Raw genomic sequence first — 61,510 nt, 5'->3', positions numbered from 1 at the left:
TCTAGGGATTGTGGTGACCCGTAATCCCTCTTATTTGCTACTTTCACAGGAAAAGTATGCACGGGAGATTTTAGAGCGTGCAGGTAAGGGCTCTTGTAGACCTGCAACTACTCCAGTTGACACTAAGTCCAAACTTAGTGCAGATGCAGGACCACCTTTTTGGGATCCTACTTTGTATCGCGGTTTAGCAAGTGTTTTTCAGTATCTCACTTTCACCAGGCCAGATATTGCCTATGCGGTACAACAAGTGTGTCTTTTTATGCATGATCCCCGGGAATCTCATTATGATTCATTGAAACACATTCTACGTTATGTTCAGGGTACCATTGATCATGGCTTACATTTATATCCGTCTGCTTCTCATTGTTTGATTACTTACACTGACGCTGACTGGGGAGGCTGTCCCGATACCCGTCGTTCCACATCGGGTTATTGCTGCTTTCTTGGGGACAACCTCGTTTCTTAGTCATCTAAGCGTCAACATATTTTATCTAAATTGAGTGCAGAAACAGAATATCGAGGCGTCGCAAATATTGTCTCTGAGGCATGTTGGCTTCGTAATTTTTTACTTGAGTTACATTGTTCTCTTCAACAAGCTACTATTGTTTATTGTAATGTCAGTGCTACCTACGTACCTTTTTGGCAACCTAGTACAACACCAACGCACCAAGCATATGGAGATGGATATTCATTTTGTTCGAGAAAAGGTTGCTTTGGGACAAGTTTGGGCTCTACATGATCCTTCTAGATATCAGTTTGCGGACATTTTCACAAAAGACCTACCACGAGACTTATTTTTGGATTTTAGATCCAGTCTTAGCGTACGACCTCCTCCCGCTATAACTGCGGGGGTGTGATAGATATTATAGTTATGATAATATTTATCGCAGATTAGGATAATATTTGTATATATTTTGTATCCTTATCGTACTAGGATTACGAGTCTTGTAAAACTCTATATATATTGATCAATGGTACACACTCCAATTTGAGGAGTTTTCCCGAAATCTAACAATATCAACGAGCCTTCATAATGAGATAATATTGGAATATCGTATAATAAATTTTTGGGAATTATCTTATGGAATATTTGTTAGGAGATATTATCTTGTATTTTAGTTAATTTCTAACTTCCTAGAATATTGTTAATTCTAGGGTTAGGAGGTTTTTGCAAGTTAATGAGAAAGTTAAGACGTGATATTAGAATTCTTCATGGTACCAAGAGCAGGTTAAATTTTTTTCTTCAAAATAAACAACCATGGCCGACGGTGAAACACCATCTCTGTCCCTTTCCCCTAAAATTATGGATAATGCAAAAATTCCCGAAAATCATCTATATTGTCAGTTTGATGATACTTGTTGGATTATAGATATCGGAGCTACTCATCATGTTACTAGTAATAATCTTGGTATTATTTGATACCCACAACATTGAATGTCCGGTTGGGTTACGAGCGAATGGCACGCAAGAGTGTGCTCGCTACTTTGGAAGGATCGGTTCGTTTGTCAAATAAAATCACCATCAATGGTGTTCTTTTTGTGCCATATTTAATTTACAATTTAATTTTCGTTTCACAACTTAGTGATCAGCTAAAAGTTGTTGTTCAATTTAACTCATATATGTGTGTCATACAAGACCAAATGAAGGAATTGATTGGAACGGGGCTTCGACGAGACGGACTTTATTACTTTAGCAAACCGGATGTGGTGCAATATGTGTCTGTGATCAAAGCAACATCAGATTTGGAGCTATGACATAGAAGAATGGGTCATCCTTCGGAAAGAGTGGTAAAATTACTTCCTCATATTCGCAATAATAAAGGTAGCCTAGCTAAGGGATGTGAGGTGTGTTTTCGTGCTCAACACCCTAGAGGCAAGTTTCCTTTGAATGAGAATAAATCCTCTAGAATATTTGAGAAAATTCGTTGTGATTTGTGGGGTCCGTATAGAGATGTTTTGTCATATGGAGCTCGTTATTTTTTAACTATTGTTGATGACTTTTTCCGGGCTGTTTGGATTTATTTGTTGATTGATAAGACTGAAGTATTTCAGATATTATGGACTTTGTTGCTATTGTTGATAGGCAATTTAATCAAACAATTAAAATTGTTCAAAGTGATCGTGGAACCGAATTTAATTGTTTGAATGATTATTTTGTTGCAATTGGAATTATTTTTCAAACCTCGTGTGTGGGAACTCCTCAACAAAATGGGAGAGTAGAGAAAAAACACAAACATATTCTTAATGTTGGGAGAGCCTTGAGATTTTAAGTCAAATTGCCTATTTATTTTTGGGGTGAATGTGTTTTAGCTGCAGCTCACTTGATTAATCGAACCTCAACTCCACTCCTACAAAATAAAACTCCATTCGAAATTCTTTTCAATAAATCTCCTTCATTTGATGCTATTCGTACTTTTGGTTGCTTATATTTTGCTCATAATCAAAATACTAAAGGAGATAAGTTTTCTAGCAAGAGTCGTGAATATGTTTTCTTGGGGTATCCATTTAGAAAAAAGGGATGGAGGTTATATGATCTTGACACAAAGGAATTTTTTGTCTCTCGTGATGTTAAATTTGTTAGAAAGTTAAGCTGTGATTATTAGAATTCTTCACTTCATCATGATGAAGTAGCCGTGATTATTAAGCTTAGGGAAATTCTCAACGGCGACCCCCAACTTTTGCTATGCACCAACGGTAACCTCCCTTTTTTTCAATTATACAAAATGACCTTAATTAAATTTTTCATCTCACTCATAACCTTATTTCATTAAATATATTAACTATAGTTAGATTTATATTTAAAAAAAAAAAAAAAAAAACTAAAAAAATTAACCCAACCACCAAAAACAGCCACCCCCACCTGAACAGCCACCCCCAACTTTATTTTTTTTCCCTTTCTTCTTCTTCTTCTTCCCTTTCCCCCTCCATAACTTCAGGCCACCACCTCCCCGGCCTCCTGCCCTACTTGCCTTTCCGCCCTCTCTCCTCCCCTCCTCGCCCTGCTTCCTTTTCTAACATTGCCCTGATAGGCTTATCGCGTACCTAACAAAAATAACCTAACTATTCCTTCTAACTGTGTAGTAGGGCAAGTAAGGATCGAATCCCAAGAGACTATGGTTCATTCAATTAATCAGACTCAATTAATCACTAAGCACGTCACCAATCAATAATGGATGATAATAATCAACTAATATATTAAATAACACAATTAACTAGAGGAAATATTAATCAATAAACTAAAGCATCCAAGATCAAGCATCACCACGATTATGATTGATAAACTAATAAATCTACCCCCAATATATAAATCAATTGACAAGAAGAAAAGCAATCCCTAATAATAATACCAAAGGTCTCTTCCGAGTTATCAATGGCTTCCCAAATTAACTATCAAGCCTACTTCCGTGGAATCAAGCGAATAAGGGACATTAAACACCATGCCTAGATTCCTAATTATTCAATCATCTACTTCCGTGATGATCTTCAAACCCTTAATTGAAATAACCTAATCCCGTTAATACCCAACTTCCGTTGCAATAAGAACAAAGGGATGATAACAATACTAATTATCCCTAATCTAGTATTGGCATAAACACAATCAATTAAGCATGTCAATTGGGATTATTATTGGGGAATTTAAAGATCTACTTTATACATCAATCATAATCGGGCTTAGCAAGATCCCGGATTAAGGAAACTACTCACAAATCATAATTAAATCAAAAACAAGATCTAATAGAGAACACATAATTAAAGAACTATAAAATAAATAAAAGAGATGGAAAGTAAGAAATACCAAATACTTCAATTGATGATCTTGAATTCTTGAAGAACAATTAATAAAACTAGGATTAAAGATTGAAATTGCTTAAGAAAATAAAACTAGGGTTCTTGAGAGTTTTCTAGGGCTTAAGGAGAAAACTAATGAAAAACTTACTGTCTAAAAGTTAATTACAAAAGGGTATTTATACCCCCAAAAGATAATATTTCGGAAAAATAAGAAAATACGCGTTCTTGAGCTTTGCCCGGTCTGACCGGGCGGACCTCGCCCGATCGGGCGGAGGAAGGCTGCGTAAAATACGACAGTTTTCCTTCTTTGCCCGGTCTGACCGGGCGAACCTCGCCCGGTCGGGCGCGCGTAACACGTTTCCAAAATTGCATCTCATAACTTGATTTCTTCATCGCCCGGTCTGACCGGGCGAAGCCTGCCCGATCGGGCGCGCGTTGCACCGTTCAGAATTGGGCTTCTTCCTGTGAACTCCTCATTGCCCGGTCTGCCCGGGCAAGCCATGCCCGGTCGGGCATTCCACATAAATTGCAGTTCTTGGCTATCAACTCTTCCGAATCTACTAAAAACACGTCCAATTGCCTAGAAACGCTTCATATTCCTGAAAAGCTTACTAAAACAATCGAATACACTAAAGAAGAGATTGTTAGCAAGAAATAGCTCCGTAGAGCTCAAAACCATGTAAAATCATGCAATCAAACCGGGGAAAACCATTGTATAAAACACGTATATCAAATTCCCCCAAGCTAAACCTTTGCTTGTCCCTAAGCAAAGCAATGAATAAATAAATCAATACTTCACCCCAAAAGTAACTCAAATCAATAAATACGATTAAAGGTAAACTCGACAGTTATGCATCAAAGTCAACCAATCAAATCCATCTAACTACTCATCCTGTCTGACAATGGTCAAATAGAGCAAACCACAAGAGCATATAGAATTCAAGACTAGTGTTCACACACTCAACTCTCATTTATGTGGCGAGTAAAAGATATACTCGGTCGCTCTCCATCCAACTCCTTTAAATGTGAACAATGCCCTCCCAAGCTCACGCACTCGTGTGTTTTAAGAAAACAAGCACTCAACCTAGCAGTCGACTCGAAATATATCAAATCATTCTTTGCATTGGAAAACAACTAATTTCACATTCACACAACTCTATGCACAAAGGTCAGAAGGTCTTCAAAGCTTGTAATGTAAGGCTAGGGTAAAAGGTGGGAAATATTTGGGAAAATGTAAGAGTAAAGCTATGCTTAAGGGAGCCAAAATCCTAATAAATAAAACCAAGGTCAAAATGAATTAATGACCAAATCATCTCCAACACAACTCAACTCTACCAAAAATTCACCAAACATCCAATTATATTAAAAATTTCCAACACTTAAAATTTCACTCATATATACAAAATATAAAATTATAGAACTTGAGTGAACAAACAAACTTTGAACTCTCCTTTTTTTTCTTGAGCAGCCTTCAATTAGAACACTTGAACATTGAAACAATTTTTTCTTTTGCTCTTTCTTTTCCCTTTTTTTTTTCATCTCACATTGGAATTTTTTTTTCTTTGCGCAATAAATTTTCAATTTTTTTCAATCCACAACAATAAGAACAAATAAAAACTTCTCAAATCCACCCAAAATTGTGCAGATTACATGCACACTACAACTCCCTCACCTCACTCACTATTAGCTCCCCCAAGCCAAGCTTGGGACTAGTAACCAATGGGGCTTAAATAGGCTTGTAATGTGGCAAAATAAACAATAAAAGGGCACAAGCAACAACATGGGTAGCAAGAAGGGAACAAATGTATCTAATATCGTCTGAAAGCCACCTAGAGGAACAAATGCCTTCGTCCTCCTCAATGTGCATATTAATGAGTCATGCAAACATTACTCAAAGTTATAAACCAATACTCAACTTCATTGACATACCAGGAACTAACACACATTCCTAACCAAATCAACTAGTCAAGCACTATATTTACAAGTAGTTGGGCAAAATTGACTCATGTTAAGACATCCAAGTAATCAAACATCAAATCATGGCTAACCTATCCACAATACTCGTCATCATATACCAAGAATTAAAACAATTTTCATGAATGGGGCACAGGGAAGCATGATTTATTATTCATTGGATCGTATTTTTTGTATGTTTTTTTTTTTTTTTTTTTTTTTTAAAAAACAACTAAAATAACTACACTAAAATAAAACAAGAAAGATAAGAGAGATAAGGAGAGAGAGAGTACCACATGTACGAAGCAACTCCCCCAAGCTAAACGCGGCAATGGCCTCATTGCAGCTTAAGGAGAGCATAGGAATCTCGACGGCTCCTCAAAAAGAATCGGGTTGCCTCCCGCAAGCGCTTGTTTAGAAGGTCATTAGCTTGACCGTATTCATCCTCATTGAGTTTGTGGTGAGGAAGAGAATGTGATATCTGACTTTTCTTCAATAGGATCTCCCGCTCGATAGTGCTTCACCCTTTGTCCATTGACTTTGAAGGTGCCCCCGGTGTTGTTCCATAATTCAATGGTGCCATAAGGATATGCTTTGTAGACCGTGAAAGGGCCCGACCATCTTGACCTGAGTTTCCCTGGAAATAGTTTCAACCTTGAATTGAATAGAAGACTTGCTCTCCTTCTTTCACAGAATTTGGAGGGGGAAGTTTCTCTATTACCTCTACTTTGGCTTTGTCCACCTCAATCCCTTTGTTTGAAACTACATGGCCTAAAACGATTCCCTGTTGTACCATAAAATGGCACTTCTCCCAGTTCAATATCAGATTGACATCCTGGCATCTATGGAGCACCTTTGTTAGATTATCAAGGCAAATATCGAAAGATGAACCATAAACAGAAAAATCATCCATAAAAACTTCCATAGAATTTTCTATGAGACCTGAGAAAATAGCCATCATACACCGTTGGAACGTGGCTGGGGCATTACACAGTCCGAATGGCATTCTGCGATATGCGAAGGTGCCATATGGACATGTGAATGTAGTCTTTTCCTGATCACAAGGGCGGATGGGGATTTGAAAAAAACCGGAATATCCATCCAAGTAACAGAAAAAGGAATGGTTAGCCAATCGTTCGAGCATTTGATCAATGAAAGGCAAGGGGAAATGATCTTTACGGGTGGCTTTATTTAATTGTCTGTAATCAATGCACATCCGCCACCCTGTAACAGTTCTTGTGGCAACAGGCTCGCCTTTGTCATTCTTGACAACTGTCATACCTCCTTTCTTTGGTACTACTTGTACAGGACTAACCCACTTACTATCTGAGATAGGGTAGATTATTCCTGCAGCAAGCAATTTGAGAACCTCTTTCTTGACTACCTCCATCATAGTTGGATTTAGCTCTTCTTTGAGGTTCTCTAGAGGAGGCATGATCGTCCTCAAGAATGATCTTATGCATACAAAAAGAGGGATTAATACCCTTGATATCATCAATGGTATACCCAATAACATTTCTATATTTTCTTAAAACAGCGAGAAGTTTCTCTAATTCAATGTTATTAAGCTCAGCATTAACAATAACAGGGTATGTATTTTTGGGACCAAGATATGCATATTTAAGATTAGATGGAAGGGGTTTCAACTCTACCTCGGGAGGCGTTGAACTCTCCCCAACACTCGATGTACTAAGGACTTCCTTGACTGGAGCGATGATTGGATTAGCTTTTGCGTCTTCTAGTAGCCTCGTGTACTCCCTTACTTCCCAATCTTCATCATGGATACTTCCTATCAACACCGTTTCAAGAGCATCTTCCTTTTTGATCAGGGGAAGTTGTTCTTGTTGTAGATCATCGAGGACATCCACTTGACAAATAGTCTCACCCATAGACGGATTTCCCATAGCATTCAGTAATGAATACTCCATTTTCTCATCCCCTACTTCAAATGTTATTTTCCCATTCTTCATGTCAATAATTGCACCTGCAGTAGCTAAGAATGGTCTACCAAGAATAATAGGGACATGGGCATCTTCTTCCATTTCCATAACAACAAAATCACATGGAATAAAGAATTTACCAACTCGCAATGGAACATCTTCAAGTATACCGAGGGGAAATTTAACTGACCTGTCTGCAAGTTGCAGAGATATCCTTGTAGGCTTTAGCTCACCCATTTGAAGCTTTTCGCAGATGGAGAGCGGCATAAGGCTTACACTTGCACCAAGATCGCATAGCGCTCTATTGATCTCTATATCTCCCAGCTTCACTGGGATTGAATAGCTGCCTGGATCACCTAGTTTCTTAGGAAGAGTGTTTTGCAGAATGGCACTACATTCTGCAGTTAGAGAAACAGTAGCATTCTCTGCAAGCTTTTTCTTGTTAGATAGCATGTCTTTCAAAAACTTTGCATAAGAAGGCATTTCAGAAATTGCATCCAAGAACGGTATATTAATGTGAAGTTTCTTAAGGATGTCTAGAAATTTACCGTACTTTTTCTCTAACTTAGCCTGGGCTAACCTCTGTGGAAAAGGGACGCTTGGAATGTATTCCCGTGGCTTTTCTTGAACATCATTCCTTGGAATTGGGCTGTCTGGATCTCGCGCCCGGTCGGGCAGTGATTGCCCGGTCTGACCGGGCGAAGAAGAGCTGCTTATGTTCTTTTGTTTGTCTGGAATTTCTTCGTGCGCCCGATCGGGCGGACTTTGCCCGGTCTGACCGGGCGAAGAAGAAATTCGCACATTCCCCTGTTTTTCGTCGACTGCTTCTCGCGCCCGATCGGGCGGACCTTGCCCGGTCTGACCGGGCGAAGAAGAATTTTGCAAAATCCCCTGTTTTTCGTCGACTGCTTCTCGCGCCCGATCGGGCGGACCTTGCCCGGTCTGACCGGGCGAAGAAGAACTTTGCCGATTTCCCTGTTTTTCACTCATTCCCTCAATATCTATCGTTGATGGTTCCCTTACGGGAAGGCCTTCCAACTGTTTTCCACTCCTTAAAATTACAGCATTCATGTTCCCCTTTTGTGGTTGCTCTGTTTGGCCAGGAAACGTACCCGGTGTTTTTGAAGATTGGCCGACTTGATGAGCAAGTTGGCTTATTTGATTTTCCATGAGCTTATTCTGGGCTTGTAACTGTTGGATGGAATTATTTGTGGTGTTGATGAAGTTCTCCATCATTAGTTCGAGATTGGATTTTTGAGGGGGTGGTTGCATGGGTTGCATGGGTTGTTGTACTAGGGGTGGTCTTGGTTGGAAACCAGGTGGATTATAATTGTTGTTTCGAGGTGGGGGCGGAGGTGGATTTTGCTGAGCTTGGGTGTTTTTGTATGAGAAGTTTGGGTGATTCTTCCAACCTTCATTATAAGTATTAGAATGGGGATCGTATGGTCTTTTAGGGTTGGAATTGTAGAAGGCATTGGCTTCCTCAATTGATACCTCATTCGAATTTCGTGGGCAATTAGGTGCGATGTGACCTTGAGTATTACACATTTGACAAGTTTCTAGCACATTATTGGAAGGTCCAGTTTGTAGTCTATCGAACTTGCTTGAAAGTGCCTGCACAGAACTAGTTAAAAGAGTTAGAGCATCAACATCTAATTTACCTCCTTTCTTGACATTATTTCGGCCGCCTGGGTGATAGTTGTCATTGGCTGACATCTTCTCAACCAGCTCCTTTGCTTCGGTTGGATTTTTAGTTAGAAGGGAGCCTCCAGATGCGGCGTCGATATAGATCCGGAACTCATGGGTTAGACCATTATAGAATGTTTGGATTAACATCCATTCAGGTATGCCATGATGGGGGCACTGTCTCTGTAACCTCTTGAATCTCCTCCATGCGTCATATAAGGATTCTTCATCTGATTGCCTGAAAGTGGATAGCTCGTTCCTTAATCTTGCAGTCTTTTCTTGTCCCAAGAACTTGACCAGAAAAGCTTTTACTAGTTTATCCCATGTATCAAAGGAACCAGAACCCTCATCTCTTAACCATTCCTTCGCCCTATCCCGTAATGAGAATGGAAAAAGGCGAAGTCTAAGAGCATCATCTGTAACACCATTCAGCTTCATAGTGTCACACTTTTCCAAGAAACCATCTATATGATTCACTGGGCAATCAAGAGGTGTGCCAGCAAATGAATCATTGGATATGAATTGAATAAATTGCGGTTTCAATTCAAAATTCTGAGCGGTGATAGGTGGTCTAATAATGCTAGAAAGGAGTCCGGTTGTTGTGTCAGGGATACCGTACTCCAAAAGAGACTTTGTTGCTTGGTCTTCCATATTTCTGTTACCTGCTCTTCTTCTACCTCTTCGTCTTCTTGCAGTCGCTTCAATTTCTGAATCGAGAGGCACTAAGTCGTCTGACCCTGAGTGACGTGTTTGCATACAACAAAGAACTAGGCAAAGAACATCAAAAACACAGGAGACAATAGCCGAAGCAACAAACAACGCTTAGTATAAACGAATCACGAAAAATCAATATGAAACCGTTAGTCCCCGGCAACGGCGCCAAAATTTGATAGGCTTATCGCGTACCTAACAAAAATAACCTAACTATTCCTTCTAACTGTGTAGTAGGGCAAGTAAGGATCGAATCCCAAGAGACTATGGTTCATTCAATTAATCAGACTCAATTAATCACTAAGCACGTGACCAATCAATAATGGATGATAATAATCAACTAATTTATTAAATAACACAATTAACTAGAGGAAATATTAATCAATAAACTAAAGCATCCAAGATCAAGCATCACCACGATTATGATTGATAAACTAATAAATCTACCCCCAATATATAAATCAATTGACAAGAAGAAAAGCAATCCCTAATAATAATACCAAAGGTCTCTTCCGAGTTATCAATGGCTTCCCAAATTAACTATCAAGCCTACTTCCGTGGAATCAAGCGAATAAGGGACATTAAACACCATGCCTAGATTCCTAATTATTCAATCATCTACTTCCGTGATGATCTTCAAACCCTTAATTGAAATAACCTAATCCCGTTAATACCCAACTTCCGTTGCAATAAGAACAAAGGGATGATAACAATACTAATTATCCCTAATCTAGTATTGGCATAAACACAATCAATTAAGCATGTCAATTGGGATTATTATTGGGGAATTTAAAGATCTACTTTATACATCAATCATAATCGGGCTTAGCAAGATCCCGGATTAAGGAAACTACTCACAAATCATAATTAAATCAAAAACAAGATCTAATAGAGAACACATAATTAAAGAACTATAAAATAAATAAAAGAGATGGAAAGTAAGAAATACCAAATACTTCAATTGATGATCTTGAATTCTTGAGGAACAATTAATAAAACTAGGATTAAAGATTGAAATTGCTTAAGAAAATAAAACTAGGGTTCTTGAGAGTTTTCTAGGGCTTAAGGAGAAAACTAATGAAAAACTAACTGTCTAAAAGTTAATTACAAAAGGGTATTTATACCCCCAAAAGATAATATTTCGGAAAAATAAGAAAATACGCGTTCTTGAGCTTTGCCCGGTCTGACCGGGCGGACCTCGCCCGATCGGGCGGAGGAAGGCTGCGTAAAATACGACAGTTTTCCTTCTTTGCCCGGTCTGACCGGGCGAACCTCGCCCGGTCGGGCGCGCGTAACACGTTTCCAAAATTGCATCTCATAACTTGATTTCTTCATCGCCCGGTCTGACCGGGCGAAGCCTGCCCGATCGGGCGCGCGTTGCACCGTTCAGAATTGGGCTTCTTCCTGTGAACTCCTCATTGCCCGGTCTGCCCGGGCAAGCCATGCCCGGTCGGGCATTCCACATAAATTGCAGTTCTTGGCTATCAACTCTTCCGAATCTACTAAAAACACGTCCAATTGCCTAGAAACGCTTCATATTCCTGAAAAGCTTACTAAAACAATCGAATACACTAAAGAAGAGATTGTTAGCAAGAAATAGCTCCGTAGAGCTCAAAACCATGTAAAATCATGCAATCAAACCGGGGAAAACCATTGTATAAAACACGTATATCAACAACTCACACTACTAAACTTAGATTCCTCATTAGTTTAGCAATAGATGATACATAATCAAATTACAATAAGTAATGAAGTACTCAATTTACACTTCCATGTCAAATTAGGCATATCATACTATCAAGCTCCTTAGTCAAGGGTAGCTAAACCTATTATGAGGAACTAACAAGCAATCTCATATAATCAATTTAATTGCAATACAAACATCAATGCTTCTCCCACATTTGCATAATTAACCCAAAAGGTCGAGCTTCACCCAACCCCTAGCAAGAAGACTACTCACAACTCATGTTTATCAACATGCAATCAAGAATTAGGGTTCTAAATACTTCAATAATTGGGGAAAAGTGGTTAACAATTGAAATAACTATCATCCAATAACAAATTACCAAGAACTAAGAAGATTTAAATAACATGCAAATACCAAATAAAATCTGAAATTAAAAGGAAGAAGGTTGGAGAAATTACTAATTGAAGCTTCAAATGTTGAATACAAATTGCCAAACTTTGAGAATAATTCTTGAATTTCACTAATACAATGATTTGATTTGATGAAAACTAAGCTAAATTAATCCTAAGGAATGTTTCAAACTAAGAGAGGTTTCTGAAAACTAGGCTACTGTACCCCCTTTCTAAATGAGCTAAAGGGGAAGTATTTATACTCCCCGAAACACATAGGGAAATCCGTCAAAAGAAAACGGATTCCCAGCGAGGAGCGCCCGCTCCACAATGAGGAGCGCCCGCTCCTTTCGGCTGCACGCCCTCTCCAGAATGCTTCAATGATGGATCAGATTTGAAAGTGTCAGGGAGGAGCGCCCGCTCCTCACATGATGCACGCCCGCTCCCCTGTTCCAGCATCATGGGCAGATTCAATCTTCAAAGGGAGTAGCGCCCGCTCCTGGTGAGGAGCACGCCCGCTCCTAACTGCACCTGAACTTGGGCAGAATGTGGCTAGAGTCGAGGAGCGCCCGCTCCATGAGAGGTGCACGCCCGCTCCCCTGGAGCGCCCTCTCCAATCTTCAATCCTCTTGTCTTAAACACGATTCATGCAACGAAAGCCTGCCTAATTGAGTCCATAGACCTGCAAAACATGGACAAACACAAACCAAGAGGGGGGGAAAGCCGAGACAAAACATTTTCATTCAAAATTGGGTTAGAAAGAGGGGAAATGATCGCAAAATCGGGTTTAAATTTACACAATAAGTGGTCAAATAAACCACTTATCAAATCCCCCCAAGCTAGCCAAATGCTTGTCCTCAAGCAATTCATATTGCCCAAAAACAAACCCAAAGATCAATTTGCTCAAAGAAAAGCACATGCATAGATATGAGAATCCTTAAGCAATATAACTCGAGCATGAGGTATATGCCTAAGATCAACCACGGTCATGACTAGCCAAGGCCTAGCTAACCTTCCCGAATGTACTCAACTTTGGTCCATTCAACCAATCTTACCGCGTCCCCAACACAAAGTTCAAATTCCCCTTAATGGTAATGTCTCATGACTCCTTGAAGGAGCCGAAAGAAAAATAGACCAAAGAAGGTTTAGAGCACTCGACATCTCAATGATAAATACCCTCTCCATATGCTTGTGAACCAACTCCCTCTACCGTCTATGGCTTCAACTATTCTACTAACATTAAAAGACTCAAGGAATACGGCACAAAGTTAAGGCATAGAGAAAACTAGAAGTGCTTTGCAATTAAAGTCAAGCTAAGATATATAGCACTAAGAGCAAACCTAAAGAGGTTTCTAACTTTGACCCAAAATACAAACTATGAATAAACTTGAAACAAAAACGCACCCCCAAGCTTGTTTAATCGCTAGGGTGGTGGCTATTCATCACTTCTTTCCTTGGCATTTACATCACAAACTATTATTTATAACAACTTAAAGATTGAACTAAGGAAACAAGAATGACATGCCTTAACTTTGCGCGAATGAACAATACATAACAACTTCATATTACTAAGAGTAGTTTAGGCCACGATCTTGGGAGTCAGGACTCAAGTTCTCGATCTAGGTACTAAATCAAAGAGGATCCTCGCCACTCATTCAAAATGTAGTAGGCTTGAAAAAAAAATATTACAACCTCACTTTTGGGAACAATGTGGGATCAATTACTACCTTTCGGGGTTCAAATTCCTTTGATATGGGCGACTCCATCTTACCACAAACCTAGACTTTAAGTTTCGCACATTCGGGAAAGTTATTCTCACACTAGCCTAAACTAACCAATTCTATGTTCCACCAAGGGCATCTAAACCATGCTCGAAGTTTTATTACGAAAAGAAAACAAACATCCACCACATACAATTCAATATCATCATTGCAAACCGATCAAAGGCAAACAAAATCCCTTTTTTTTTTTTTTTTTTTTTTTTTTTTATTTTTCGGAAAAAGGTTGAAAATGGGGGAAAGAGAAACTAATTAAAGAATTTGGATATTAGGGATTTGGATATTAGGGAATTTGGATATTAGGAAATCTGGATGTTAGAGGGGTTAGAGGATAAGAAAAAGAAATTTGGATATTAAGGGAAATCATCATCAAAATTCATCATCAAGCAAAACCAAGAACAATGCCAATCAACCATGATACCAACCAACAATCAAACCAACCAAAGCATGATCATATCAAAGCCATAGATAAGATGCTCCAAATAGCACACTCATCAAGAGAAGTGAGACAAAAACATCAATATGCAATTGTTCTAGCCTAGGCATGCCATAAAAACGTGAAAAGGGTAACAACCAACCTAATATAGGCATGCAAACTAGAACATAGTACCTTATGAATCCTACCACAAGTCCCAAAGGCTAGACTAAGCCTTTCATGCCAAACATTCCACATACAATCTCAAATTTCTCCATACATAGCACAAAAGGCATCACAAGAAAACACATTTCCTATCAAAACCGAAAACTACCCTAGACACAAAGACCCCAAGACTTCCCCCAAGCTAGACATTTGATTACCGTTCCCACGATAGATGGACACAATGAGAAACATCTCCCCCCCAAGCCAGAACTCGACACCGGCCTCGGTGTTACACATGATGGGAAAAGAAGAGAAGGGAACGGTAAAAACAAATGTCTAAAGGCTACTCCCGATCATCCTCCCTAGGCGGTGATGGCATGTAGTTATAGTTGAGGTCTACATCGCCGGAAAAGGAAGGTTGATCCATGTATGGAGGAAGATTATAGTTGGGGCTACTACGATAGTGACCGTAGTCCGGTGCATTACTAGTGCCCCACCCACCATCATACCCGGGTGGAAACCCGAAGTATCCCCTTAAGGGGTGGTTATCGATTTCCTCGGGAGTCATATTACCACATGTCTCGGGGACGTAGTAATAAGAAGGGTCCCCCCTAAAATCACAACCCCCGGGTTGTGTATAATCGTAGGGAGGAAAGGATCGATTTCCTCGGGAGTCATATTACCACATGTCTTTGGTCTATTTTTCTTTCGGCTCCTTCGAGGAGTCATGAGACATTACCATTAAGGGGAGTTTGAACTTTGTGTTGGGGACGCGGTAAGATTGGTTGAATGGACCAAAGTTGAGTACATTCAGGAAGGTTAGCTAGGCCTTGGCTAGTCATGACCGTGGTTGATCTTAGGCATATACCTCATGCTCGAGTTTTATTGCTTAAGGATTCTCATATCTATGCATGTGCTTTTCTTTGAGCAAATTGATCTTTGGGTTTGTTTTTGGGCAATGTGAATTGCTTGAGGACAAGCATTTGGTTAGCTTGGGGGGATTTGATAAGTGGTTTATTTGACCACTTATTGTGTAAATTTAAACCCGATTTTGCGATCATTTCCCCTCTTTCTAACCCAATTTTGAATGAAAATGTTTTGTCTCGGCTTTCCCCCCCTCTTGGTTTGTGTTTGTCCATGTTTTGCAGGTCTATGGACTCAATTAGGCAGGCTTTCGGTGCATGAATCGTGTTTAAGACAAGAGGATTGAAGATTGGAGAGGGCGCTCCAGGGGAGCGGGCGTGCACCTCTCATGGAGCGGGCGCTCCTCGACTCTAGCCACATTCTGCCCAAGTTCAGGTGCAGTTAGGAGCGGGCGTGCTCCTCACCAGGAGCGGGCGCTACTCCCTTTGAAGATTGAATCTGCCCATGCTGCTGGAACAGGGGAGCGGGCGTGCATCATGTGAGGAGCGGGCGCTCCTCCCTGACACTTTCAAATCTGATCCATCATTGAAGCATTCTGGAGAGGGCGTGCAGCCGAAAGGAGCGGGCGCTCCTCATTGTGGAGCGGGCGCTCCTCGCTGGGAATCCGTTTTCTTTTGACGGATTTCCCTATGTGTTTCGGGGAGTATAAATACTTCCCCTTTAGCTCATTTAGAAAGGGGGTACAGTAGCCTAGTTTTCAGAAACCTCTCTTAGTTTGAAACATTCCTTAGGATTAATTTAGCTTAGTTTTCATCAAATCAAATCATTGTATTAGTGAAATTCAAGAATTATTCTCAAAGTTTGGCAATTTGTATTCAACATTTGAAGCTTCAATTAGTAATTTCTCCAACCTTCTTCCTTTTAATTTCAGATTTTATTTGGTATTTGCATGTTATTTAAATCTTCTTAGTTCTTGGTAATTTGTTATTGGATGATAGTTATTTCAATTGTTAACCACTTTTCCCCAATTATTGAAGTATTTAGAACCCTAATTCTTGATTGCATGTTGATAAACATGAGTTGTGAGTAGTCTTCTTGCTAGGGGTTGGGTGAAGCTCGACCTTTTGGGTTAACTATGCAAATGTGGGAGAAGCATTGATGTTTGTATTGCAATTAAATTGATTATATGAGATTGCTTGTTAGTTCCTCATGATAGGTTTAGCTACCCTTGATTAAGGAGCTTGATAGTATGATATGCCTAATTTGACATGGAAGTGTAAATTGAGTACTTCATTACTTATTGTAATTTGATTATGTATCATCTATTGCTAAACTAATGAGGAATCTAAGTTTAGTAGTGTGAGTTGTTTTCTAATTGCATGAGGTTGATTTTACATATAGTCCTTGCTATATCTTGTCTATTTTCCTCCCCGTTTGCCTATTTGCCTTGGTTGAGTGGATCTCATTCCCTAGTATCTTTAATTCATTGATTTAGAACCATAGTTTGTTTGTCTTCTTGACGAACCCCAATTCACCAATTGACTTCGAGTTAGCTTAAGTGTAAAGATCTTTGGCAATCATATCCCGTTCCTTGTGGACCGAACTCTTACTTGTCATTATGCTTGGTTTGTAAGGTGTTTGTTAATAAATGTGTTTGATTGAGTGTGGAATGTACGACCGTTCTAACGCCCATCAAAGGTGTAAAGCTAATGGACCCTCCATCGCATTGTATCTGAGCACTTCCTAATTCAATCTTCCCAAATAATTTGGTTTAAAGGAAAACATATTCAACTACTTGCCATCTTCAATTGAAAGTACTAGCATATTTCAATAATGTGAACACGTTTTACACCAATTTTCTTCAATTAAATCCTTTATAGATTAGTTAGTGAGAGAAGTAAAAAAATTAAGGGAGGAGGATGAAACAGAGGAGAGGAGGAACGAAGGTGAGGGTTGGGAGAAAAATGTGGCATTGCTTTCTTTATGAAGAATATATTTTCCACCAAAAACTAATATCAATAGACCGAAGAAAATATTAATCCCTTTACAAATCAAACAGAGTAAGATTTGAAGAGCAATAGTCTAATGAAATGATTTAAACAGAGTAAGATATGAAGAGCAATAGTCTAATGAAATGATTTCCTCCCAACAAAACACAACCTACAGTCACTTAATTCCCTTGTTCTAAGTTGTTTGCTGATTACTATCGCTTTTGGAAGTGAAACTCTAGTAGATGAATATATTTAGGCTCAACTTTGGATACATATTGCAACCCAAACCAACTCTCTGCATTTATATAAAATCAAACAAGAATCTTACATCACATAGATATATGAAGCTAATTTCAACTCGAGCTCATATATCACAGATTCAACACACAAAATTCGTTTTTTTACTGGGGGGGGGGGAACTAATGGTACTAAAACATATTATTATCCCAATAAAGAGTTCAAGTTTTTGAAATATTATTACTAACACACACATATAGGGGGAGATCAGAAACCCTGAGCTGCATATGCAAAGCAGGGTTGATCTGATATAATTACCCTATCGCTTCTGAATATTATGCAGAAGCCAGCCTTTCTTCTATGATCTCTTCCTACACTCTTGAAGCTTCCTATAGTTTAAGGAACACGAACTCTTCGACAGCTGGAACTTGGCCTATCTTTCTGAGAGCATCCTCTTCAGGTTCTTCATCCACACCAATTGCCATTATAGCCTTCTGCTTCTTGCTAGTCCTCCCAACACTCATAAAGTTCACATTCACGTTATGGTCAGCAAGAATAATCCCTACTTTCCCAATCATGCCCGGTTGATCAACTTGTCTGCAAAGGATAATGTTCCCTTCAAGACTTACATCCACTGCGAAAGATCCAACACGGGTCAAATGGGGAATCCCATCCTTAACTTTTCCTTCGATGCTTATATCCCCTTTCTCTGTGATGGTGCTCTCGAATTTTGACTGTACACTTGGAATTTGAATTTGGATAGAGTCGATTGGGTTCTCAGGGGATGAATTCACAGAAACACGCTCCTCACTAATGCGGAGACCCTTCTGCTTGGCAGTGAAATCTGCATTGACAAGGTTGATGTGCATATCAGAGATTGGCTCAATAATACCTTTGGTGATCATTGCTCTGAGGAGTCTAGTATCAAGGTCATCTGGGCCTCTTGCTGTTATGTACGACACTTTGATTGTCTGGATACCGCTTCCTCCAGCCACGAGCTGTACTGCTAGTCTCCCTAGCTTCTCAGCTAACTGGACGTAAGGAGCTAGTTCTGATAAAACCTGCAGCAAAACTATACCTTAGAAGTGCTCAACAATAAGATGGATTTCCCCCCTACTTTTCTGTTTCAATTTAATATAGATTCTCTTGTTGGTTCATCAAATACCTCAGCAGGAACCATTGGTGCATTCACTGCAGTTGCCGAGAGTTCTCCATTCAATGCTCCGATAACAGCTTCTGCTATTTCAATAGCCACTCCTTCCTGATTATTTTCAGAAGTGTAGATCAATAAAAATATTTTGGTAAAGAATATTGTTAAATTGGAATCATGGCTCAAAAAAGACTAACCTGAGCTTCTTTGGTGCTGGCTCCTAGATGAGGTGTGACGGTAACATTTTCATGCTGCACCAATTTGCTATCCTTGGCTGGGGGCTCTTCCGCGAACACATCAAGTGCTGCCTGTACCATACCATTTAGTACAACAAAATAATCAGCTGTTAGTTAATCCACAACATAGGTAGACCAGGATCATCTATTCAATAACTGATAAGACAGGTTTTTACCTGAGCAACTATGCCGCAGTCAAGAGCCCTGACCAAAGCATCTTCATCAATAACACCTCCCCTAGCAACATTAATGAGACGTGCACCTTTCTTCATCTTAGAAAAGGTGGTATCATTGAAGACTTTCTTAGTTGTTGGAGTAAGAGGCATATGGAGGGAGATAAAATCAGCAGTGGATATGGCCTGATCAAAGGAAACCAACTCAACACCAACTGCACGTGCTCTGTCTGCCGGAGCATAAGGATCGTGAGCAATAACGTGCATGCCTAGACCTTTTGCTCGTCTTGCAACTTCTGATCCGACCTTCCCAAATCCCATCACAGCCAAAGTCTTCCCAACCAGAGACACACCTACATACTTGCTCCTTCCCCATATTCCTGGAGATTTTCAAGTGTTAGATTCATGCCTTTATGCTAGTATTGGATATATCATAATTTCGAGTTGCATAGTTACCCCAACAAGGCAAGTAGCTAGGCAACAATGATCTTACACAAATATGACATTGCTAATGACTTACTAGCAAGATATAATAACAAATGATGATTTGATTTGCTGTATTGTCTTTTAAACTTGAATTCTTATGTCTCGGATACTCTTCCGTTACTAAAATAACAAGTTTCATTTGATAAGAGGTCATACATGAGAAATTGAGTTAAAATATCATAACTGTCTTTCAACCTTTAAAAATTGGAAAAATTGTCAAAAATAAAACAATCCTTCATGGGTTTCCTAAAAATAAAACGACCTTTAGATTATTCTAAAATAAAATGACCTTTGACATGCTTCCGCTCAAGATAGAACGTGGCCTATTGGTGACCGATTTGACAAGTTTATTAGGACACGTGTCTCATTGTAATTGATAGTTTTTTTTTTATTTAACTTTTGCATTATTTTATTATTTTTAAAAAAAAAAAAAATCCATAAAACCACTTTCCTCCCGCAAGCGCTGCCCAACCGTCCACCATCAACACCTCCCTTCCCCTCCGATTAAACCCATCTCAACCCCTCTTCTCGCAAGTTAAATCCATCCCCACACCCCTTTCCCTTCCCTTTCCTCTATCTCCATTGAAGCCCATTGAAAGGTGAGTTATATTAAATGGGTGAGCTAAATCAGTAGGATTTTGGTTTTGGGGTGGGATAGGGTGGGTTTCCGGTGGAGTGGGCTAGGTTACGGGTTGGTTGGGTAGGATTTCGTGGTGGTCAGGTGGAGTTTAGGGGTTTCCAATTGGTTGGATGGGTTATTTTGGTGGTTTTCTAGGGAGGATTAGGGTTAGGGGAGCGGCGTCGGAGTGTGAATGGTGGGCAGCACAGAAGGGGGGTGGAAGGGGTAGCAGAACGGGAATGGAGAGGGGAGGGGTGGCAGTACGGCAAGGGAGGGAGAAATTTTATTATATTATTTTTATTAAAAAATTAAAATCAGTTTTTTAAAAATGAAAATGTTAAAATTAAAATAAAAAATCTTAACCAATCACAATACAACACGTGGTTGGTGTAACCTATTAAATAGGTTACTGGTTTTTTTGTTCTATTTTGAGTAGATTCATATCAAAGGTCGTTTTATGTTGAAATAATCAAAATGTCATTTTATTTTTAGAAGACTCATGAAAGGTCGTTTTATTTTTGACAATTTTTCCTTAATAATTTACAATTGAATTATCAACCGTGCATTTGGTTTAATTTTAATAGAATCCATAATTGTATTTATCAATTAAGGTAATAAAATAAAAAGTAGCATGTCATTTTGAGACAATCCTAAATGAAGAACAAGATTTTAATTTTGTGATAATCATCAAGAGATAAATATCTTAATTAATAGGTGAATCAAACACCCTTTACTAACACAAATTTTCATTATATAAATTATTAAGGCGATTTTCATTAAGTTATGTAACACCGATTTAAGTTACCTTAAAAGTATATAAGATAACCCTTATATATTATAAAAGTTACCATTTTCATAACATAAATCTAACTCTTACAAAAAGATTTATAATGTATCAGATTAATGACATTAGCTTTTATATATTCATTAGAAAATACATATTAAAATACAATTAAAATCATTACAAATTAAAAGTTCTTAAAGCCTTAAAGGAGTTAATGTTATTTTAAAAATTGTTAAAGTTACCTTAGATTGACTGTACCGTTTTTCAATAAAATTAACGTAACTTCGCCTTATAGAAGACTTATTGCTCTAGTAATTACTTATTGTTTTCTTTTTTACTATACTAGATTTGAAATTTTCTTCTTGGAGGCATATGCACCATGCTTGGTGCATATGGATTAATTTTTATTTATTTATTTATTTATTTTAAAAAAAAGGCGAAATAAATATTTAGTTGTTTTGTAATGAACATATAGTTGTTTTGTAAAGAACATATAACTGTTCTATAAACAACATCCAGCTTTATGTTCTTTTTGTATATCTAAAAAATATCTGTAATATTAATAAAGAACATGATAATATAATGTAATAAACAGTATTTTTATTCAACCACCATAATTTAAAGTCAAAATTCAAAAACCATTTCAAAATAAACAATGAACATTATGTCACAAATAAAAGTACATCATACTAACAATAAAAGAACATGGAGATAAAGAACATTATTTAACAATATGTTCTTTTCACTTTATGTATATGTTCTGATTAGGGGATTTTTCCCCACCAATCACCATCTGACAAGTGGACCAATCAGGTTCCGCCATGTGTCCGTCACATGGGTCAATAGGAGCCTGCCACGTGTCAAGCACTGATCCGTCCACCATGGACCAATTACGACACGACACGTGTCCTTCCCATGACACCTGGGATAACCGGTCACCTAGGCCCAACTCCCGAGGGAAGCCCAATCAGTCCAAGGTTAACCTAAACCTAGATTGGCACGTTTCCCGAGGTTATAAATACCTCCCTTAATCCTCATTAAGGGGGAGAACACGCTAAAAACGCAGATTACACACATTAAACACTCTCACCTAGAGAGACCCAATCACTTTAATTTACGCATTAATTACTCCTTAATCAAGTACTAACTTGACCGTCGGAAGCGGATCTCCAATCATCCGGAGCATCCGTTTGTTTTGCAGGTACAGGCGTCCGGTTCCAGTCTCGGAATTGTAACTCTCCCGCAGGACATCAGAAAACCCCGAAACATTTGGCGCCGTCTGTGGGGAGAGTACTTCTGAGATGGCATCCACGTCTGTACCGACTCCTGAAGAGAGACGTCCCCTAGACGACCCTCAAGTTCAGTCGGACCACGATACTGAGAATGAATTTGAAGTTGAAGCTCACACAGCTTCAGACGGGACCCTAAGGGCCCGACGTACCCGTCATACCGAAAGGAGGGAACGGGAACATCTTCAAACTGGAAGCGAGCCAGCAGGCGCACCGCCTGTTCGGCAGCAGCCGACTGATGGGTCTGCTCCCATCACAAGGAACGAACTCATGACCTTCATGAGGGACTTCAAGGGAGAAATTCAAGAGTTGATCAACAAGAAGCCGCCTGCTCTGGACAAGGAGCAGTCGGCTAAGAAACCCTCCACTTCACGGAAGAGGAAACCAGTTCAAGGGCGAGAGGCGACCCCTCATCCTAAATCTAGGAAGTGGGAGCCACCTGCCCTTGATTTCACAAAATACCGTTTTCCTACTCCAGGAAATAGGAAACCTGCTCGTCATATTCAGGCGGACGGGTCGAGGAAAACATACACAGACGCTCGGCTACTGCTAGAGCAGAAGAAGAGTAGCCGATTGTCAGAGTCGGCCTCTACTTCAAACTTCCAAGACAGTCTGCGAAATACCTCGATGAGGCATACTCAGTCGTATCATGAGAGTCAGTCAGGCGGCACCTCCCGTCAGTCCGGCTTTCATAGCGACCAGGCGGTACCAAACTTACCGTTTGTACCGCAACAACAATATTTTTTACAGCCACCTCCGTTTGGTGGACATGCAGCAAAAAAATGTCCGACCTATGGACTGGCAGCTACGGTTGCTTAGACTTGGTGAACAGCCGTCGGCCTTCTCCAAGGAAATTACTGAAGCCGCTCAGCCGACCAAAGTGAAAAATGTATTAGTAGGCGCCTATGACGGCACAACTAACCCAGAAGACCATCTGATGGCATTCACCAACCTGATGTACCTTCAAGGGTTGGATGATCCCACTTGGTGCAAGTGTTTCCCAGCGACTCTCAAAGGAATCGCACAACAATGGTTCGGCAACCTGCCGACTGGTTGTGTAAATAACTTCAGGACGCTTGCTTACTTATTCACCTCCAACTTCGCCATGAACATCCCTGCGAAGAAGACGACCCTTGATTTAGGAACAATTCAGCAGGGCGAGAAGGAGGGGCTTCGTTCTTACATCAGGCGGTTTAACCTGATGAGAATACAGATTCAAGGGTTACCGGATGAAGTAGCCTATACTGACTTTTTCAAAGGTCTCAAAGACGGGTCGACCTTCAAATTTGATTTGGTCTGAAAGAGGGTGGCGACTCTTCAAGAGGCCTTGATTGAAGCGGAAGCCTATATACAGGCGACTGATCTTTGTAGTACGGTAAAACAGTCAGACGGGAAAAGGTCCGACAAAAGAGAAGGACGACAGAAACAGTCGTCAAACAAAGACGAGAAGAGAAACGAGGTCTGGGCGGCTGATTCCTCTAAACAGCCGGCCCAGAAAAAGAAAAAAGAATTCAAACCATACTCCCCAAAGTATGCGTTTAACAAGGATATCCAGTTTATCCTAAAGGAAATCAAGGGACGGATCTCAATTGAGAAGCCGGTCCCCATGAAGGGTTCTGCAAATAACCGGAACCAAGAAAAATTCTGTGCTTATCATGAAGATGTTGGTCATCACACCAATGAATGCATCAGTCTCATGCGGTATCTGGACCGCCTGGCTGAGCAAGGTGATCTTGACACTTATGTCAAGAAATCTACGGGAACACTTCCTCAAAAAAGCAGTCGGCCAAAAAGAATCAACAGGCCGACAGTTCCGATACAGATGATGCAGTCGTCTACACCATTGCAGGCGGCTTCTCAGGAGGCGGCCCCACTATTAGGGGCAACAAAGACAATATCAGACGGTTAGATATAAATTCCGTTCACCAAGAATGACCCTCCAAATATTCATTTCCTGAGATTGTCATCACTGAAGAAGATCTAGGAGGGGTAAGAGGGCCGCATGACGACCCTATCGTTATTGAATGTAAAGTGGCCAACCAGAGAGTTGGCCGAATCCTCATAGATACCGGAAGCTCCTCAGATCTCATCAGTAGCAAATGTCTGTCGAAACTAAAATATCAGACTGATTGCATACATCCGGCATCCCACCCTTTAGTAGGGTTTGGAGGAGGAGTCGTCCACCAGTGGGACGAGTGGATTTACCCATCCGCCTGGGCGAAAAAGGGGAAGGACGACACATGGTAGTTAGGTTCCTGGTAGTAGAAGAACTCTCGGCCTACAACATGATTCTGGGACGACCAACCCTGAATAATTCCAAGGCTGTTATAATCCCATCTCTTATGTTGCTCAAGTTTGAGAGGGATAATGGAACAGTCGGGTCCCTAAGGGGAGATCAGAGGATGGCCCGAGAGTGCTATCTCTCGGATGTCAAGCCCACTGTTATGGCCACTGGGTCGAGTGGTGGAAAAATAGACCTTGACAATGTCAAGGAGAGTGCGCCTGTTCAAGAAGCAGGCGGCAAGAAGAGAAAGGCATCACAGACAGGGGCCGCAAGAAAAGACAGAAAATAGCAATCATTGGCAGAGGAGCGGTCGGATGAATTCCGCCCTCAGCCGGCTGGTGAGCATACGGACTTGATCTTAGACGACTCGCGTCCTGAGCGAACAGTCAAAGTTGGGACGACTGCTCTGAGAGTCCTGGGTGACGACTTTCACAAACTATTGAAAGAATACAAGGACATCTTTGCATTCGAAGTCCATGAAATGCCAGGCATTAGTCCTGATCTGGCGGTACATAAACTGGCTGTGGATCCGAAAAAGAAGCCGGTAAGGCAGAAGAAGCGGAACCATGGCGAAGAAAGAAGTCAGGCGGCAGCCGCCGAAGTTAAAAAATTACTTGACGCAGGGTTCATTCGGCAATGTTACTTCCAAGACTGGGTTGCAAATGTGGTGCTTGTTAAAAAGCCGAATGGCACCTGGCGAATGTGTGTAGACTACACAGACTTAAACAAGGCGTGCCCCAAAGACAGTTACCCTCTGCCTAAAATTGATAACCTGGTCGACTCAACAGCCGGCCATGCTTTGATGAGCTTTATGGACGCCTACTCTGGTTTCCATCAAATTCCTTTATGGAAGAAAGATCAAAAGAAGACGGCCTTCGTCACTGATCAGGGGTTATACTGTTACACGGTCATGCCGTTTGGTCTTAAGAATGCCCCGGCCACTTTCCAGCGAATGATAAACACTGTGTTCTTTGATCAAATTGGGAGAAATGTTGAGGCATATATTGATGATATGATTGTCAAGTCTAAACTTCAGAAAGATCATCTGTCGGACCTTCGAGAAACTTTCGCCACACTCAGGCGGCACCATGTCATGCTCAATCCCAAGAAATGTGTCTTTGGAGTTGAGTTTGGAAAATTTCTCAGATTCCTTATCAATCAGAGAGGAATAGAGGCGAACCCTGAGAAGGTGCAGGCGGTCATTGACATGCAGTCGCCTCGTACCATCCGAGAGGTTCAGAAGTTAACAGGTTGTCTGGCGGCCTTGGGAAGATTTCTAAGCCGATCAGGCAACAAATGCCTATACTTTTTCCAGGCAATTAAGAAAAAGGCAAGGTTTGAATGGGGGCCGGATGCTGAGGCGGCCTTCCAGAAATTGAAAGTTCACTTGCATTCCTTGCCGAGGCTGGTCAGCCCTTTGCCCAAAGAAGTACTCTACATGTACCTGGCCGTCTCTGATCATGCGTTAAGCGCTGTTCTCGTTGCTGAAAGAGACGGCTGTCAGCTCCCGGTCTACTTTGTCAGTCATGTACTGAAAAATGCCGAGTTGAGGTATCCCTTAGTGGAGAAATTTGGTCTTGCATTCTTCATGGCTGTTAAAAAACTGAAGCCCTACTTTTTGGCACATGCAGTCGTCGTGTATACAGACCAACCTGTCAAGCGGCCACTGACCATCATGGAGTCGTCAGGCCGAATGATCAAATGGGCCATAGAAATACAGAGCCTCGAAGTTACTTTCGAGCCTAGAAAAGCAGTGAAGGGGCAAGCCTTTGCTGACTTTATTGTTGAGATGACTCGTCCTCCTGACTCTCAAGTTACAGATCAAGTCTGGAAGGTATATGTGGACGGAAGCTCTACTTCGAATGGTTGTGGAGTAGGCGTCATATGTCAGTCGCCAGAGGGCGACAAGTACGAGTATGCTCTACGCTTCAGTTTTCAGGCCTCAAACAATGAGGCAGAATATGAAGCTTTACTAGCCGGAATCCGCATGTGCAAGGCGGCAGGGGCAAGAAAAATAGACGCCTGTTCCGATTCACAATTGATAGTGAGTCAGTACAATAGCGAATACGAAGCAACCCATCCGGCCATGATCAAGTATTTACAGGCGGTCCGACAAGCAGTCGGCGCCCTTGAGGATTTCCATCTGACCCAAGTGCCGAGATCAGAAAACAACCAGGAGGATGCACTTTCGAAATTAGCATCATCCGCCTCCTGTGATACTCCTCGAACTGTTTTTTGGGAAGTAATGGTTAGGAGAAGCATTGAGGAAGAACCTATTGCAATCCTAGACAGAAGCTCAACCTGGATGGATCCAATCAGGGCATATCTGACAAACGGTACCCTGCCGGATGATCATCAACAGGCGGCAACACTGAAAAAACGAGCAACCAGTTTTGAAATAATAAAGGGAGAACTTCACAAAAGGGGGTACCTTCAACCCTTCTTAAAGTGTGTTACTCCAGAAAAGGGACGAGAGATTCTAGACGATCTTCACTCTGGTTACTGTGCTTCTCATATAGGCGGTAGGACGCTTTCTCAACGGGCAAGGCGGCAGGGCTACTTTTGGCCTACTTTAGAAGCAGATGCAATGGAGATGGTGAAAAAATGTGACAAGTGCCAAAGGTTTGGCAAGCTAATTCACCGTCCGGCTACTGACCTCACTACCATTCATAGCCCACTACCGTTTGCTAAGTGGGGCATGGATATTCTGGGTCCATATACGCCTGCTACAGGCGGAAGGAGGTACATACTTGTTGCCGTCGACTACTTCACTAAATGGGTGGAGGCGGAGGCTGTAAAGGGAATCAAGACGAAGGATGTAATTTCATTCATTTGGAAAAATGTCATCACTCGGTTCGGGGTTCCCATGTCTATGGTTTTTGATAATGGTCCCCAATTTGAGACGCCTGTTCTCAAAAGCTGGTTGGGTGACCAAGGAATTGCACACTACTTTGCATCTGTCGGCCGTCCACAAGCAATCGGCCAGGTAGAAGCCTTTAATAAAATCATCTCAGACGGTCTCAAGAAAAAGATTGAACGAGCAGGCGGCCTATGGGCGGATGAATTACCACATGTTCTCTGGGCCATTAGGACGACTGAAAAAGGGGCGACTGGAGAAACTCCATTCCTCCTAACTTATGGTGCGGAAGCTGTTCTTCCAATAGAACACTACGAGCCGACTCTTCGAGTAATGATATATGACGAAGAGGCAAACTGGGAAGCCATGCGCCTGGCATTAGACTCACTTCCTGAAAGGAGGGGCAATGCTGTCTTGCGCCATGAAATTTACCGCCTGAGAATGACTAGATCATACAACAAAAAAGTACACAGGCGTCCACTCAAAGTGGGGGACTTTTTACTTAGAAAAATGGAAGCAGTTGGTAGGGCTAATAAGTCTGGCAAACTAACTCCCAACTGGGAAGGACCCTACCGAATCTGTGAAGAGGTCAGGGACGGTACCTACCGTCTGGGAACACCAGACGGACAACCGTTGCCTCGAACTTGGAATGTAGATAATCTTAAGAAATATTTCTTTTGAATGATGTAAATAGTCAAGGGCTACTTAATAAAAGTTTGCATACTTAATATTCAATTTTGTACTAAGAGGGGCATGCCTGCTGACAAACAGTCGGCTACTCTCCATGTTTAATTTTTATTCTTACTTAAGAGGGGCAGGCCGCCTATATATTTACAGTCGGCTACTCTCCATTGAGTATTTTACTCTATCTTCAGAGGGGCATGCCGTTTGTACCTTTACAGTCGGCTACTCTCCATTGAGTATTTTACTCTATCTCCAGAGGGGCATGCCGTCTGTACCTTTACAGTCGGCTACTCTCCATTGAGTATTTTACTCTATCTTCAGAGGGGCATGCCGCCTGTACCTTTACAGTCGGCTACTCTCCATTGAATATTTTACTCTATCACCATAGGGGCACGCCGTCTGGACATATAGTCGGCTACTCTCCATAGAAGAGGGCCGACTGGTTCCAAACACACAGCCACCCCCCTTATACTTATCTAAAAATGATCAGGGCCTGGCCGACCCTGTGCCTAAACAGGCGGCTACCCTCCTTTTACTTAGCATCTACGTTCACCAAGAACTAATCAAGGCCACAGGCCGAATGATCAGACCAGGCGCCAAGCCAACTGATCCAATCTTCAAAACTAATACGACCTGTCCCAACATCATAGCAGGCGTCCCGCGGCATCCCTCCGGATGAAATTCGTCGCAGAGAGCAGCTCCCTTTTGGGTGGAACATTGCTCTATAAACTAATTACACGACACCTATACGACTGCCCCCAAGGGCAACCACGTAGCCGTTTTTGAGACAAGGATAACTCTATCACTAACCAAACCAGTGGTAGCATTTGACAACTGAGTCAGATGACCGCCTGTATTACTTGGGATAAATGCAGGGGGTACCTCTTGAGTTAATAGCCAACAAACATTGGCGAATCTAAAGGATCAGCCGGCCTCCGCCGCCTGGTACCTTCACTACTCAAGCAGGAGTGACAGCGACTGAGTAACACCAAAGTTAACTCATAGTCACTCTCTCAAACTTAGTATGGAGCCTAAAAGGTATGAGTCGTCCGCCTGTTTTTAGCAAACAGGGGCTCTCAACCACTACTCCTGCTAGGTTAACAACCTATAAGTTAAAATCCAATAAACATTGGCGAATAAAGGGGAACAACCGGTACCAACCGCTTGATACCTCTACTACTCAGTTACTTGGCGACTAGGTAACAATCATGTTTACTTGGTCAAACCACTTTCCTACTTGGTTAATTTTACAAATGACAGGACCGCCTGCCTAAGGGGATCCAGTCTTTAAAATGGTTCGAATACCGATTGAATAAATGGCCGACTGATTGTCTAGCCTGGAAACAGACAACCAGTCGTCCAGGGGCATAGGCGGCTTGACTAACTATCCGTACCTGTCTGCAACTATCGGCCATGTAAAACAGTCGGTATAGTGTACAATTGGATATCAGAATATTCAATACTTAAACAAATTTGAAGCAAAACAAAAAAAAAATTCATTAAAAAGAAGCCGGTCATTAAAGACCGGCAAAATATTCAGAGCCCCGGCCCCCTGGCTGGGTAAATACAAACAAACGGCACGCAGGCCGTGACAAGAAGACATAAAGCTTAAGAAGGGGGCAGATCTTCAATATTAGCAGCTGCCGCCTGGTCAGCACTCTTCTTACATTACCCCCAAGCGGCACAAGCGCCCCTCCTTTTTTGATGCATTACCCCCAAGCGGCACAAGCGCCACTACCGACTGCTCCTCCTCCTCCAACGTCTCTCCCTCAGCAGCCGCCAACGCCTCTTCCTCAGCAGCCGCCAGGATCTCCTGATTATATCTATCAGAACATTGGCGGTACGTTTTTTCCCATGAGGCAAAGTCGGCATTGGGGAAGAGGCGGCCCCAAGTCATGCGCTGGATTTGAGCAGAGTCTTCCATCATCTCCCGGACCAGCTCTTTCTTTTCTTGCTCGACCTTTTCCGAGAGCTCCTGAGTAAGACTCTTCTCCTGGGTCACCAGGCGTTCCTTTACGCTCGCCAAGGATTTCTCCAAGGTTTCGTATGAGGACATCTTTTGGCGAAGAGGTCTCAGCTCGGCCTTGAGGTTGTTGATGGTCGCCTCCAGCTCGCTATTCCTCTTCTGGGCCGCCTCTAACTGAGCCCGGATAGCGGCGGTAGCCTGCGCCTGATAATAAAGAATATCAATGGTCAGAACTTCATTTTGGGCAATTTGAAACATTGCCTTATCACAGTCAGAGGCGGCCATAGCTTTTGCAGCCTTTACCTCTTTGTTCTTCCGGTCAAGCGGCTTGCGAAGGCCGTTCACTCGGAGCAGGGCCTAAGTAAAAAGGGGAACAGGCGTCAGTTTCCAAACAAAAAGAAAACAGGCGTCCTGGAATTCAAATACTCAAAAATATGCTAAGTATACCTCAGCAAGGACCCCTGCAATCCCGTCTAGGTCAAGGGTGCCGACACCCCTGACCGCCTCCCTTTCAGCTGGAGGAACGACCTTGATCATAGACTTGGCCACCTCGACCAAGTCAGGCTCCTGAGGGCCGGCTGCATCAAGCATAAACAAACGGATTAGACCTAGTAAAGAAGGGAGCAAGTCTAAAATTTACAAGGACAATTTCATACTTCTAGGTGGCCCAGCTGGAGTTTTAGAAGAAGTGGCCGGCTGTTTCTCAGCCGCCGCATGTTTCCTGGCAGAACCAGGAGAGCTCGCAACAGTCGTCCTCCGGGCCTTGGGGTCCGACTGTTGGGAAGAAGAAGCTCTTGGAGCGCCCGTCTAAAAGAGAAGAAAAGAGTCAGTATATGCATAAACACAACTCCAAAAAGAGGGTGAAAGGTTCGAAGCCCACCAAGGGTGCCCCCTTGTTGGGGGAGTCGGTTGAAGACTGTTGCATGATGGAGGCCCGCAACATGGCCGCCGCAGTCTTGGAGGCGGTAATTTTGCTCATGGCGTCCGCTGCAAAAACAAATAGCAAAGTTAATAAAAGTCATAACAAGAAATGCACGGAAAAGCAGAGTATTCGACAGGCCGGCTACCTCTTGAGCACCGACTGCTGAGGCCACAGGCGGCCAAAAAGTACTCGTCGTAGAGCCATTTGAAGCTCGGGACGCAGTGCAAGGGTACTTGCTCTCGTACCCCTGAAGTAGAGATCACCTTCGACTCTACTTTGAAGAGTCCTTTATCTAGGATCTCTTTCTTAGCCTTGGGGGGAACAGGCGGCATGCTGTGGCCGCCTACAAGAAGGGGCGGATTCCTGTTCCACCTGTTGAAGCGCTTGTTCAGCTCTGTGTCTGAACTCTCAATGATGAGGAAGGTGCTCCGCCAGTCCTTCCATTTGTTTGCTTTACCTCTCGTCATGAGGTAGCCCCTGTGGCTCGTCAATTGATACCAGCCAGTACCGCCTGCCTTAGGGGTCCGGCTGAGGTAGTTCATGTGGGCGAAAGCCTCGAAGCTCGGCTCCACCCCGTGCAGTTCGCACCCGGCCACATAGCCGAGTACGTTGACCCAGGAGTTCGGGGCTAACTGCCATAACCCCAACTCATACCCATCCAAGATCCGCTGAACAGCCGGATGTAGTGGGAAGCGCAGCCCAGCCTTGATGGCCGCCTCGTAGCAGCCAAAGCAGGCGCTATCATAACTGGTACCAGCCGGCCAGACAACTGTGTCTTCTGGATCCGGCACAAACACTAAAAAGCCGGGGCCCATTGTGTGGTTTGCGATAAAGCTCTCCACTTTCTCTTGCATGGCCGTGATCCGGCCTCGAGGTACCGTGCAGTAGTAGGGGGTATTTTGCTCTCGGTGAGAGGCGGATGGCTCCGCCCAATCGTCCCCCTTCTCAACTGCGTGAGAAAGCCTCGCCTCTTGCAGGCGACTGTTTTTCTCTTCTGTGTCCAGAGAAGCATGGCCAGAAGAGCTAGACTCGGAATCTTCCTCTGACGAGTCCGAAGAGGACGACTCCTCCCCTCTCCCGGAGGGGCCCGCCTCCTCTCCTTTAAAAGGAGCAGGAGAGAATGTAGAATTGTCAACTGTAAAATGGGAAGGGGTCACTTTGACTCCTCCCTCAGAACTGCCGGCTTTCAAGCCGCTTTGTTTCACTTCCACATCTGGCGCCTGGTAAGATGTTTCACTAATCGGCACCCTGTGGGAGGAGCCGTCTGAGTTTGAGATCCTGGCAGTCTTTTTTGTTCTGGCCATCATGCTCTGCATAGACACAGATACAGTCGGACTTTGTATAAAGGGCAAAGATGGGTCCAGAAAAGGGCAGGCGGCACTCCTAGTCCTAGATTCAGCCGTCCCCGGTGACCGGCTGATCACTAACCTAGGTCGTGTCGTGTGCTTCCGTGGTGCCATTTGAAAAAAGAATAAAGTAAAGAGAAAATTAAGAGTAAGAGAACCGACGGTTACCTGAACGAGTGACGATTGATGAATTTTTGAAAATCCTTTGCAGTCGGCTTGTCAGAGCAGGCGGTAGGCAGAAAGGGTCCAAAATGTCAGAGCAAGTTCAGGGGTCCGAATGTTCTCTCAAAAAGTTCTCAAGTGTGAAAATGACCGAAGTCAACACTCCTTTATATAGGCGAAGTGAGAAGGCGAAGGGTCACTTCCAGAATTCAAAATTTTGGCGGGAGAATCTCTCGGCCTCTCGCCGAGTGACATCTGTAGCAGGCCGTCGCCTGTTACAGGGCGATACCTGTCACAGGTAACACGTGACCAGTCACGTGCCACCTGTGAGGGGCAAATGATTAGGGGATTTTTCCCCACCAATCACCATCTGACAAGTGGACCAATCAGGTTCCGCCATGTGTCCGTCACATGGGCCAATAGGAGCCTGCCACGTGTCAAGCAATGATCCGTCCACCATGGACTAATTACGACACGACACGTGTCCTTCCCATGACACCTGGGATAACCGGCCACCTAGGCCCAACTTCCGAGGGAAGCCCAATCAGCCCAAGGTTAACCTAAACCTAGATTGGCACGTTTCCCAAGGTTATAAATACCTCCCTTAATCCTCATTAAGGGAGATTACATGCTGAACACGCTAAAAAAGCAGATTACTCACATTAAACACTCTCACCTAGAGAGACCCAATCACTTTAATTTCCGCATTAATTACTCCTTAATCAAGTACTAACTTGACCGTCGGAGGCGGATCTCCAATCATCCGGAGCATCCGTTTGTTTTGCAGGTACAGGCGTCCGGTTCCAGTCTCGGAATTGTAACTCTCCCGCAGGACATCAGAAAACCCCGAAACACCTTTTATGTTCTTTTTAATATTTATGATTGTTAGTATCATGTTAGGGTTAAATCTTTGATTTTTATTGCTTAGTGACATGCTAGGGTTCGGTATTAATCTTGTTAGTATCATGCCTAGGATCTTGCTATTATTATGCTTTAACATGAATATTATGATTATAATTGTTATGATGATGATTCATGATTATTTTAATTATGATTATTATTATGTTGCTTGATATTTATTGTTATTGCTTTATCACGCTTTTTATGCATGCTTAAAGGGAATTTGGTACTTGTAATCACGCTTAATAAGATAATTAATAATCTTGTTAGGGTTAATTTGATTATAATTCAAGTGATCGCCAATAATAGATTTATTTGTGCATTAATATTCAACCAACATAGATAAACATGTTTAGGGTTAATCCTATTGATTGCATGTTAGTCAGAAAGCGCACATGAATACGATCAGAATAAAGTAGAGGCCTATTATTTGGGCAGGTTCAATCTCTTTTAGGTTGGATTTGTACCTTCATCCCCGAACCCTATTTAGTTCAAGACCTTATGGAGTTGACGATCTCCTAGATCGTTAAGGGGTGTAACCTTCACCCTATGAACGGTTTACAAGTTCCTAAAACTTGTTGGCGACTCTTTTGCTCTATCTTCTTCCCTTTTGGACCCCACCGTACTTTAGTGTATGATCATAGTGGGGTTCAAGATAGGGGATTAACGCTTGAAATATTCCCTACAATATTCATGATAACAAATTAACAATCTCCTTAAATGGTTAAATGCCGGTAGAAATGCTCTCCTTTTTTATAAGAACCACTAGAAACAACCTTGACTTGTTCCGCAATTTTCTAACGTCGCACTACGAAAAGCGTCCTGTTCGGACGTCGGGCGTCCTCTTCTCACGTCGTCTATCGATGTCGCGTCAGAGGTCACTGAAGGTCATCGAAGGCCACTGGTGGTCGACATAGGTCATTAGAGGCCTTTAGATGTCACTATAGTTGTCGGGTCTCGAATATTGATATCCATCACTAAGATGCGCCGTCACTAAGATGCATCATTGACGCCAGTTGTTGCTTGGACATGGACATTAGTCTCCTTAGCATTCTCCATCTAATTCAACCTTTAACATCTAGCCTCATCTAACATGCGGCCGTCTTGGTAATGGAACAACTTTTAGGACTTCACTTTATGTCGTTGGAATTACTCCTGTTTCGGGGTTTTTTGTGTCCCTTGGGAGAGTTACATCACTAAGTTTAGGTTCTGGCCATCTATACTTGCAAAATAATGGTAGCTCTGGTAAGGATCAAGTTAGTTAAGATTCGGAGTAAAAGAGTGCAGAAAAGTAAATATCTTCTCGGATTCCGAGATCAGGTGTTTCTATATTTTTGAAAGTAATTAATGATGTAATGATTGAACGTGCTCCCGAAATGGGGGGAATCTCCCAATTTATAGAGTCCTTGATGAAGTATTTATGTCTTCGTCAAGTGCAATTAATAGATATATAATGGATCAAATTATGGAGATAATTATGTTTGTTCTTTTAGGTCGTCGTATTATCATAGGTAGAGGTACTTACGATCTTTGGGCTAGTAAAATAGTCTAAAGCCCAATTGAACAGATCCTGTAAGGTTACACAAAGGAAGAGACCCATGATGAGCCTTCTCCCTTTAGGTGGCTGCCCATATGGAGGAGTTAAGCTGGATTGGGCTTGCTTCCTAGTCTAGTTATAATATGATTATAAATAGACTAGGTGCCTAAGGTTGAATTGGACATTTTTTAGTGATCATTAGATCAAACCTTAATTAGAAAACACAAGCCAACCTCTCACAAACTCTCTCTCACTCTCGTCCGTCCTCCTTGGTGTGCGTCGATGGTGTGTGCACAGTGATGGTGGTTCGTGGTGGTGGCCAGTTGTCAGCAAAGGTGGTGATTGTGGTTTTCCTCCTTCACTCGACCAATCTAGTATTGGTGGACAGGCTCATTCTAAACCTATGGACTAAGTAGAGGAGCAACTCTTAGGGCCCTATTCTCTCCCTAATATAATTAATAGTCAATCGCATCGTGGAAATCACGCGCCAAAGGTATGTATTATGTGATTCTTTATGTGTTATGCTTGTAGATCCATGTTTAAGTGCGAACAAATATGATTCTTGAAATTCAGCACTATAGTACCTAAATTCCTACAGTGGTATCAGTTATCCTCTTGCATATACGCATATTGATATAAAACTTTGATGTTTACAAATTATAATTCAATTAAGAGAGGAATTTAAATATGAATCCAATAACATAATTAAAATGGTGATTTTAATTGATTAAAATATATTAAAATGGTGATTTTAATTGCTCAAATTTTCCGTAACCACTACCGCTCGACCACTACTGATGTGTCAATTTTATATAGTATTTTACCCCGGTCCCTTGGTCATAATTAGTAGTGTTTTTGGCTCTTTAGAGCCACTTTTATTACTAATTGGTGTTTTCTAGTGTTTTCGTAGATTTGGTTGACTTTTGCAGGGATTTGCACTTTTGGAGCATTTTCCCGAGATATTATGGAGCAATTACGAGCATTGGAGAAGCACGACCAGTTTTTATAGCCCAGGGCCGGTTAGAGCCATCGAACCGGTGATTAAGGGCTCGATATATGTGATATCGGGGCATTTGGACCGAGTATTCAAGTCCCGAAGTGGAAACCCAGATTGGCCCGAAGAATTAGAGCCCAATCGAAGTCCAAATAGTGGCCCAAGAGAGCCGCCCGGCCAAAGAGGCTGGCGCCCGGAGGGCGCGCCCGACCGGGCGAGGGAAGCAAGGCTGGCGCCCGAACTCGCGCCCGGCCGGGCGCGAGAAATGTACCTGATGGAGAAAAGGCGCGCCCGATCGGGCACGTGTTATTGTTAGGAGACGATTAGTGTCGTTTAAGTTTAGGATTCTAGTATAAATTCTTCTCCGTAAAACGAGTTTAGGACCTTCTTTTACTCTTTCTTAATTATTTCTTAGATTTTCTCTCTACTTAGCTTTTAGATTAGTTTCTCTCTCATATACTTTTTTCTTAACTCTATTCTTAATTCCAGATTTATTTGGTAATGATTTCTCTTCTCTTGATATTAGTTATTTATTTTATTCTTTTGATCATGTCTTGTTTTATTACTTTGATCTGTTTAGATTTAATTATGTGTGAGTAGTTTTATTTCTAGGGTATGTGGGGATCCATAAATAATATGAAAGGGTAATTTATTGTTGTTAATTGTCAATACTAGATTAATTTCCTATTGATTGATTTAATGCTCTGTGACTAGATTTGCGCAGATCTTTTATGCATGAGTTTAACAATATTGATTCGAGATTCGACAGATGAGAATTGATGTTTAGGTCTAGTTTCAATAGGCAGGTTAAATTATAAATGGTTAAGTCGAGATTCGAGAGATGAGATTTAATACAGGTAAATTAATTGTGTGATTGTAATACGTAGCGAAAGCCCTTTATGATCTGATTAATGTATACATTGATGATTGATTATTATGTTTTACCCTGGAATATTATTTATTGGTGAACCTATGCCCTAAGCCTTTTATTCATTGTTTTTCCTCCTACTTTTATTCTTTCCCACTTTTACTCTTCGTAGTTTAGTTTCCTTCGATAATTATATTTTGGTTACTTTACAATCTAGATTATTGATAAGTTCATATTTTATATACTTTATTGTATCATTTTTACTCTATTTTAGAGAATATATTATGTGTTTATATATAGATATTAATGGATTATCATGAAATTTACTTTGTTGAGCTTAATTGATAACATTTACTTAATTATACCCCTAATATACGATTTTGACAAAGGAATTACTAAAATTTCAACTTTCATATTGCTTCAGGTTTATTACTTACAAAGACTAAACAAAACAATAGAAACAAAAGCCCACTATATACTCACGTGCAACGTATAAGAAAAAGAAGTAGTAGTAGTGGGATTTAATACCCACCAACCCCTAATGGCCCAAGAAACAGAAGCTGCACACGCACAAAGAATTGGAAGAAAAACCCTCAAAATTGAGATGCTGCATTTAAGGGGAAGCAAAGGCGGTAGCGAGAGACAGTACACACAGACGGCGAGCACGAACACACAAAGACGGAGACGAAGAGCAGCCGGAGAAGAGGACGAAGCATCAGCAAACCACGCCTCTAGACGAGCCTTGAGCAGCGTTCAACTTCTATAATTAGAGTTTACTCTTCTCTCTTTAAGATTATGCAATTAACAATGTTATATATTATTGATTGTGTTTTCTTAATCTCCATGTCTAGCTAATTTCATTTGTTCTAGGTTAGGGATGTAGTCCATTATAATCTATCAATGAATTGAATTACTTTGTTTGGGTTTGATTTATATAATTGCAATTTGATAATCTTGTTTTAATTCGTACTCTTAATCTGGCCAATTGATTGTATGTTTAAGGTATTGGATTATTAGCGGAAGTGAAATTTCAATACTAGTTCGTGGGATTATCAAACGTCAAGTAGTATAATTTAGGAATAGTTATACACTTGGGGTGGTCTTTTTGAATTCCTATTCTTAATGAGTTTATTTCAATTGTTGTGATCACGGAAGTAGACATAATGTTGATTTGAATATGCGTTTTCTACCTTGGAAGAAGAGATTACATACTATTGGTAATTCGATCATTGTTATATTATATATGTTCAACCCTGCAATTAGTTTAATTACATTATAGAGAGTAATTGGCGAAACCCGAAACCTAGAACTACTTATTATTTTCTATCATTTTATTAGTTTGCAAGCCTTAATCGTTTATAGTTTAGTACTACTTTTCTCATATTTTCGTCGTCTAAATAATATTCTAGTTTCTTAATTTGGTACTTGAGTAGACCTCCTTGTGGATACGATACCTTGCTCACCCTATATTTACTGTAATTGACCCGTACACTTGCGGTAGATTTAGACCCGACCAAGTTTTTGGCGCCGTTGCCGGGGAGGCAATAATTCAATATCATACCGTAGAAATTTTCGTATTAGTTTAGACTTTATTTTTATTTCTGCCAGTATTAAATCGCATTTTTTTTTTATTTCTACTAGTTTATTTTCTGTTTGTGTCGTTGGCAGTTTGTTTAAAAAAAAGAAAAAATTTTTGTTACTGCTACTGCACACAATAGCAGTTTATAGGAGAAAAAAAAATCTGCATTTTTTTTTATTGTTTTTATTTTGAGTTTCTGTTTTCGATATTCTGTTTCAGCATTATACTCTACTTTTTATGGTTATTTTTTAGTGTATGCCACGTACTAATCGTTCTTTAATCCCTTTTGATCCAGAAATCGAAAGAACGTTGCACGCGTTGAGGAGACTCCAGATTTCTGAACAAGAATCTTCCATTCCCAACTTGGAGTCGCTTTTCTCAGAAAGTGAAAACATGGTAGAACCACCAGCTAAGATGTTGCGTGAGTATGCAATGCCCGATGTTAGTTCAACCTCTGCAAGTATAGTAAGACCTTCTGTCCAAGCTAATAATTTTGAACTTAAGCCTGCTTTAATCCATATTGTTCAGCAAGATCAGTTTGGTGGGTCACCAACTGAATGTCCATTAGAACATTTAGCTAATTTTCTTGAAAAATGTGATACCATTAAGATAAATGGTGTAAGTGAAGATGCTATTAGACTTAGGTTGTTTTCATTTTCACTTAGAGATAAGTCAAGAAAATGGTTGTCCTCTAAATCGTCTGATCCTTTTACCACTTGGACTTCTTTATCTCAAGCTTTTCTAAATAAATTTTTCCCACCTGCTAAAACGGCTAAATTGCGCAATGATATTACTAATTTCACTCAAAATGAATTAGAGTCACTATATGAGTCTTTTGGGAAAGGTTTAAAGATTTGCAACACCAATGCCCTCACCATGGAATACCTGATTGGCTACTTGTGCAAACTTTTTATAATGGCTTAAATCACTCTATTAGAAGTACTATAGATGCTGCAGCAGGTGGTGCTTTAATGAGTAAGACTACTGAAGAGGCTATAAGTTATTAGAAGAACGTGCTTTTAATAATTATGGTTGTTCTAGTGAAAGATCAGTTGCTAAAAAGAGTACAGGGATGTATGATGTGGATGGTATTAACATGTTAAATGCTAAGGTTGATAATTTGACTAAAATTTTCAGTAAAATGAGTAATGTTAGTCTTATCTCTAGTCCTGATTTGTCTTGTGATAATTGTGGGGGTGCACATGCTAGTAGTGATTGTCTTAATTTTGAACAAGCTCAATATGTTTCTAATTATAATCGATCACAAAATGACCCCTACTCTAATACTTATAACCCTGGCTGGAAGAACCATCCTAATTTTTCTTGGAGAGATCAAGGAACCCAAGGTAATAACCTTAGACCACAAAATCCACCTGGTTTCCCTCAAAGACAACAACCACAACAAGAGAGACCCTCATGGGAATTGGCTATTGAAAAACTTGCTAATGCTACTTCTGAGAGAATCATAAAATTGGAAAATAAGGTTGATCAATTAGCTAATTCAAACAAAAATGTGGAAGTTCAGTTAGGCCAATTGGCTAATGCTATTAATTCTAGAAACCAAGGAACTCTGCCTAGTCAAACTGAGGTTAACCCTAAAGAGCAATGCAAAGTTGTAATTTTAAGGAGTGGTAAAACCCTTGATGATGTAAATGTTCAAGCCAAGGCTAAAGAAGTAATTAATGAAAATGCTGAAGTTGAACCTGAAAAGCAACCTGAACTAGGCAGTGATGGTCTTAATCCTACCCCTATTCCTGTTAAGCCTTATGTACCTCCCATTCCTTTTCCCCAAAGGCTTAAGCAAAATAAAGTGGATCATCAATTTGAAAAATTTCTTAAAATGTTTAAGAAATTGCGAGTTAATATTCCGTTTGCTGATGCATTGATGCAAATTCCTTCATATTCTAAATTTCTTAAAGAAATCATGTCTAAAAAGAGGAAATTGGAAGATTATGAAACTATTGCTTTGAGTGAAGAATGTAGTGTTGTAATTCAGAATAAGCTTCCTCTTAAATTAAAAGATCCTGGCAGCTTTTCTATTCCTTGCACTATTGGTGATGTTAATTTTTCTAAAGCTTTATGTGACTTAGGTGCAAGTGTGTCTCTAATGCCATTGTCTATTTACAAGAAGCTTGGTTTAAATGATTTAAAACGCACTACTATTTCTTTGCAACTTCCTGATAGGTCTGTTAAATATCCTCTAGGTGTAGTAGAAAATGTGCTAATGAAAGTTGGTAAATTCATTATACCTGTTGATTTCGTTATTCTTGATATGGATGAGGATGTTGATGTGCCTATTATTCTTGGAAGACCATTTTTGGCTACTGCTGGTACTGTAATTGATGTTAAAAATGACAAGTTAACTTTTAAAATTGGTGAAGAAGAGGTGCAATTCAATTTATTTAAATCTGCCAAATATCCTTCTTTTACTGACCATGTGTTTAGAGTTGATGTGCTTGATGAATTAAATAAAGAAACGATTGATTCTATTTCTAAAGATACCCTTGAAGTGTGTCCAACAAGTGCAGGTACATCCCATAATGATGATATTGAGGTGTTGGAAATGGCCAACGCTTTAGAGGCATGCCCTCCATGGAAGAAAAGAGGTAATCAATTTGAGAAACTCGAGAAAGGTAATCCTCTTCCTCCTCCCTCTAATGTGCAAGCACCTACTTTAGAGTTAAAGCCTCTACCATCACATCTAAAATATGCTTTTCTAGGTGAAAATGATTCCTTGCCTGTGATTGTAAATGCTTCAATATCTGATGAACAATTAGATAAACTTTTGCGTGTTTTAAGAGAAAGAAAGAAAGCAATTGGTTGGACTATTTCTGATCTTAATGGAATAAGCCCATCTGTTTGTATGCATAAGATTTTGCTAGAAGAAGATTATAAACCTGTTGCTCAAAATCAAAGAAGATTAAACCCTAACATGCAAAAAGTGGTTAAGAAAGAAGTTTTAAAATGGTTAGATGCAGGAATAATTTATCCTATTTCTGATAGTCCTTGGATTAGTCCTGTACAAGTGGTACCTAAAAAAGGTGGAATGACTGTTGTGCCTAATGATAATAATGAATTAATTCCCACTAGAACAGTGACTGGCTGGAGAGTTTGCATAGACTATAGAAAACTTAATAGTGTAACTCGAAAAGATCACTTTCCTTTGCCATTCTTAGATCAAATGTTAGAGAGAGTTGCAGGTTATGACTATTATTGTTTTCTTGATGGATATTCTGGTTTTAATCAAATTCCTGTTGCTCCTAATGATCAGGAGAAGACTACCTTTACTTGTCCTTTTGGTACATTTGCTTTTCGTCGTATGCCTTTCGGTTTATGTAATGCTCCAGCTACCTTTCAGCGTTGTATGATGTCTATTTTTTCTGATTATATAGAGAAAATTATGGAAGTGTTTATGGATGATTTTTCTGTTTTTGGATCATCTTTTGATAATTGTCTAGCTAACCTTTCTCTTATTTTGCAACGTTGTGAAGAGACTAGTTTAGTTTTAAATTGGGAAAAGTGCCATTTTATGGTACAAGAAGGTATAGTGCTTGGGCATAAAATTTCTGCAAAAGGAATTGAGGTAGATCGTGCAAAAATAGAAGTAATTGAAAAACTCCCACCTCCAATTAATGTTAAGGGAATTAGAAGTTTCTTAGGCCATGCGGGTTTTTATAGACGTTTCATTAAGGATTTTTCTAAGATTTCTAAACCCTTATGTGATTTGTTAAATAAAGATGCTCCCTTTGATTTTAATTCTGAATGTTTGCATGCATTTAACAAATTAAAGCAAGAGTTAATTTCAGCACCTATTGTGATAGCTCCAGATTGGAATTTTCCTTTTGAATTAATGTGTGATGCAAGTGATTATGCTCTTGGTGTTGTTTTAGGGCAGAAAAAAGATAAAAAGCTGCATGTAATTTATTATGCTAGTAAAATGCTTAATGATGCTCAATTAAATTACACAACTACTGAAAAAGAAATGCTTGCTGTTGTGTTTGCCATGGATAAATTTAGATCTTATCTTATAGGGTCTAAAGTAATTGTCTTCACAGATCACTCTACCTTAAAATACTTGTTAAGTAAAGAGGAACCTAAGCCTAGATTAATTCGTTAGATTCTTTTACTACAAGATTTTAATTTAGAAATCAAAGATAAAAAAGGCATTGAAAATACTGTTGCAGATCACTTATCTAGATTAGAAGTTGATAATAATTCTGATATACCTATAAATGAATCATTTCCTGATGAACAATTGATGGCAATTGCTAGTATTCCTTGGTATGCTGATTTAGTAAACTATCTGGTAAGTGGTATTATTCCTTCAAATCTAAGCTATCATCAGAAAAAGAAATTTTTGTGGGATGTTAAACATTATTTTTGGGAAGAGCCTTTGTTATATAAATTTTGTGCTGATAGTCTCATTAGAAGATGTCTGCCTGAAGAAGAATTTCATAAAATATTGTATCATTGTCACTCTTTAGAGTGTGGTGATCATTTTAGTACGAATAAGACAGTAGCTAAAGTTTGGCAATCTGGGTTTTATTGGCCTACTATGTATAAAGATGCTAGAGATTATGTTAGCAAATGTGATAGATGCCAACGAGTAGGTAACATATCTAAAAGAAATGAAATGCCTATGAATATTATGCTTGAAGTTGAGTTGTTTACTGTGTGGGGAATTGATTTTATGGGCCCCTTTCCTTCTTCCCATAACAACAGACACATTTTAGTTACTGTTGATTATGTTTCTAAATGGGTAGAAGCTATAGCTACTCACACTGATGATTCTAAAGTTGTTATGAAATTTCTTAAAAAGAATATTTTTTCTAGATTTGGTGTTCCTAGAGCGATTTTAAGTGATGGAGGCTCTCATTTTTTTAATAAGCCGCTTGATTCTCTTTTAAGAAAGTATGGGGTTAAACATAAAGTCGCATTAGCTTATCATCCTCAAACCAATGGTCAAGTAGAGCTTGCTAATAGAGAGTTAAAACAAATTCTAGAGAAAACTGTGAACATTTCTAGGAAGGATTGGGCTAATAAGATTGATGATTCACTATGGGCGTATAGGACAACCTTCAAAACACCTTTAGGCATGTCTCCTTATAGACTAGTTTATGGAAAATCTTGCCATCTTCCCGTAGAAATAGAGCATAAGGCATTTTGGGCTATAAGGGAGTTAAACATGAACCTTAAGACTGCTGGGGCTAAGAGATTGCTACAATTGAGTGAATTAGAAGAGTTTAGGTTAGATGCTTATGAGAGCGCTAAAACATATAAAGAGAAAACTAAACTTTGGCATGATAAGCACATTAATCACAAGACTTTTGAAGTGGGACAGAAAGTTTTACTCTTTAACTCACGCTTGAAATTGTTTCCAGGAAAGTTGCGATCTAGATGGTCTGGTCCATTTACTGTTGTGAAAGTTTATCCATATGGTGCAGTTGAAATACAAGGAAAATCTGAAGTTTTCAAGGTGAATGGTCAGCGACTTAAACCTTACTTGGTTGATGAGATGGTGCCTACAAGAGTGACTTACTCCTTAGAAGAACCCACTGAAGATTAAGCACCAAAATAGTCAAGCTCGTGACTTAAAACACGCGCTTCTTGGGAGACAACCCAAGTTCTTTTTCTTTTCCTTTTTTTGGTTTTTGTTTGTTTTTCTCATTCCTGTTTTATCTTTTCTGTCTATTTGATCTGTTTTCTTGCAGCTTAGAAAATAAGATGGAGAGCTGGACACTTCCATTCTAATTGAAGAAAAGAGAGTAACTGTTTTGCTAGCTATAATCTGCTAGAATATGCTGCTTTAAAGCTGTTATGTGTCATGTGGTGTAGCTGCTTGCTGCCAGTTCAATTGTTTTTCCGAGTCTAAAATGCTGCCCTCTTAACATTCAGTGGAGCTGCTGAGATTTTACATTGAAGGAACAAGCTTTCTGATTTTGCTACCAGGTTGTCTCTTTCCTTGTTTCCCTTCTAAGTATTGTAATTTTCAGCATGCTTTAAATACTCCTACTCTCTGCTTGCATTTCAGTTCTTTTTATAAACATTGAGGACAATGTTTGTCCTTAAGCGTGGGGGAGAGGTTTTTGAAATTTTCTGCAACTGCCTTGTGTTTTTGCCATGTATGAAGCATGGCTGGGATTTTGTGCAGGTTTTGAATGACTTTAAAATTTTGATATATGCCTGTTTTAGGGGAAGTGCTGCCAAATTTTCTGCAGAATTTTCATGAAAAAAAAGAGTTTCGTTTTGATTGTCACTAATTGACTTGTTTTGGATCAATAAATATATATATATATATGGTATGTAAAGATAGCATATGTCCTTCATTGACATTGGTTGTGACATTTTTTTGTGACTTTGTGGTAAGATGGATTGTTTTTCCCTTATGCGATGAATCCCGAAAGGAGGGCCACGAACCTCGTAAGACTCAATTTTCTACATATTTATCCTTCTTCTTGATTGCTCAAATTGGGACTTGCATTTTAGCTTCCTGAGATCAAAGATCAAGGTGTATGAGAAATGATAAAGGCATTTTTTTTTCTTTCATGATTAGAACCTTCAGAATTTAGGCTCACTCATATTTTTTCTCTTTTACATTTTCTTGTTGCTTAGCCCTGTTGTGCCATAATATCCATCTTTTGGTTAACCCTACATTACAAGCTTATGGCCTTTACCTATGCCTTGCTAAAAGGAGTGATATTATTATTGAGTTATGTCTTAAGTTTTGTAATAGAAGAGGGAAGAAAAAAAATTTGAAAGTATGAAAAAAAAAAGTTGAAAAAAAAAGAAGCAAAAATATCATACAATCGACATAAGTTGAAAATGATGAAAAAAGGGTTATAGTTTAAAAATTGGAGTACGGTGATGATACATTGGTAAGAGTGAATATGATCTCTACTTTTAATGATTGTGTATTACTCTTTTAGCTTGGCATTTTTACCACCACATTCCTAAATATTCACACCCTTAACCCTAGCCTCGTTACAACCATATGAAAGTCCTTTGATCTATATATACTATTGGTCTACAAATTGGTGGAGGTTTAGATTTTGTGCAAGTCCTGACGAGGGTCATCAAACCGAAGAGAGGCATGAGCTAAACGGTTGAGCATCCCTAGGGTGGATTCAAATTTAAGGAAAAGAAGCGGTAAGAATGATTGGTCAATGAGGGTGCTAATTCTTGTTTCGTATCACATTTGATCCATTCTTGTTGATTGTGACAGTAAACTAATGTTGAAATGAAATTGAAATTCTTGATATGATCTATTATTATTTGCTCGAGGACTAGCAAATCTCAAGTTTGGGGGAGTTGATAAGTTCATATTTTATATACTTTATTGTATCATTTTTACTCTATTTTAGAGTATAAATTATGTGTTTATATATAGATATTAATGGCTTATCATGAAATTTACTTTGTTGAGCTTAATTGATAACATTTACTTAATTATACCCCTAATATACGATTTTGACAAAGGAATTACTAAAATTTCAACTTTCATATTGCTTCAGGTTTATTACTTACAAAGACTAAACAAAACAATAGAAACAAAAGCCCACTATATACTCACGTGCAACGTATAAGCAAAAGAAGTAGTAGTAGTAGTGGGATTTAATACCCACCAACCCCTAATGGCCCAAGAAACAGAAGCTGCACACGCACAAAGAATTGGAAGAAAAACCCTCAAAATTGAGATGCTGCATTTAAGGGGAAGCAGAGGCAGTAGCGAGAGACAGTACACACAGACGGCGAGCACGAACACACAAAGACGGAGACGAAGAGCAGCTGGAGAAGAGGACGAAGCATCAGCAAACCACGCCTCTAGACGAGCCTTGAGCAGCGTTCAACTTCTATAATTGGAGTTTACTCTTCTCTCTTTAAGATTATGCAATTAACAATGTTATATATATTATTGATTGTGTTTTCTTAATCTCCATGTCTAGCTAATTTCCTTTGTTCTAGGTTAGGGATGTAGTCCATTATAATCTATCAATGAATTGAATTACTTTGTTTGGGTTTGATTTATATAATTGCAATTTGATAATCTTGTTTTAATTCATACTCTTAATCTGGCCAATTGATTGTATGTTTAAGGTATTAGATTATTAGCGGAAGTGAAATTTCAATACTAGTTCGTGGGATTATCAAACGTCAAGTAGTATAATTTTAGGAATAGTTATACACTTGGGGTGGTCTTTTTGAATTCCTATTCTTAATGAGTTTATTTCAATTGTTGTGATCACGGAAGTAGACATAATGTTGATTTGAATATGCGTTTTCTACCTTGGAAGAGGAGATTACATACTATTGGTAATTCGATCACTGTTATATTATATATGTTCAACCCTGCAATTAGTTTAATTACATTATAGAGAGTAATTGGCGAAACCCAAAACCTAGAACTACTTCTTATTATTGTCTATCATTTTATTAGTTTGAAAGCCTTAATCGTTTATAGTTTAGTACTACTTTTCTCATATTTTCGTCGTCTAAATAATATTCTAGTTTCTTAATTTGGTACTTGAGTAGACCTCCTTGTGGATACGATAACTTGCTCACCCTATATTTACTGTAATTGACCCGTACACTTGCGGTAGATTTAGACCCGACCAATTATATTAATTAATTAGGAATAGAAAGACTCGTTTCTCTGTGGATTCGACCCTACTTCCCTATCTACATTAGTTAGAGGGTTTAGGAATTACTTTTGATTTGGGGATGCGACTTTACCCTGTCAACTACAGCTGGCAGCAGCAGCAGCCTTGCCGTGGTGGTGCTGTGCGGCTTTCGAACAAAAAAGAAACTCCTTTTGATCTTTTAATTTATTCCATCCTTGATCTAAGTATTGGTTTTGGGTTTTGTGATGATTTCTATTATGTTTGATTTTAAGTATAACGTATATAAATTTTCAAATTTAGTTTTGAAGTAAAAAACCACAAATTACAAACCCTAGGTTTCTAAGTTTATGTATATTGATGTAAATTGGTTATGGATGATTTAAATTATTAAAATAAGTGTTTTAAAACACAATTACAACAATGTTGAATGATTTAATAAATCTGGAATTTTTGTATATAAGTTATAATTAAGTTTCTTGAAAGGATTATTAATTACCCATTAATTGGGAATAAAAGTAAGAGCTCTAAATTAATTTTCAGCTTGTTTTAGAGGGTTTATGAGTGATTTAAAAAGTTTATACATCCGTTCAAAAAAAAAGTTTATATATTGTTGGAAATTTATATTGAATAGTATTAATGTCTCTTTGTAATCTTTGTAATTTTGGGTTGTAAGAGATTTTCAAGTGAGTGATTTCTTTTAGTCGCGACGATTTTGAGATCATATTCAAAGTACGTTCGCCTACTTGGTAATTGTTTGAGTATGTATAAGCATGTTAGGCTTTGATTAATTAATTTCAATGTATTATCATGATAAGTATTGATTAGAATTGTTGATTGGATTGATGTTGGTGATTGGATTGTGAAGTATAGACTATTTGTGGTGAATTGATGATGAGAATTAATTATATTGGCATGTTGAATATGAACCACACTTTTATTATTGGCATGATTGAAAGCATGTTTAATTAAACTAAGTGTGTTTATTTGGTTTGGAATATTGAAAAAGAATTTTATTATGGTTCATATAATTTTTATTGATGCTATAAACATGAGAAACGAGCTATTCAAGTGTCTATGTACACGCGGGTTAAATTGTATTTGGTGTCTAAGTGTACTTAAGATGTTTCCGATACTGAGGGATAAGATTTGTGGCACATTATGCGTTTAAGGTGTCTTTGACAATGAAGTAGATTAAAAAGGGTTCAACGACCATTTAAAGATTTCGTGGTCACTAATTATTCAAGAATTAAATTAGTATGTTTGATTGCTTGAATGATTTTAATGATTAATTTTGTTATGGTTTGTGGGTCATCACCAAGTCTAATAATATGTAAAAAAACGTAAAGTGAAAGAGATTACGTACCAAAACTCTTGGAACGTATATACCTTGAGTATGAACATATGGGGGGAGTTATGCGACTTTATATTTGACCATAACTTATACTGGGAGTAAAGAACGATGCATATTCCTTTTTATTATGCGCAGGAATTCCGCCACTTACGAGGGATTCTTACAGTTAGCTCTTGTAACACCCCCGATTTACTAACTGAAAATAAATAAGAATTAAAGGAAAAATAAACAACCTTTAAATAAAATTGCGGAAGCATGCTCCTAAATCGAAGGTATTACTGCTGTTTCGGGGTTTTCTGATGTCCTGCGGGAGAGTTACAATTCCGAGACTGGAACCGGACGCCTGTACCTGCAAAACAAACGGATGCTCCGGATGATTGGAGATCCGCCTCCGACGGTCAAGTTAGTACTTGATTAAGGAGTAATTAATGCGGAAATAAAAGTGATTGGGTCTCTCTAGGTGAGAGTGTTTAATGTGCGTAATCCCTCTTAATGAGGATTAAGGGAGGTATTTATAACCTTGGGAAACGTGCCAATCCTAGGTTTAGGTTAACCTTGGGCTGATTGGGCTTCCCTTGGAAGTTGGGCCTAGGTGGCCGGTTTCTCCATTAGGCATAGAGGATCCCACGTGTCATGACATAATAGGTCCAGGGTGGACGAATAGGCGTGTGCCACGTGGCAAGCCCTGACAGTTCCAACTGGGGGACACTTGGCAGGACCTGATTGGCCCACGTGGCGCATTCCGATTGGTGGGAGCAAAATCCCCTAATCATTTGCCCCTCACAGGTGGTACGTGACTGGTCACGTGTTATCTGTGACAGGTGTCACTCGGCGAAAGGCCGAGAGATTCTCCCGCCCAAATTTTGAATTTTAGAAGTGACCCTTCGCCTTCTCACTTCGCCTATATAAGGGAGTGTTGACTTCAGTCATTTTCACACTTGAGAACTTTTTAAGAGAACATTCGGACCCCTGAACTTGGTCTGACATTTTGGACCCTTTCTGCCTACCACCTGCTCTGACAAGCCGACTGCACAGGATTTTCAGAACTCCATCAACATCACTCGTTCAGGTAACCGTCGGTTCTCTTACTCTTAATTTTCTCTTTATTTTATTCTTTTTTGAAATGGCACCACGGAAGCACACGACACGACCTAGGTTAGTGATCAGCCGGTCACCGGGGACGGCTGAATCTAGGACTAGGAGTGCCGCCTGCCCTTTTCCGGACCCATCTTTGCCCTTTATACAAAGTCCGACTGTCTCTGTGTCTATGCAGAACATGATGGCCAGAACAAAAAGAACTGCTAGGATTTCGAACTCAGACGGCTCCTCCCACAGGGTGCCGATTAGTGAAACATCTGACCAGGCGCCAGATGTGGAAGTGAACCAAAGCGGCTTGAAAGCCGACAGTTCTAAGGGAGGAGTCAAAGTGACCCCTTCCAATTTTACAGTTGACAAGTCTACATTCTCTCCTGCTCCTTTTAAAGGAGAGGAGGCGGGCCCCTCTGGGAGAGGGGAGGAGTCGTCCTCTTCGGACTCGTCAGAGGACGAATCCGAATCTAGCTCTTCTGGTCATACTTCTCTGGACACAGAAGAGAAAAACAGTCGCCTACAAGAGGCGAGGCTTTCTAACGCAGTTGAGAAGGGGGACAATTGGGCGGAACCATCCGCCTCTTACCGAGAGCAAAATACCCCCTATTATTGCACTGTCCCGCGGGGCCGGATCACGGCCATGCAAGAGAAAGTGGGGAGCTTTATCGCAAACCACACAATGGGCCCCGGCTTTTTAGTGTTCGTGCCGGATCCAGAAGACACAGTCGTCTGGCCGGCTGGTACTAGCTATGATGGCGCCTGCTTTGGCTGCTACGAGGCGGCCATAAAGGCTGGGCTGCGCTTCCCACCACATCCAGCTGTTCAGCGGATCTTGGATGGGTATGAGTTGGGGTTATGGCAGTTAGCCCCGAACTCTTGGGTCAACGTACTCGGCTTTGTGGCCGGGTGCGAACTGCACGGGGTGGAGCCAAACTTCGAGGCTTTCGCCCACATGAACTACCTCAACCGGACCCCTAAGGCAGGCGGTACCGGCTGGTATCAATTGACGAGCCACAAAGGCTACCTCATGACAAGAGGTAAAGCAAACAAGTGGAAGGACTGGCGAAGCACCTTCCTTATCATTGAAAGTTCAGACACAGAGCTGAACAAGCGCTTCAACAGGTGGAACAGGAATCCGCCTCTTCTTGCAGGCGGCCGCAAAATGCCGCCTGTTCCCCCCAAGGCTAAGAAAGAGATCTTGGATAAAGGACTCTTTAAAGTAGAGTCAAGGGTCGGCTCTACTACAGGGGTACGAGAGCAAGTACCCCTGCGTCCCGAGCTTCAAATGGCTCTACGACGAGTACTTTTTGGCCGCCTGTGGCCTCAGCAGTCGGTGCTCAAGAGGTAGCCGGCCTGTCGAATACTTTGTTTTTCTATGCATTACTATTATGACTTTTTATTAACTTTGCTATTTGTTTTTGCAGCGGACGCCATGAGCAAAATTACCGCCTCCAAAACTGCGGCGACCATGTTGCGGGCCTCCATCATGCAACAGTCATCAACCGACTCCCCCAACAAGGGGGCGCCCTTGGTGAGCTTCAAACCTTTCACTCTTTTTGGAGTTGGGTTTATGCATATACTGACCGAGTGTTGTTTTGTTTTTGTTAGTTTTTTTTTTTTTTTTTTTTTTTTTTTTTTAGTCGGGCGCTCCAAGAGCTTCTTCTTCCCAACAGCCGGACTCCAAGACCCGGAGGACGACTGTTGCGAGCTCTCCTGGTTCTGCCAGGAAACATGCGGCGGCTGAGAAACAGCCGGCCACTCCTTCTAAAACTCCAATTGGGCCGCCTAGAAGTATGAAGCTGTCTTTGTGAATTTAGACTTGCTCCCTTCTTTACTAGGTCTAACTCGTTTGTTTATGGTTGATGCAGCCGGCCCTCAGGAGCCTGACTTGGTCGAGGTGGCCAAGTCTATGATCAAGGCCGTTCCTCCAGCTGAAAGGGAGGCGATCAGGGGTGTCGGCACCCTTGACCTAGACGGGATTGTAGGGGTCCTTGCTGAGGTATACTTAGCATATTTTTGGTTATTTAAATTCCAGGACGCCTGTTTTTTGTTTGAAAACTGACGCCTGTTCCCGTTTTACTTAGGCCCTGCTCCGAGTGAACGACCTTCGCAAGCCGCTTGACAGGAAGAACAAAGAGGTAAAAGCTGCAAAAGCTATGGCCGCCTCTGACTGTGATAAGGCAATGTTTCAAATTGCCCAAAATGAGGTTCTGACAATTGACATTCTTTATTATCAGGCGCAGGCTACTTCTGCTATCCGGGCTCAGTTAGAGGCGGCCCAGAAGAAAAATAGCGAGCTGGAGGCGACCATCAACAATCTCAAGGCCGAGCTGAGACCTTTTCGCCAAAAAATGTCCTCATACGACACCTTGGAGAAATCCTTGGCGCACGTTAAGGAACGCCTGGTGACCCAGGAGAAGAGTCTTACTCAGGAGCTCTCGAAAAAGGCCGAGCAAGAAAAGAAGGAGCTGGTCCGGGAGATGATGGAAGACTCTGCTCAAATCCGGAGCATGACCTGGGGCCGCCTCTTCCCCAATGCCGACTTTTCCTCCTGGGAAAAAACGTACCGCCAGTGTTCTGATAGATATAATCAAGAGATCCTGGCGGCTGCTGAGGACGAGGCGTTGGAGGAGGAGGAGCCGGTAGTGGCGCTTGTGCCGCTTGGGGGTGATGCATCGAAGAAGGGTGCAGCTGAAGCCGAGTCCAGCAAAAAGAGTGCTGACCAGGCGGCAGCTGCTATTATTGAAGATCTGCCCCCTTCCTAAGCTTTATGTCTTCTTTTCACGGCCTGCGTGCCGTTTGTTTCTATTTACCCGGCCAGGGGGCCGAGGTTCTGAATATTTGGCCGGTCTTTAATGACCGGCTTCTTTTTATGCCAAAATATTTCGTTTTTGTTTTGTTTCAAATTTGTTTAAGTATCGAATACTCTGATATCCAATTGCACACTATACCGACTGTTTTGCATGGCCGATAGTTGCGGACAGGTACGAGATAGTTAGTCACGCCACCTATGCCCCTGGACGACTGGTTGTCTGTTTCCAGGCTAAGCAATCAGTCGGCCACTTTAAAGAATGGATTTCCTTCAACCAAGTAGGAAGGTGGTTTCCTACCTGCCTTGTTTGTTTTTTTGTTTTTTAAGCGAGAGACTCTAGACGGTCCAGGCCGACTGTTCCCCGCCACTTTTAATCTAGTGTGAACAGGCGCTGTATGAACACCTTTTTAGCTTCATACTAAATTTTTTAAGGAGTGATCATGGAAACATAATTGTTACCTAGTCGCCAAGTGACTGAGTAGTAGAGGTATCAAGCGGTGGGTACCGATTGTTCCCCTTTATTTGCCAATGTTTGTTGGCTATTAACTCATAAGATACCAACTGTTCTTATCCCAAGTAGTTCAGTCAGTTGGTTGATACGGATGGTTACTGCGAACACTTGTTTGACCTGATTAGTCAGTTAAGTGAGAGGTATCCTTGTCCGGGAAACGGCTACGTGGTTGTCTTGGTTAGACAGTCGTATAGGTGCTGTGTAATGATTTTATAGAACAATGTTCCACCCAAAAGGGAGCTGCTCTCTGCGACGAATTTCATCCGGATGGATGCCGTCGGACGCCTGCTATAATGTTGGGACAGGTCGAATTGAATTTATATTTGGATCAGTTGGCTTGGCGCCTGGTCTGATCATTTTAGCCATGAGCCTTTGATAGTTCTTGGTGAACTGTGTTATGGGAGAGTAACCGGTTGTGTGGAACAAGCGGCGTGCCCCTCTTAAGTAAGAATAAAAATTAAACATGGAGAGTAGCTGACTGTTTGTCAGTAGGCATGCCCCTCTTAGGTAAAAATGAAAATTAAACATGGAGAGTAGCCGACTGTTTGTCAGTAGGCATGCCCCTCTTAATACAAAATTGAATGAAACATCAAACTTTTATTAAGTAGCCCTCAACTATTTACATCATTCAAAAGAAATATTTCTTAAGATTATCTACATTCCAGGTTCGAGGCAACGGTTGGACGTCTGGTGTTTCCAGACGGTAGGTGCCGTCCCTGACCTCTTTATAGATTCGGTAGGGTCCTTCCCAGTTGGGAGTTAATTTGCCAGACTCATTAGCCCTACCAACTGCTTCCATTTTTCTAAGTACAAAGTCTCCCACTTTGAGTGGACGCCTGTGTACTTTTTTATTGTACAATCTAGTCATTCTCAGGCGGTAAATTTCATGGCGCAAGACAGCATTGCCCCTCCTTTCTGGGAGTGAGTCTAATGCCAGGCGCATGGCTTCCCAGTTTGCCTCTTCGTCATATAGCATTACTCGAAGAGTCGGCTCGTAGTGTTCTATAGGAAGAACAGCTTCCGCACCATAAGTTAGGAGGAATGGAGTTTCTCCAGTCGCCCCTTTTTCAGTCGTCCTAATGGCCTAGAGAACATGTGGTAATTCATCCGCCCATAAGCCGCCTGCTCGTTCAATCTTTTTCTTGAGACCGTCTGAGATGATTTTATTAAAGGCTTCTACCTGGCCGTTTGCTTGTGGACGGCCGACTGATGCAAAGTGGTGTGCAATTCCTTGGTCACCCAACCAGCTTTTGAGAACAGGCGTCTCAAATTGGGGACCATTATCAAAAACCATAGACATGGGAACCCCGAACCGAGTGATGACATTTTTCCAGATGAAAGAAATTACATCCTTCGTCTTGATTCCCTTTACAGCCTCCGCCTCCACCCATTTAGTGAAGTAGTCGACTGCAACAAGTATGTACCTCCTTCCGCCTGTAGCAGGCGTATAGGGACCCAGAATATCCATGCCCCACTTAGCAAACGGTAGTGGGCTATGAATGGTAGTGAGGTCAGTAGCCGGACGGTGAATTAGTTTGCCAAACCTTTGGCACTTGTCACATTTTTTCACCATCTCCATTGCATCTGCTTCTAAAGTAGGCCAAAAGTAGCCCTGCCGCCTTGTCCGTTGAGCAAGCGTCCTACCGCCTATATGGGAAGCGCAGTAACTAGAGTGAAGATCGTCTAGTATCTCTCGTCCCTTTTCTGGAGTAACACACTTTAAGTAGGGTTGAAGGTACCCTCTTTTGTGAAGTTCTCCCTTTATCATTTCAGCGCTGCCGCCTGATGATGATCATCCGGCAGGGTACCGTCTGTCAGATATGCCCTGATTGGATCCATCCAGGTTGAGCTTCTGTCTAGGATTCCAATAGGGTCTTCCTCAATGCTTCTCTTCTCCATTACTTCCCAAAAAACAGTTCGAGGAGTATCACAAGAGGCGGACGATGCTAATTTTGAAAGTGCATCCGCCTGGTTGTAATCTGATCTCGGCACTTGAGTCAGATGAAAATCTTCAAGGGAACCGACTGCCTGTCGTACTGCCTGTAAGTACTTGATCATGGCCGGATGGGTTGCTTCGTATTCGCCATTATACTGACTCACTATCAATTGTGAATCGGAACAGGCGTTTATCTTTCGTGCCCTCGCGCCTTGCACATGTGGATTCCGGCTAGTAAAGCTTCATATTCTGCCTCATTGTTTGAGGCCTGAAAACTGAAGCGTAGAGCATATTCATACTTGTCGCCTTCTGGCGACTGACATATGACGCCTTCTCCACAACCATTTGAAGTAGAGCTTCCGTCCACATATACCTTCCAGACTTGGTCTGGATCTCGAGAATCAGGGGGACGAGTCATCTCAACAATAAAGTCAGCAAAGGCTTGCCCCTTCACTGCTTTTCTAGGCTCGAAAGTAACTTCGAGGCTATGTATTTCTATGGCCCATTTGATCATCTGGCCTGACGACTCCATGGTGGTCAGTGGCCGCTTAATAGGCTGATCTGTATAAACGACGACTGCATGTGCCAAAAAGTAGGGCTTCAATTTTTTAACAGCCATGAAGAGTGTAAGACCAAATTTCTCCACTAAAGGATACCTCAACTCGGATTTTTTTAGTACATGACTGACAAAGTAGACCGGTAGCTGACAACCGTCTCTTTCAGCAAGAAGAACAGCGCTTAACGCATGATCAAAGACAGCCAGGTACATATAGAGTACTTCTTTGGGCAAAGGGCTGACCAGCCTTGGCAAGGAATGCAAGTGAACTTTCAATTTCTGGAAGGCCGCCTCAGCATCCGGCCCCCGTTCAAACCTTGCCTTCTTCTTAATGGCTTGGAAGAAGTATAAGCATTTGTCGCCTGATCGGCTTAGAAATCTTCCCAAGGCCGCCAGACAACCTGTTAACTTCTGAACCTCTCGGACGGTACGAGGCGACTGCATGTCGATGACCGCCTGCACCTTCTCAGGGTTTGCCTTTATTTCTCTCTGATTGATAAGGAATCCGAGAAATTTCCCAAACTCAACTCCAAATACACATTTCTTGGGATTGAGCATGACATGGTGCCGCCTGAGTGTGGTGAAAGTTTCTCGGAGGTCTGACAGATGATCTGTCTGAAGCTTAGACTTGACAATCATATCATCAATGTATGCCTCGACGTTTCTCCCAATCTGATCAAAGAACACAGTGTTTATCATTCGCTGGAAGGTGCCGGGGCATTCTTAAGACCGAACGGCATGACCGTGTAACAGTATAACCCTTGATCAGTGACGAAGGCCGTCTTCTCCTGATCTTTCTTCCATAAAGGAATTTGATGGAAACCATAGTAGGCGTCCATAAAGCTCATTAAAGCATGGCCGGCTGTTGAGTCGACCAGGTTATCAATTTTAGGCAGAGGGTAACTGTCTTTGGGGCACGCTTTGTTTAAGTCTGTGTAGTCTACACACATTCGCCAGGTGCCATTCGGCTTTTTAACAAGCACCACATTTGCAACCCAGTCTGGGAAGTAACATTGCCGAATGAACCTTGCATCAAGTAGTTTTTTTACTTCGGCGGCTGCCGCCTGACTTCTTTCTTCGCCATGGTTCCTTTTTTCTGCCTTACCGGCTTCTTTTTCGGATCCACAACCAGTTTATGTACCGCCAGGTCAGGAATAATGCCTGGCATTTCATGGACTTCGAATGCAAATATGTCCTTGTATTCTTTCAATAATTTGTGCAAATCGTCACCTAGGACTCTCAGAGCAGTCGTCCCAACCTTGACTGTTCGGTCAGGACGTGAGTCGTCTAAGATCAGGTCTGTATGCTCACCAGCCGGCTGAGGGCGGAATTCGTCCGACCGCTCCTCTGCCAATGATTGCTATTTTCTGTCTTTTCTTGCGGCCCCCGTCTGGGCTGCCTTTCTCTTCTTGCCGCCTGCTTCTTGAACAGGCGCACTCTCCTTGACATTGTCAAGGTCTGTTTTTCCACCACTTGACCCAGCGGTCATAACAGTGGGCTTGATATCCGAGAGATAGCACTCTCGGGCCATCCTCTGATCTCCCCTTAGGGACCCGACTGTTCCATTATCCCTCTCAAACTTGAGCAACATAAGAGATGGGATTATAACAGCTTTGGAATTATTCAAGGTTGCTCGTCCCAGAATCATGTTATAGGCCGAGAGTTCTTCTACTACCAGGAACCGGACTACCATGTGTCGTCCTTCCCCTTTCTCACCCAGGCGGATGGGTAAATCCACTCGTCCCACTGGATGGACGACTCCTCCTCCAAACCCTACTAAAGGGTGGGATGCCGGATGTATGCAATCAGTCTGATATTTTAATTTTGACAGACATTTGCTACTGATAAGATCTGAGGAGCTTCCAGTATCTATAAGGATTCGGCCAACTCTCTGGTTGGCCACTTTACATTCAATAACGATAGGGTCGTCATGTGGCCCCCTTACCCCTCCTAGATCTTCTTCAGTGATGACAATCTCTGGAAATGAATATTCGGAGGGCCGTTCTTGGTGAACGGAATTTACATCTAGCCGCCTTATATTTTTTTTGTTGCCCCTAATAGTAGGACCGCCTCCTACAAAGCCGCCTGCAATGGTGTAGACGACTGCATCATCTGTATCAGAGCTGTCGACCTGTTGACTCTTTTTGGCCGACTGCTTTTTCGAGGAAGTGTTCCCTGTAGATTTCTTGACATAAGTGTCTAGGTCGCCCTGCTCAGCTAGGCGGTCCAGATACCGCATGAGACTGATGCATTCGTTGGTGTGATGACCAACATCTTCATGATAATCACAAAATTTTTCTTGGTTCCGGTTGCTTGCAGAACCCTTCATGGGGACCGGCTTCTCAATTGAGATTCGTCCCTTGATTTCCTTTAGGATAGCTTGGCTATCCTTGTTAAACGCATACTTTGGGGAGTATGGTTTGAATTCTTTTTTCTTCTTCTGGGCCGGCTGTTTAGAGGAATCAGCCGCCCAGACCTCTTTTCTTTTCTTTTCATCTTTGTTCGACAACTGTTTCTGTCGCCCTTCTTTTTTGTCGAACCTTTTCCCGTCCGACTGTTTTGTACTATAAAGATCAGTCGCCTGTATATAGGCTTCCGCTTCAATCAAGGCCTCTTGAAGAGTCGCCACCTTCTTTCGGACCAAATCAAATTTGAATGTCGATCCGTTTTTGAGGCCTCTGAAAAAGTCAGTATAGGCTACCTCATCCGGTAACCCTTGAATCTGTATTCTCATCAGGTTAAACCGCCTGATGTAAGAACGAAGCCCCTCCTTCTCGCCCTGCTGAATCGTTCCTAAATCAAGGGTCGTCTTCTTCGCAGGTATGTTCATGGCAAAGTTGGAGGTGAATAAGTAAGCAAGCGTCCTGAAGTTATTCACACAACCAGCCGGAAGGTTGCCGAACAATTGTTGTGCGATTCCTTTGAGAGTCGCTGGGAAACACTTGCACCAAGTGGGATCATCCAACCCTTGAAGATACATCAGGTTGGTGAATGCCATCAAATGGTCTTCTGGGTTAGTAGTGCCGTCATAGGCGCCTACTAATACATTTTTCACTTTGGCCGGCTGAGCGGCTTCAGCAATTTCCTTGGAGAAGGCCGACGGCTGTTCCCCAAGTCTAAGCAACCGTAGCTGCCAGTCCATAGGTTGGACATTCTTTGCTGCTTGCCCACCAAACAGAGGTGGCTGCAAAAAATATTGTTGTTGCGGTACAAATGGTAAGTTTGGTACCGCCTGGTCAATATGGAAGCCGGACTGACGGGAGGTACCGCCTGACTGACTCTCATGATGCGACTGAGTATGCCTCATCGAGGTATTGTGCAGACTGTCTTGGAAGTTTGAAGTAGAGGCCGACTCTGACAATCGGTCATTCTTTTTCTTCTCTAGCAATAGCCGAGCATCTATGTATGTTTTCTTCGACCCGTCCGCCTGAATATGACGAACAGGTTTCCTCTTTCCTGGAGTAGGAAAGCGGTACTTTGTGAAATCAAGGGCAGACGGCTCCCACTTCCTAGAGTTAGGATGAGGGGTCGCCTCTCGCCCTTGAACTGGCTTCCTCTTCCCTGAAGTGGAAGGTTTCTTAGCCGACTGTTCCTTGGCCAGAGCAGGCTTCTTGTTGAGCAACTCCTGAATCTCTCCCTTGAAGCCCCTCATGAAGGTCATGAGTTCGTTCCTTGTAATGGGAGCAGACCCATCAGTCGGCTGCTGCTGAACAGGCGGTGCGCCTGCTGGATCACTGAGTCCAGCTTGAAGATGTTCCCGTTCCCTCCTTTCGGTATGACGGGTGCGTAGGGCCCTTAGGGTCCCGTCTGAAGCTGTGTGAGCTTCAACTTCACATTCATTCTCAGTATCATGGTCCGACTGAACTTGAGGATCGTCTAGGAGACGCCTCTCTTCAGGAGTCGGTACAGACGTGGATGCCATCTGAGAAGTACTCTCCCCACAGACGGCGCCAAAATGTTTCGGGGTTTTCTGATGTCCTGTGGGAGAGTTACAATTCCGAGACTGGAACCGGACGCCTGTACCTGCAAAACAAACGGATGCTCCGGATGATTGGAGATCCGCCTCCGACGGTCAAGTTAGTACTTGATTAAGGAGTAATTAATGCGGAAATAAAAGTGATTGGGTCTCTCTAGGTGAGAGTGTTTAATGTGCGTAATCCCTCTTAATGAGGATTAAGGGAGGTATTTATAACCTTGGGAAACGTGCCAATCCTAGGTTTAGGTTAACCTTGGGCTGATTGGGCTTCCCTTGGAAGTTGGGCCTAGGTGGCCGGTTTCTCCATTAGGCATAGAGGATGCCACGTGTCATGACATAATAGGTCCAGGGTGGACGAATAGGCGTGTGCCACGTGGCAAGCCCTGACAGTTCCAACTGGGGGACACTTGGCAGGACCTGATTGGCCCACGTGGCGCATTTCGATTGGTGGGAGCAAAATCCCCTAATCAACTGCCACACTCGACAATCTGTCAAGTGTTAAGGCTCACAAATCCTAATAAATATAACCCAATAAATCTAGGTGAGCTATTCACAACTTTACAAACTCGTTATAACATACTAATCGATCACTTGAGCTCCCTTTAGCTACGATCACTTGATCAAACCTGCTTATACAAACTTGACTGCTCACCATTAAGGACAAATTCCAAAATAAATCGGCGCAGGGCCACCATAAGAAAGACATGGTCGCAAACACAAGTAGCACAACAAAATAACACACACGTCAGCAAGAAGTTGAGTAATCATCACATATCAGAATACAAAGAATAGTATAATAATTAAAATTACTAGATCAATTAAACAATGTAGTTCGAAACTCTATTACTCATTGTACTCTGAAAAATAACCTTTATCAACTCAACCTTGAATAATAATACGAACCTTTACTCAATCAATTATACAACCCATAAGTGTGCCATGCTCGTTGTTCTATACCTAGCCTTGGACATGGGTAATTCGAATAAAATCAACACGTATAAAAACTTGAATACTTCCAATAACCAGAAAACACCTTGAATCAGACCACATACGGGCCAATTCTCACTGTAGGGGACTATAGAAAAAAAATATATTAATAAAGATTGTACCTCATTCTTAACTCATGATCATTATCTCATTACCAACATGCCAAGGACTAAGGTATACAACGCTGAGCCTCAAACCAAGAATATAAAAATAATAATTCTCAACCTTTTGATCTCATACTCGATCAAATAATCATTCACGAACTAATAATAATAACAAGATCAACTCAATTCATAAAATTAATATCTCAACTCTTACAGGGCAATAAAACTAATACCCAAATATAATCAACTCACAACCCAAATATAATACTCTACATTAATAACTCTAAAACCTCAAGAACAATACTCCCTATAGCAACAACATGAAAAACCCTAGAAATAATTGTACAATTAATTATATACAACAAAAATAATATGATATTCAAATCAAATCAAATCATACAATAATAATATAAAATAATTATACAAACAAAAGTAAATCCATGTGATTACACATAATAAATAACACAATCAAATTAATCAAACATCTCCAAATTGATAAAGTGTGATCACCTTTTGAAAATAAATAGATCTAATAGAAGAGAGCGAAGTGCCGAAATTGCACATAACAACTCCGAACTTGCTACTGTTTGATCACCACTATGTGCATGACTTCAAAACTTTGAAATATATAAAAGGTGGTTTGACCAATGAATGATCATGAAGGTAGATACTTATTCTTAAGCAAAGATTATATAGTTGCAGCTATATATAAACCCACCAAATATAGTGGAGCAAAGAGAAAGAAGAAAAGGCTAGGAATTATAAATAAAAACGGCTGCATAAATATTTTTGCATCAAAAATTTAATAGGGTTATAATAGTTTATATACCCTTAAAAATATAGCATCCTATTTCAATTAAAATGGGGTTTTTAACCTCTATCAAATAATAGGATATAAAATAAAAGATACGAAATAATATCTGATTTTTATACTTTATAAGATACAAAATTCACGGGTATTACAACTCTCGTGTTAGTACCCCTTTATTAGGGCAAGTTATTAGGGGGAAATCCGTTCGATGCGTAATTAAGCTAAATAAATTAATTAATTATTTATTGAACGATCATATTGTATATTGTATGCTTGTAAACAGGTGCAACAAGATAAGTTGTGTGATGATAGGATGAA

The 61,510-nt window shown here is 41.1% G+C and overlaps 2 protein-coding genes and 1 pseudogene across 2 annotated transcripts in view; 2 read left to right on the top strand and 1 right to left on the bottom strand.

Moving 5' to 3' along the window:
• Nucleotides 1-466, top strand: part of LOC110731910 (uncharacterized mitochondrial protein AtMg00810-like) — a 1,107-nt gene extending 641 nt beyond the window's left edge. Inside the window, exon 1 of the mRNA XM_021911828.1 lies at nucleotides 1-466. This exon is cut by the window's left edge and continues 641 nt beyond it. Coding sequence (XP_021767520.1) covers nucleotides 1-466 — 466 coding nt within the window.
• Nucleotides 467-17,643: 17,177 nt separating this feature from the next.
• LOC110731842 (D-3-phosphoglycerate dehydrogenase 2, chloroplastic-like) lies at nucleotides 17,644-19,572 on the bottom strand. Its single transcript, XM_021911736.1, has 4 exons — nucleotides 19,168-19,572; nucleotides 18,953-19,063; nucleotides 18,771-18,866; nucleotides 17,644-18,666 (listed from the first exon to the last, which is right to left on the bottom strand). Exons 1-4 carry the CDS (start codon nucleotides 19,483-19,485, stop codon nucleotides 17,995-17,997), a joined length of 1,197 nt encoding a protein of 398 aa, XP_021767428.1. The 5' UTR covers nucleotides 19,486-19,572; the 3' UTR covers nucleotides 17,644-17,994.
• Nucleotides 19,573-39,513: 19,941 nt separating this feature from the next.
• LOC110731909 lies at nucleotides 39,514-44,299 on the top strand (annotated as a pseudogene).
• The last annotated feature ends 17,211 nt before the right edge of the window (nucleotides 44,300-61,510 follow it).

This window comes from Chenopodium quinoa, unplaced genomic scaffold (genome assembly GCF_001683475.1).
Source record: "Chenopodium quinoa cultivar QQ74 unplaced genomic scaffold, ASM168347v1, whole genome shotgun sequence".
Lineage (NCBI taxonomy): Eukaryota > Viridiplantae > Streptophyta > Magnoliopsida > Caryophyllales > Amaranthaceae > Chenopodium > Chenopodium quinoa.
This window is presented reverse-complemented; position numbering and strand designations above follow the sequence as displayed.

Coding starts and splice junctions, on each gene's coding strand:
- LOC110731842 (XM_021911736.1), bottom strand. CDS start 19,485: ATGGGATTTGGGAAGGTCGGATCAGAAGTTGCAAGACGAGCAAAAGGT. Junction 18,867..18,952: donor CCAGCACCAAAGAAGCTCAG/GTTAGTCTTTTT, acceptor GAAAATAATCAG/GAAGGAGTGGCTATTGAAAT. Junction 18,667..18,770: donor CACCAATGGTTCCTGCTGAG/GTATTTGATGAA, acceptor GTTTTGCTGCAG/GTTTTATCAGAACTAGCTCC.